At 44.9% G+C, this 72,089-nt stretch overlaps 1 protein-coding gene and 1 long non-coding RNA gene across 6 annotated transcripts; one reads left to right on the forward strand and one right to left on the reverse strand.

Moving 5' to 3' along the window:
- Positions 1-14,086: 14,086 nt before the first annotated feature.
- On the reverse strand, positions 14,087-23,023 carry LOC111852244 (uncharacterized). 5 transcript variants are annotated; one of them, XR_011984978.1, is made up of 6 exons: positions 22,898-23,023; positions 22,491-22,713; positions 19,706-19,870; positions 19,072-19,204; positions 17,996-18,086; positions 14,088-14,839 (listed from the first exon to the last, which is right to left on the reverse strand). It is a non-coding gene; the product is annotated as an uncharacterized lncRNA (long non-coding RNA). The 5 variants fall into 5 exon arrangements; XR_002840189.2 differs by having other exon boundaries at positions 14,087-14,839; positions 17,996-19,204; XR_002840187.2 differs by lacking the exon at positions 14,088-14,839 and having other exon boundaries at positions 16,693-18,086.
- A 553-nt stretch (positions 23,024-23,576) lies between these two features.
- tshz1 (teashirt zinc finger homeobox 1) lies at positions 23,577-53,236 on the forward strand. Its single transcript, XM_023827944.2, has 2 exons — positions 23,577-25,026; positions 48,798-53,236. The coding sequence occupies exons 1-2, from the start codon at positions 24,987-24,989 to the stop codon at positions 52,139-52,141; spliced, it is 3,384 nt and encodes a 1,127-aa protein (XP_023683712.1). The 5' UTR covers positions 23,577-24,986; the 3' UTR covers positions 52,142-53,236.
- The last annotated feature ends 18,853 nt before the right edge of the window (positions 53,237-72,089 follow it).

Here is a 72,089-nt window from a genome sequence, read left to right on the forward strand (position 1 = left end):
TTCAGTGTCTCAGCTTCCTTATTTCACTCTTCAGGTATAAACTCCACCTGCCTTTTTGACTTTAATTACTGCCTGTCCATCTGTACCTTGTTTGTTTGATTTCCGACCTTGGATCATATGACTACATGTACAGTTTGGCTCTCTGCACCTACACATACCTCAATATTTTCAAAGCATTAGAGACTGCTATTAGGATATTTCGCAGCAGATGTCCAAGCACACCTCACGAACATCTTTAGCTGAATCCTGGCAGCTATCTTGTAGCTGTAAGCTTAATATACAATTTATCATTTTAGGTAGGAGACCAGACATATGGAGATCAGGTCACCATACCTCTACATCTAGTCTCTTCAGTACTGCTGCATGGAACACATGATGTTCAGTTGATCTATTGCCAGGCACTACTGCCCCTTGAGGCTGTATTTATCCAATATCCTTCCCTCAATCCCAGGCTAAGAGAAACTACATAACCAGGGCTCTACAAACCTGCTATCATCTATCTGTCTATCTCTCCTGGCAGGGTACAAATTTTCTTGGTTGCAAAACAACATCGAGGCCTCGTATCGATTAACGAGTATTCCGTGCTACCCTAGTTCAAAACAGGTACTCTATTTCACATATCTGTTACCATAAAACTATTTAGGGGCAGCTAGGAGATATAACTTAAATTTATGGTACAATTACAATCTAGTCTGTAGATGGGGGGAGAGGAGATTGGAAAATGGTGTTTAACAATAGTGTAGGGGCATTATGAATATATTGCCCTTTGGCCCTTCGTCAATGCCCCTGCCACGTTTTGCACTTTTGTAAATGATGTGGTAAGGTTCGGGTTAGTAAACCTGGATGGCCTCCTCATCTTTTTACTGTCTGAAAAAAGCCATATCTAACACATTTTCTATGGGTTTTTACAGTCTTCTAGAGAATAAATTGCATGCGCACTCTGTAATCATATCCATAATCCGTAACTCCTTAATCAGCTCTGTTACAGTACATATTCCCTTCCAATGTGTCTTGGGCTATTAACCTGTTCTGTTTCCTACAGACCTTCCTTTGACAGAGGACGAGTGGATGCGTTATAGTAAACAATCACAAACTCTGTTAGACGCAAAACCTTTAAAACAATAAAATAGCTCGCCTTTGCCATTCAGATTCCCCATTCTGCCCTGAGCAATGAGTCTCGTAAATTAGCACTGAACTATGTAGGAATGCTCTCATATAGCTTGCTATTATTAACTTGGTAACACACTGTCTTGCTCTGCCAGCCTCGTTATCATATTTCTCCTGCGTCTTTTCTTATTTAAACCAGAACCTGTCAGTCTTGTAGCCTCCCTTGTGATGCCGTCTCCTCCCCTGGATTCTCTCAGGGCTCAGAAGGGTCTCCAGTAATCACTTGACTGGTTGTGTTATGGACTAAAAGACAAGTGTGGCTTCTGGATAGGGATCTAATTGATTCCAGCTTGATATGGGAGGTCTGTCAGACTGAGCCTGACAAGACCACCCCCTGATTGCCACCTTCCACGGGCCACACGTAGGGCACCTCCACTGCACGTGGGCAACTGCCCTTCACAGGTGTTACTGTTAGAGATTCCACCAGGCAATAGAGAGTAATGTAATAAAATATCTATCTATCTATCTATCTATCTATCTATCTATCTATCTATCTATCTATCTATCTATCTATCTATCTATCTATCTATCAATTATCTAGAACTCTGTCTCCTGATTCAGTCCTCAGGGACCCCCATAAGTCACCAGATTATACTCTTTTGGCAGTTAAGTTATTGCCATTTCATTTTATCTCAGTTTTGGCCACTGTCATTCATCCAGAGGGGCTCCGGTGATGGGGACAGACAGCGGGTTGAGGCAGGAATGCAGGGACAGAGAGACTCAGGTCAGAGAACAAAAGCGACTTGGGTGTCTGGGTCAAAATTACAGAATAATAATTATCCTGAAACTCTGTCCAGGACAAACAGTTGGAAGATAGATGGAAATTAGTAATAATGTTAAAAAAAATCTATTTTATGTGGAGTTACAGTTTTTATTCATTCGTGCAGGTAGATATTTCTCAGAAGGTATTTCAAAAAAGTGCCTATTTGCAATGTGAGAGAAGATGAGAAGATCTGGAGAAAGGCAGCTACATCACAAGGAGGACACATGCAGGTATGGGCACAATCAGACGTGCAGTGCAGTGCAGTGACGATGTGAGGCCAGCCAGTGCCACCGAAGCTACCTGCTCTCACATAATGAATAATTTTAGCGTTAGCATTTTATCGCTAATCAGGGGGTGCATAGAGTAGCATTGGGAGCCCAGCTCAGGGGCTCCTCTGAGGCTGTTTGGGGGGGGGGGGGATTCTCTTTGATGCAAAACTGAGGCATCATTATGGAGTCATTAAATTAGGCATAGGACAAGAACAAACACAGGCCCCCCCCCCATCCACCCACCCCCCAAAATCATCACCCTCTTGCAGCCTTCAGAACAGGCAGGGAGCCACAGATCCCACAAGCTGTTATTCTCAGTCCTACGATGCAGAGATGGACAAAAAAAGGAATTTAAATGGAGTGCAGGATATTGGCTAAAATATAGCGCGTTGGGTTCACACAAAGCAGAAATCTATTATGTAATCTATTGCGGTCACTTCAAAAGGTTCACTGTGCATTAAAAAATGAATATTCACCACCCCCTCCTTTACAGGATCATAAAAATTATATTGTTGTACTTAAATTTTTTAATAAAGTGACACAGTACTTTTATTAAGACTGGCATATGTTAATAATATAGTAAGCTGCACTGGATGTCAAAGCCAAAATAAAATAAGTTTCTGAGCCTACGGTACCAATGCTTCTGAAAGGTCTATAGTATTTTTATAATAAGAATCTAATGGTCTTGCATTTCTTTGGGGAGCACATTTAAATCCTTAAATAAATCTGGACAGAGGAAACAAGATAAAGGCGCAAAATTAAATCCAACGAATTCCCTGCTTTTGGTAGGAGCTTAAGAAGTATGAAGTGGAACAGTCGTCTTTTTTTTTTTTGCGACTGAACAGTTTAACCCATAAAGTTACACAGACGCTGATCTTTTCAGCATCCGCATTTATGGAATGTCTGTCGGCCGTGTAGGCATGGAATAACGTCACTCCGTACCGTGATCAAACAGTGACACGATGACACGATGCTGTTTACAGTTAAGCTAATTAATGTCTTGTAGTGTATGACTGAATGTGTGCGTATGTATGTGCCCTGTGATTGGCTGGATGTACCCCAGCCCTGTGCCCTGTGCTCCCTGGGATTGGCTGCAGGTGGATAAATAAATAATTCAATCAATCAATCAACATTCAACGAATTATGTTTATTATTTAGTTATTTTCAGCTGATATTTAAAAGCTCCCATGACAAATGGCCAGAAATATAAATGATTAAAAACAACTAAATATCGGAGCCTTTCCACAGGCCTCTCTGAGGGACTGTTCTTGCAATCAGCAGACTTTCCGATGGTGTGGGCGCCATGTAGCTGGACCGGGAGCGGCTCAGGGGACAGACTGGAGGCCTGCAGTCCTTTTTGGGGGGGGGGGGCTGCCATCTCACGATGAATCTCCACGCGGGGGCTGCAGAGAGTCCCGGCTGGTGAGGTCAAGCGCCACAGAATGTCACAGATGATGCTGTTGTTGTTGTTTTTTTTTTTTTTAATCCTTCCATTTCTCAGTCCTTTATATTCCACCCTTGTGTCAGACTCAGCGCTCTGCCGTTGACATGGGGCCGAGTGGGGGTGGGGGCGCACGCCCAACACTAAGACCGCGGCCCCACGCATGGCTGACCGCAAATTACAGAGGAGATCCGATCTGAGGATGGAACGGGCTTTGAAAGCAGTGTTCAGGTCATCAGAGCCTGTGTTAACTTTCCATCTGAACTTGTAATTGTGAAGATTACAAGGGCCCGGCGGAAGCGTTTCGGAGGGACGCGGTGAGCGCATTCCGCGCTCGAACGAAACGTGACGGCCATGAATGGGGAGTCATCTGAAGCGATCACAGCTCGTTCAGCTAATCGCTTTAGAGCCAATACGCAGCCGGTCATCTGGAGCATCAGAAGCCTGGTCTGCTGTTTTGCTAAACCTCAAGTCTGGGTCATATACACACATACACATAAAAGCAGAAAATGCCATGACATGCATGACCTCATTGGATGGATATATATACAGTTCTGTATATTATGGAAGAAAAGTTCATTATCCCTTTAAGAAGCATTAAGCAGCTTATAAAAATGCTTTTTTTGTTTGTTCCCACTCTTGTTTTATTTGGCCAATAAACACGTAATATTTGCGATAGAACAGCCTCAGGCGCTTGACGCTAACCGGGAGAGATTAGCGCCTTAGGGTGACAGAAGGTGCTGTGATGCTGATATTGAGCCCCGAGCGAAACGCCGAAGGCCGCCCAAGGTGGCAGAGAGGAGTCTCCCGCCACCCACGGGCGCCACGTTCAGGCAGCCGTGGCAACCAGCACGACTTTCCGCCTCTTTGTCGTCTTTAAAAAAAGACTCTGGGGGTGTGGGGGGGGCAAAAACAGCAATAAGGAGAGAAAGCGGCACTTTTATGGTCCATTCTAACGTCGATGCAGAATCTTGCGGCTTTCGGCTAAGTCGCTCGGGCCGGTTGCCCCAAAGCAGGTTTAGGTATTAAGCACCACAGAATTGTTTCACTCTAAATAAAAATTTATTTCAAAGTCTGAGCTGCAAAAAATACTTTATTTTCTACGCCCTTCTGTAAGCTGACATCCTAGGCTATTTGTAAATTTTGCCAACCATTCGTATGGAGAAGATTCAAAACTTATCCAAATCCTTTCACTTTTTCATATTTAATAATACGCAGATCTGTTTTAATACACTTGTTTAAAATCACAAGGCTCGCTTCTTACTGGTAGCCAGGCTCTGCCTTTTAAGCGATGTTACCATATGGAGTGGAGGACAAGACGATAAAGAAAACAGGAAACAAAGACACGGATTTCAGGAGAGACTCTCAGCATATTTTCCACTGTTGTTTTTCGTTTGTTTTGTCCGTTTTCCTCCCGCCACCTTCCCCTCTCGACCTTGCCAATCATACGGAGCCGCCAACTTCCTGTACCGTGGCGTGTACCGGGGGCAGACAAAATAAATATATAAGCCGGCGAGATCAAATAAAATAAACAAATAACCTGACATGAGAATAAGGATGCGTCGGCGAACAAGGTGGCCCCTCCAGCGGAACGAACAATAATTTCAGATACATTTATTCAGAAAGCTGCGTTCGTTTATGTCGCCGGCCTTCCCTGCCAAAGAAGTGTCACGGTGTCGTGACAACTTTAGCAACTGCGGCGTGAGATGTGACCCCGGCCAGAGAGGGGGCTGCGTCTCATTCCCCCCCCCCCCGCCCCCCATTCCTGACAGATGTCACATAGCTCCCTCCATGGGCACCGTATGCTTGGTGCTCACCTTTCCCGGTCTCGTGCGGCGAGGCCCCGAGCAGCCTGGCGTCCGCGAGGTCCCGATAGCGCCTGGTCACTCTCCCCGTCCACTGCGCTCTGCCCTCGAGAGAGCGGGAAGAGGGTGAAGGAGATTTATGGGATATACGGGAGTGCGGAGGAATACACAGACAAACTGAGCGCGTCTATGTGTGTTGTTAAACAGTAAAAGCCTGACAAACAGTATATAACAGTATATATAACAGTATATAATCTTAGTTTATAATCTCCCCTGATACGGTTGATTAGTGGAGAGCAAATACGGCTGATTAGCGGTGAGTAGCTCAGTGGGCTAAGTCTCTGTTTGAGCCCCGGCAGAATAGTTAGATGTCCCTAGGCCCTTGATCAAGGCCCTTAACCCCCAGCTCCAGCGGCGCCACACATTGGCCAAACATGTGGCATGACCCTAAGCCATGGAGAGCATGACGAGATCGGGAAAGAGATGAATTCCAATGTACTTGTGCAGAACGCAAATAAAGGATTTATCATTCTATCATATTCTCACTTTATATATTTATATACCCTTAGGTTATTTTGACTAAGTTTTAAAAAAAAAATATATAACCTGCTATTTTATGAACCAATCCTCATCGTCACATCCTGGTCTTTAGTGAGCATCAGCAGTGCATGACATACAACTTTTGGCTGGGGGTGAATTAAAGACAATACAGGTTCCCCTGCTGTGCAGAATTTTCCGGAAACAAAAGAAAAGTCATAAGCATGATGATTGCTGTATTACCAGACGTTCCTGTGATATTTGATTTTGAATTCACCTCTAATGAAGGTAATCATATAAAGTGATGTCATGCTCAGGAGAGTTAGCTGAAACTGCTGATCAGCTTCAATTATGTAATATAATTTTAAACAGAAAAAAACACGTGAATAGCAAGCTTCTTGGTCTACTGCATATTAACGGAAAAGCAAAATGTTGATTTTCTAAAAACATTAATTAATTTTCTTTAGGTGCTGGGCTGTAGACCATTGTAAATATAACCTTGATGGTCATGCGTGTGCTTACAGGGATGATAGTAACTTCAGATAGAGCACTGTTTTCCAATCCGGTCCTTGGGGACCCACAGCAGTCCATGTTTTTGCTTTTTTGCTCCCTCCCAGCTCCCCAGAAGTATTAACTACCTGGCAGGGAGCTTGGAGGGAGCAAAAACGTGGACTGGCTGTGGGTCCCCAGATTGGGAAACACTGAAATAGAGGAACAAACAAAACAAAAAAAAAATGTCTTACTTCGAATGATACAAAAGTCAGTAGCTAGGGCCACCATTGTGTGGGTTGTTGACATTAGTCTACGTTTCCAAATTATTGTTTGGCTTTATAAGAGATATTTCGCACAGTACCTGATAGCGCTCGAGGAAAATAAATGTATTTATTCATTATGCAAAGCTGTTTGATCCATCATTATTGCAGCACATCGATTTGTCTTTTTCAGTAGACCTTGACTGATGTCGGTGAGCTGGTGCTGGAGTGCAGTCTAGGTGGGGAGTCTCACCGCTTCCAGGCAATGGATGGGCCTCTCTGCCGTAATGTGCCTCTGCATGCGAAGCTGAGGCCGATCGCTTAACGCAGGGAGATACACACACTTCAAACAGAGGGGCATTCCGTGTAGGAGCCATCAATCATGCTGGCAATGTCACCCAGAGATAAATATTCTAATTCCAGCATAACAATGGACACTGAAGACGTTTGGAGAGAGAATTAATGGGCAGACATTTTCCATTAAACAAAAGACGGGCTACCCCACAGCACCAGACTCCCACGCACATGCACACACACACACAAACATGTTTGTATTTGCATCTTTGTGGGGACTCTCCATTCATTTCTATGGGCAAAACCCTAATCCCAACATGACGTCCTTAACCCCTACCAAGCACTAACCTTAACCATAAGTTACCAAACAAAACACAACACTTTTGATATTTTCGTTTTTTTGATTGCATTCATACATTTTTATAAAATTGAGTTTCCCCTTGTGGGGACTGAAAAAAAATGTCCCTACAAGGTAAAAAGTTGCATGCATTACATGATTGCTTCATTCCTGCAAAAGTGTAGTGGAATCATTTAATATATGCAACACTGACCAGAAGTGGATAATGGACAAAATAGTAATATAATAATAATATCAATTACAAAATAATTATTATATTATATTATATATAATTTTGTATTAAGTCATGTAAATCCTACTATGATGTAATAATTGTCTTCACAACATATATTTTTTCAATTATTGTTCTTTTAAATACCATCATAATGGCTCACTCCAGAACTTAACCTGGAGATGAAAAAAAAAAGTAATTATATATTTCACCCTTTTTTTTTTGGATCCCGAAACACTGAGCACTGTTGATTTTGTAAAGAGCGGAGGAGCCCGGAGATGAAGCACACCACCCTCCCCGGTGTATTTTACCCACAGCATGGCGCCCCCTACATGCTCTTCCTCCCCTACACCCTGCACTTCCTGAGGGCTCTAAGCAAACATCTCACTTTCCCCTGCGTTCTGCACGCAGAGTAGGCTAAACAATTCACTGTACTAATTGGCCAGTGTCAGTCCTGACGGGAAGATAAACAAACGGAGAGCAGGGAAGCTGCGACAAATGTTAGCTAATTAAGCTGAAGGAGGGAAAAAAAACTGACAAAAATTTAAACAAAAATGTGCCCTGTGTGGAAAGCGTTTTGAACATTAGACGCGTCTAATTAGACTTCATTCAGCAGATCGGACAAACAGCGTCAATTCCTTGTGTTGGGACCGCTGAACGTTTACCTGTGAAGCAGGAATTCTGGGAGGAATTATATGTTTTATTATTTTTTAATTTGGCAGGAGAGGAGAAGGCTAATGACTGGAACTTCATTCTCTCAAGTTAGCAGCTAGCAAGTTCTTGCCTTTGTGAAACACTGCATTTCATTTGTCTAGTAAGAAACCATAAATGAACCATTTTTAATGAATAAAATAATGAATACATTAATGACATTTTATATACATTACACACACACACATTTGTATGCATATCTTTGTGGGGACTGTCCATTCATTTCTATGGGGAAAACCAACATCCAAAAATGACGACTTTAATCCCTACCCAGCCCTTACTTTTACATTTGGTCCCCACAAGGTGATATATTCCTGGATTTCTCTCTCTCTCTCTCTCTCTCTCTCTCTCTCTCTCTCACACACACACACACACAGATATATAATGAATATAGAGCTATGTGAAAGTGTTAATCCCTGCTAACATAGGACTTTGAGGAAAAAGCAAATATATGACATAATATTATTCATACATGCCACGCTGTGGTATGAGAGGGTGGGGTCCGGGGGCATGGATGTCACGGTGCCGAGCAGAGTCACTTTCTGATCGCTGTGTAGCATCCAGGTTTCTTCCTGTCGCCCCTGGTAAACATGGCCGGACCCTGATTCCTGACCCTGCACTCGGCTGTAGCCTTTCCGCGACCCGCTGACGGCTCTGTTGTTTTTGGTGTGTGTCTTTCCCCCGTGCTGACGCCCAAACGGCTGTCTTTTGTTTTCGTTCCTCCCCACTGCTTTTGTTATAATGACCCCCATCCCCAAATAAAGTCACTGTTCCTTCCTCCTGCCCACGTGTCATGCAGCTTCTTTCGCTGTCCCTCCTGGAGTAACATTTACAGTCACCTAACCTGACTCAACTTCACCCAGGACACTTCAGTTCATGGGACAATGCTGTGGTGACCTCTGACAGACATTTTTACCAAAATGCAATTTTCAACGCACATATGGTTTTTAAAAATGTGGCCTCCATGTTTTTTTTTTTGTTTCAATCAAAACATTTTGCCACAGACACAGTTGAGTCTTGCCACCGGCATGTTTGTCTGTGTATGGACAGGTTGAAGATCCCTGCTTCTGTTATGTAGTTTGTGTGACTGTCTGGTAAGCAGAGGTGGTGATTTCAGGTTCAGAGAGTACAAATCCAGACCAGGATTTTGTTTCAACCAACCAGTTGAGTACTCTGTGACTGTGACTCTTTATACTTAACTGGTTGGTTGAAACAAAATCCTGGTCTGGAATTGTACTCTCTGGACCTGGCATTCCCAGGAGACCGAATTTGTACTTTTTTCAATCTAAGCGTAAAAGCATCATGAGTGACACAGGCCAATCAGAGACTGATTTAGACACTGCCTGTCTAAAAAAAAAGTTGCCGTTTGAATTTCAGTGAGAAAATCTGGTCTGGTCTAGGGTCAGCAACACTACGCCGCAATAAAATGAAGTCAGTTGAGTACCTGAATCTACTGAATGACGAGGTTCTTCTGTGACAGCACAGGCACATTCCAGGACGACAATGCAAAGATTCATCGGGCTTGAATTATGAAAAGATGGATCAGGAAACATGAGGAATCATTTCCGCACATGCATTGGTCCCCATAGGGCCCTTACATTAACCACAAGGCTTTGGGATGTGTTAGAGAAGACTTTACGGAATGGTTTGACTCTCCTGTCATCAATATAAAATCACAATGATAAATTAAGCAAAATCTCTTAATGCACGCAGTAACCAAAGATCTGAGTCGACCATGGAAGCTACTGGATTGTCCCATGCATGTCCCATCATGGCAGGGATTGTAAAGGATCAGAGGAAAAAGACGTGAGGGTTTCAGTCCGTTAGAGATGACTCAAAGCCCCTATGAGCAGAACATTTGTGGGAACAGGTATGAGTGGCACAGGTATACGGAGCTGAACGTCCTTGAGCCACTCAGCCAGAAATCTGGCTTGAATTCTACTGACAGCCTGTAGAACTGGTTGAAAAATGACGGCTGTAAGAATCACCATCAGCTCGCCATCTAAATATATATACAATGAACACACAGAGGCATATGTAAATACAATAATTATTTAAGTTATACCAAATGTCAAGAAAACCTAATCATGAACTTTCAGTTTATGCATTCACATTCAAATAGAAAGGTGCCTAAAAAATGTTGTTTGACTAAATATTCCTTAATAGAGAGGATCTAAATGTTGTGACAAGGCACTGTGAAATAACATGCACTGTTCTGAACTTCTTAATTCCTTATAGTTATCTGCAGTTTTGCGTGTCACTGTGAGGACTTTGTCATAAGGTTCCCCTGCTTTGTGTTAAACATACAGCGCAGCATAGATCCACTAGATTCCTGACATGCATGTTGACTTATTGCTGACTATGCTGCTCATTGCCTGGTCCAAATGCGTACAGGACCGGACAGGGCAAAGCAAGGTACTCTGTCATGCTGCACAGTGAGGCGTCATGACATGAACTTTGTCTTTCTTTATCCGCTTCCTCCTGACCGTCTATCAGCTGAGCTTTATGAGTCTTCGCTTTCTGTCCTGATGACCACTGCCAGAGAGCTCTTCCATTACAGATATGCCTTGATAAACGACGTCCACCTTGACGCTCGCAGATACCATTGTCCTTGGTCGCCGTGGCATCTGCTAGCTGAAGGGAAAGGTTTGGGCCGGAGCTGCAAGGACCTGCCTGTCTTTAGGAGGCGGGACTTAATATCTCGTCATAGACGCCAGCCAGCCAGCTGGGCCTGAACGTGATATTCTCTCTTACTGTGCTCAGATCTCAGCATGAGACGGGTGCAGCATTCCATTTTACACACCCCACACTGGAAACCCACAGGAGCATGGCTTCATAAACAGGAAATCCTGCCACTGCAAGCTGATGAAAAGAGGGATGAAAGCCACTGGTGACCCCAAGGAAAGGTATTCTCTACCCGAGATGTATGCAAAAGACAAACACCGGCCTCATAATAAGCCCTACTGGATGGCTGCCACGGCCCACGTGTACGGAAGTGAATGGTTTTATGTGGAACATGGGGTTCCTCACGGCACAGCACAAGGGCCCCTCTAGGTGTCTTTCCTAAAGAATCATTTTTATGCATTGAATATTATTTGGATCCAAGGTTTCGATTTTATTGAGTCTTTGAAAGTGCAAATGCAGTAATGGGTTAGTGAATTTTAGGAAAATATTTTCGTTAGACGTACGGTCTCAAGCCTGTGGAGGAAATGCACTGATATCAGACCTATTTTGTAGGTTGTTTTGTGCGTGATTTTCCCTTTTCCATCACTTTTCTGCAGATCTCTTCAGAAGACAGATGCCTCAGAACTGTTACCTGTAGGACGGGTGTCCATGCAAGTGCCTGAGCTCCTACAAGCCATTTGTGTCGCTGCTTCATTTAGTACGGCCCCTCAGTAAAACTCAAATCACTGGGGAAATTGTTAAGTCTTCTGCAAGGATTATTAAATTGAAAGAGAATTTATGGGTGACACTTTATAACAATTAATCAGAAGGACTGATTAATAAAGTCACCCCCCCCCATGCTAACTAGACAAATGTGGCCGTGTTGGGTTCCTCGGCGGAACGTAACTCGTGTCATTCTTTGTGATTAATTCCTGCTACTCCTCTTAAAACAAAGACAGTGAAGACAGTCACAAGAGTGGCTGAGGTGGAAAGAAAATCTAAATATGAAATAATCCCCGGAATACATTTCTGAAGTGTTTAACCTTGGTGGGCATTTTTGGGTGGTACAAAAGGTGTGAAGAAAGGGGGGAGGGGCTGCAGTTGGGGATTAAAAACAAATTGGAGATTTTGAAGAATGTCACCCCCTCAACCCTGTCTGAGTGATTGGGCTGCTGTGATTAATTAGTTTGGTAAGATTTAGCAATTAGGTCAGGACTGGAGCAGAAACACTGTTTTTAAAAAATAGAGCATGATGTGAATGATTCAAGTTTGTGGCCTGGATGGAGCCATACCAATCACTCCAAGACAGGAGATGGGGTGAGGTGGGAGGGGGTACAGTGGTGACATGGCTGTGACAGGGTGACATACGCTGGCGTCTGTTAGTGGCAGAGAGTGGCGTATCAAGGTTGGGCTGCTAGCACAGGGAGATCAGTTAGCAAGTAACCAGGCGTTCATTTTGTAGAGCTGGCGTAGGGGCCTGGTCAAGGCGTTTGGCATCCGCTCAACGTCCTTGAGGTGGAAGAGCATACTGCGAGCCTTACTGCTGTTAACCTTGCTGTTGCTTCACTGCTTTATGTGGACGACCATGAGGAAGGAGAGGACACAGGACGACAGAACTTTAAAGTTTGAAAGCCTTCAAATTTTAAAGCTGAACCCTTACACCTATGGGACACAAAGACCAGCTGAACCTTCGCACCAACAGGAGACGGAGACCAGCTGAACCCTCACACCAACGAGCGACAAAGAGTAGCTGAACCCTCACACTGACAGGAGACGGAGACCAGCTGAACCCTCACACTGATGGGAGACAAAGAGTAGCTGAACCCTCACACTGACGGGGGATGGGGACCAGCTGAACCCTCATATCATGATTCATAATTATTATTTATATGATAAAATTCAGGCACGTTTTATTGCATTTATTGTAATATGCCATGAATGCTGAAATGTGCATTACAGTCCTCTGAAAGAGAGCCTTTAACATATGAGGTTGGTACATTATTAACACAAGCACTGATTTTCAGTATGTGGGTGAGTAAAACAAGTTTACATTAGTTCAGTGTCATCTTCCTTCAGCAAATGCAGCCATATGGAAAGGACATTTTGGACCAGAATTCTGAATCTGAAATGAACCACCAGAAAGGGGGATAATCACATTGCAAGTTTCTGACATACAGAATTTGTTTTTCACAATATACTTATATATTCTTACAGCTTAACTCTTACTTACTCCTACAGTAATTATGTTACTATGAGAAGTCACCTGAAATGTGCCTTTGGGGTCAATTTGACCCCAGGCTAGTTGTGAGAGTTGAGAGAAATTCTGGTTGATCAATTGATTGTTGAAAACACACAGCCTTTCAGCTATAATTTTTATGTATGCTTATATAAATATAATTAAATATAATAATCAATGTACTAAAAGCTGTTGAAATTGTGTTTAAGGGGCAAGGAGGTCTAGACCGGAGGTGGGCAGTCTTATCCGCAAAGGGCCGGTGTGTATGCAGGTGTTTGGGATAACCTTTAGGTCAGCTGTTCAAACTCAGGTGTGAGGACTCTTCAGCCAATCAGTCCTCTAATTAGTGATCTAATTAGGGAGTTGCAGCGAAAACCTGCATACACAGCGGCCCTTTGTGGATAAGATTTCCCACCCCTGTGGCCCGTACTACGAAGTGGGGTTACTGGCTTATCCGGGTAACTTGTCGGATTTAAGGTAGTCCGGGCAAAATGTAAGTGAGCGAATATGAAGTCCATTTAAACTGTGGTACCTTAAATCCGACAAGTTACCCCGATAAGCCAGTAACCCTGCTTCGTAGTACAGGCCCCTGGTCTAGACTAAGGTGAAGCCCTATTTACAATAATGACAAAAATCTGCTCATTTGAGTCCCTTGACATGGATACACATGAACTTGAAAAGTAAAAAGGGGGTTGAATTACACCATTGGCTTTAGTTATCTAGGTGGATGTGTTATAGGAACCAGCCCCACAAGCCAGAAGGGAGACACACAGTTGTCCAGGTCTGTCAGTGGTCAGCCTGATAAACACAGCCGACCCCCCCCCCCCCCACAGACCCCGCAGCCCCTCCAACTGCAGCACGACGAGCTTGGCCATGCATCTCGGACGGAGGGCTAATCCTGAGCCCCAACCCCCCAGCTGCCCCGGGATGCAGTGAGCGCTGGCTGAGGGTTCGATTCAGATACAGCAGTGTCTCCTAATCCGGTCGTCAGGGACCAGCAGTCACTCCGTGTTCTTGCTCCCTTTGAACTCCTTGCCAGACGGTCTGCATTTTAGCTCGAGCTGGGAGGGAGGACCGGATTGGGAAACACTGAGATACAAGACAGCGTGACGCTGAACACGTCCTGACACAGAAAACAGAAAGTGTCTTCTGGTGGTAAAGGTCACTGAAGCTGGATGCTTGACTGTGAAGCTGTTTTTATTTGGTATTCTTTCATAAATTCCACTCAGACAGGAAGAATTGACAGGTGCTATTTAAAATAATAGAGCTATTGGATAATGTTCCTATACAAACATGGAATTAATAGCATACTTTCACTGCTAGAGACCATGATGGTGACAAATCTGGGTTAAAAAATAGAACCCCCACGCACCGGCAACATTATGGTCTCCTTTTGTGCAATATTATAAGCGAAATGCTAAGTGTCTGTAGGCATTGTTTTATAAACAAAGCATTACGAGCTGAGGGCTCTCATATTTTGTATCAGGATTTTGAAACCCAGCTTGAGGTGATGCCCCTCCCACTTCTGTGAGCATCGGGTCACCTGACCCAGAGTCACCGGCAGCTTCCTGCAGCAGCCGCCTTTGCTCACAGTCCTTGTTTCCTTAGGGGAGTCTCAGCTGGTCCAGAAGCTGTGGGGGTGAAACGAGCAGCAAAGAGGACGGGATGTATAATGTCAAAGGGCAAGCTTTGAAGGTCACCTGACAGGGTGGAGACAGATGCTTCAGTGATGCAAAGGAATATCCATCCATCCATCCATCCAGTACAGTGTCACGAGGACAAGAAGGATTAATTCATAATTTGCACAGGTATTTAGCAATAAGAGTTTTATTAAAACAAGAAAAATTTGTCAAGACTTAAGAAATGTAGTGAGAAGTTCAAGTGCTCTTCAAAACTGTTCTGGTCTGGATTACAAGATGACTAGATAAACACTTTAAGCAAAGAATACAATTTAATGGCTAGATATTAACCCATGTATCATTTCTGTGCTGGCTAAAAGAATATCACTCAATGAAAATTATGGGAAAACTTCAAGCTCCATATTAATAAACTTATAAATAGTAAGTTGTGACTCCTATTCTTGTCCTCAACCAACCATCAAAGCAAAAGAGACCCTATATTAAAAATAAACTACAAACAACAAGTAAAAACGACTAAGCGTAGCCAAAATCTAATTTAGAAAATGAGGTATACATTGTCAAAAATACTGTTGATTTGCATACCTGTCTGATTTTGACTTCATGATTTACGTCTCGCGCTGGACCAAAGCTACTTAATTAAGAGGAGGATCAGCTCGCTACTGTAATTTAGATAAAAACCCAGGGATGGCTCCATATTAATTATTCATGTTTTTATACCTTCTGACATGACTGAGAGCTTATATTGCAAGGCACCAAATAATTAGCGTAGTGTGAAACCTATTTGTTGACTGTGAAGGGATGCAGACATGAACAAAGAGGAGCTAAATTTTTCGGATGTACCTTTCATATTACCGGCCCAGGGTTATCTGCACAACAACTCTAAATGTGCATTATTCTGACAATGTCCCAAATGCTACATATTATATTCCCCAACCTGTATTTCCCAAAATGAATACATTCATCAAATGGGTAAGCATTCTCATTTAATACTAAGTATTACACTTAATCACATTAAAATGTTAAAAAAGGTGAATGATTTGTGATATTTTATTTATGGTAAGTTTTTAACCTCTGCCACCATCAAATATCTTAAATTAATTTTATTCTTCAATGTTTTGATCAAATTCATGCACAAGTGATACAGAATTATTATAAAGCTCAATTATGTTCCCACCCATGTGTGTAAAAGTGACATCATAATTGTTATTCTCTATCTGATAAGATACTTATATGATATTTTATCTGATAAAAAAGATATTTTATGTGTCAGGACAAAACCAACTTCTTTATTGTTATTACTATAGTCTGTTAATGGATTCACGAAGTCGGTGTCTATAAAATTCCTCTCTGTTTACTCCATGGCTAAAATGATTCTATATTGATTTCCTAATATATATATATATATATATATACTGTATCTTAAGGCACCAATCTTTATCACTCAACATTCAATCCCCATAGAATATCTGTCAACTACCTTCTAAAGGAGAAAAACAGTTTTAGGTGTCATTTCAAAAAACACACAATGTTATTGTCAAATCCGACCGCCAGGAATAATTACAAGAATCGACAGAGCAATCAAGTTCAATTCCGAAAAAGCGAAAGAATAAACAAACAACCGTAGAGCAAAGACAATACTAAAATATATTTTATTGTCTCAGAACATTTTTATTTATTAACAAAAGGCTCAGGTTGTATTTGCTGGATGTGCTGGAAGCTCCAGTCTGAGGCTTCAGACCACAGCAGAACAGCCACTGCAAAAACGCAGCAGATCTCCTCGCCTGGACCGATACCAAGACGAGGCTCAGCGAAACAAATGTGATTTTGATCTTTTTTTTTCTTAATTGTTTTTGTCGTACAGACCCACGTAGCTCTGTTCCTGTTTGTTTGTAAGGTGTGTTTGACCTTGCTCTGGGGTTAATGTCTCCGCAGGGTCTCTACCATGATTTCCTAGCTACTTCCTTCGCCTGCTGTCCAAATAAACAGAAAAGTACAAAGGTCCAACTTTCTGCTACTGTAGCTACCTGTGAACAGAGCCTCCCACATTCCGAGGAAGTGGCCGAAGGAATTCGGTAGAAACATGCCATCAATAAATATATAAATAAACATTTTGTTAGCGACAAGAGAAATGTAAACCATCCAATCATTGCAAAAATCTTAACATGAAGTAGTTAATAATTAAATAAAATATTATTAATGACAATGGAAGTTTATGTGTTGTGCGACAGCCCTGAATGAGCGTAGTTAAACATGTATAAACCTTCCTTGCCACGTTTAAGACCTCATTTCTATTTCGGACCCTTTTAGCTGTGACCCGTTAACGGGAGAACGACAGACCTCCGGCTGTCACACCTGTATGTTTCCTTCAGGTTGCCACTGCAGCCGGTTGTTTTTCATTTTCCTTGGATCCAGTTGCACAAACTTTCCCCTGGGGGACACCCCCCCCCCATCCGCCATCGCCAAACGCATCGCCCCCCCTGCCGCCTTCCCCCACTTTCACGTCTACAGCATGTTCTCCTGTAACCCGACAGGAAGCAGGGGGGGGGGGGGGTGGGGTTGGTCGGCGACGGCCTGCCAGCCGCCCTACGCCCCGAGGCCCAGGGCTCCGGTGACCCCTCATCATTCCCATCCCCGCTTAAACACCAGCGCCCCATTTACGTTTCCAAACACGCCGTGTGGCGTTTTGTTAAAGCAGCTGCGTCGCGCTGTGAAGGCCGCCTCCTCCACGTTGAGCCGTCCTTACAATCTCTTACGATGCCTGTCTGCCCTGCCCTAGATAAAAAAAAAAAAAAAGGCCTCCGGATCGTTCTATGTGCCGGATCGCGGTACCTTGTGATTAAAAACTGATGGAGGTCAGTCTCCGTTTCCTAGCTAGGCTTGCGTCTGTAGTGCCGGATGACTCCTCTCAAAGGCCCACAGTCGTTTTGGTGATGAACGGTCGACGGGCCAGTCGCACATGCCAGTCTTAAGGTCGTCTCTAAGTCCACCCCCCCCCCCCCCCCCCGTCCTTTGACACTGCCTCAATGTACGTGACGGTTCCTGGCGCTTCGCACGGGTCCATAATTAGCAGACGCATCCTTTAGTCCCTCCATCTCCCACCCACTCGTTCGCCACCCCTGGCACTCAGGACAAGTCCATCCGCCTCACCTATAGCCCCCGGAGTCCGATCCTGATCCCCTGGAGACGACCTCCTCCAAAGGGAAGCAAGGGCCTCTTCCGCACACCGGGGCCTACAAATCTACATGCCAAAGGGGACAGAGATACATACATACACAAAAACCATTAGTGTCACAAGCATGAAACGCACAGATGAAAATACTATAGTATAAGAACACCGTGACAGTTAGAAAATATCCGGCAAAAAAGCGAAAGCATGGTTCTTAAGAGCATTTCTTTATTATTATGTATCTCTCTTGTTCTCCATCACAGTCGAGCACGTGCGTGTCCCTCGACGTGTAGCGCGAGCATTCAGTTGTAGCTCCTCTCTCCACATCCACCGCAACGGGACTCAAGACACTCCAGTTTATTTTGCCAGCGATTCTCCCTCCCTTCGGAAAATTCCTCGTGTAATTCTGGCCCACGGGGGGTGCATCAAAACAGAATGCATTGTGTGTCATAAGGACTCATTGTAGACTGAGACACAAAGCAGTGAGCGCAGTTTTTCATCCCGGTACAGTATTTGTCTTTGGTGAGCTGCTCTCCTAGATAGAAATGTGCCCGTGGCTGTAAATACATTTCTGTAATTTATTTATTGCGTCCTTCAGCATCCGTGCTGTGGCATCTTTGTGTGACATACAGACGGCTTACAAAGCAGTAAAGGGACGACAGGCGACTTTCTGCAGAAATTAAAATATTCCAATTAAGCCAGTGGCGGAGTGGGAAAAAAAAAATCATTGATAAATTGCCAGATCAGCCTTTAAAATGTGACTGTGGGGAGAATGGTATCTGTTAATTCTGCTTGCTCATTTTCAGCCCCGCTGTACTTATATATAACACATTTCAAGAGAGTAAGGAATTAAGGAATATAGTATTAATACAGTGTATAGTAATAATCACCATACAATATTTTTCAGTAAATTGAAATAGAATATATAATATTAACTGCGTATAATAAATGTAGGTTCTTTTGTCCTCTGCACATCCCACACTGATCCATGCTAACTGTAATTTTACCATGGCTGAAATTATCAGGAAACAAAGAATAAAAACAAGCTAAACTCCACCTCCGAGCAGAGCCAGTTTTCCGTTGGGGTAAAACAGGAGAATCAGTCAGCAGTGCCAAGCTGTGATGGAGAGCCCAAGTCAGCGGCCGAGATGTACGCCTCTAACCGGCAGTGGGGGGCGGGAGCTTCACACCTTAACACAAAGCACGTGCATTAGCCTCTAATGCCAACATGTCTTCTCACTACATCAAGTCTGTTTGCTTGTTATTGTTGTTATTGTTTTTTTCAGGATTTTATGTTGCCAGTGAACAATGTACATGACAGTTCTGTTGCATCTACCCATCTTCAAAAACCACTTATGTTTGTAATGTTTCTAATTGTCAATGATTTAAAAAAAATGTCAGTATCCATTAACAGTTTTTTTTTTTTCATATAACTGTTGATATACTAGCCCTTAAACTAAATTATAATAAGCTTCTTTCTTCCATTAAAATAAATAAATAACGCGCAAACAGAAACAACATGACGTTTATCACACTGCGGTTTGAAACTAAATTTACTCCAAATAAATAAAATACGTGCCGGCCGGCTAATTTTTATCTTAGCCACAAATTTGTAAGCAATTTGTCTGTAAGGGATTTAAAAAACATTTAAGGGTCAGTAGAGATTTCACTGGTTTCCTCTACTTATGTACAATGGTGGAGACTTTTCCAGGCGGGGCAGGCTGCAAATGTCTCCAGAGACTCGCTTGTAGCTTTCTTCTGCTCGCTGCAAAAGTCTTCGGTCAGTAAGTCAGCTCGGGACGAGAGGCGCTTGCATGGGAGATGCGCGTGTCCAGATGTTAATACAAACATCCGTCCTATAAGAGACCACAATGGACATATATGTATATGCGGAAACCAAAACGATATCCTAATACCTGCTCCATTTTTCAGAGTATGTGTCGTCCATTGCGCTGAGATACTAGTAGAAAGCTGGTAAACTAGGAGGCTACCAAAAGTCTAATTTAAAGTCCATTAATCACCGGTATAACTTACTATGATATCGCCTGTATTTACAAAATAGCGTAATCACTTTAGAAAAATAATAAAACACGCTGTACCCGGTTTTCCATTTTAACGATTTTTTTTCTTAATAATAAGCATGATTCGGCCTCAGATGACGATAAAAATAATAAAACCCAATACCGCGGACAATGCGGTACATAAGAAAAAATTGATTATTGTTCAGTAGCAATAGGCCTAACGTCTGATAAAATGTATGTAAAGTGGATGTGATTGTTATTATGGCAGAGCACCAAAGTAAAGAACAATGATACTAATAAAAAAAACTTTTATTAGGCCTAATCATATATTACTCAAATTCAAAAATGTGTAACACCCCCCCCCCCCCCCCTCCGAAAAGTACAACACTTGTACTTTGTTTTCTTCCATAGAAAGCAGTTATTTGTAAATATGCTGTTTCAATACTTATCCCGGCATCTTAAATGTGCGAGTTCACGGTAAATGTTCGCCTTAGTAAGGAATCTGGAAAGTTGTCCGCTTACTTTTTCTTGGGTTTTCCACTAGCCGATGTTTAATTGCCTTCGCTCGGATAAATATATAAAGCATTAAGCGAGAGGCATTGAGACAACGTTAAGAGACAAAAAGAGTTTGCAAACAGGCTCTGAATTAGGATATTATAGTGGCGCACCAACAAGTACCGTGTCATATTCTCAATAATTTATTCGTGCATGGGCCCTTTAAATATAAACTACTCCAGGCCTGCATGCTATTCAAAAGCACTGTGTTCGTAAGTGTATTAGCTGGGACAGTCATGTTTATACTAATTTACTTAATTACTGTGAGTTCCCAAAACAATGTCCCTTAAATGGAAATGGCTAAAAAACTGAATTACGCAGGCCCTTGCAAATTAAGAGAAGTTGGACACCCAAAGAAAAAGCTCCCAAAGACTTCTAGGTAAAACAGAATAAAAACATAGAAATAACAATAAAAAACGTAATATCTTTTAAGAAGATTATTTTTAAGTGAGTCAAGCAGACGACACGGTTGACAGAGCAAATTCAGAAACACCACAGACGCTCCATCTAAAGGTGGACAAAGGAGTTTATATGCAGGTTGAAGAACAGGGTTTGCCTCTGTGTGCCTGCTTCGTAAAGCATATTCAAGCTGAATTAAAAGGTATAGGTGTTATAATGAACAGAGACCCCCTGACCACGATCACCAGGCTTTATCCACTTCTTAGTTCAAACTCCCAAAAGGTGAAACAAAGGTTATAAGTCTGTGTAACAGCGATGCGTATTTTACACGACCGTGAGCATTTGATTACACCCATTTTAATTGCTACAACGACTAAATCCTACTAATTCTAAAATAAACCGGATTTATATTCCATCTTTACAATTTTATGGTAATTTTAATCCTCTGAATTCCTTAGACAGTTTATCTTATTAAAATGTATTACGAATAGGCCAGCATATTTTCGTGCGCTTCTGAAGAGTATATGTCATGTCTGTAAATATATTGAAAATACGAAATAAAAGTATTTATATGTATTAATGAATGATATAAAAGATTCTAATAATAATGCTTAAGACATCACGCTCAGGCACACAATTTCAATAGAAAAACGCAATAAATTCCAACTTCCATTGAGTTTCTTTATCAATGTCTCTTCCTCTGAAAGCTGGGAATAACAGCGACGTGCCTAAACTTTAACGTGCTGTTATATTAATATTAAATAAAAAGTTAGTCTAAATAAAGTCTACAAATTCTATATCATTTAGCACAGTCTAAAATTAACGCATAACATCCGTCGCTGAATAATGGAAAAAGCACCATAAATAAAACATTTATTTGATTGTTGACAACAAACTGGCGCTATTTAGATTTTAGTGTAAAAAAATAGGGCACCGAATCAGCTCTCAAAAGAGAGCAAAATTCTGTGATGTTACCCCACAATGCCTTGATCTAAGAAGGTTAATGGACCTAGGTATATTGAATTTTGCTGCAGTGCAAAAAAAGACGTTTCTGAACAGCTTCGTGCGTCCGCGCCAGATCTGCTTCCTGCCGAGTTTCTGATGGCAGGTCGGTGACGTAAGAAAAGATCAGTGGAGACAGACAGCTCGAAATATATGCTGGGATGGATAGACGGACAGATGTTGAGGCGGAACTTGGAAATATGTCCACATTATTATCTCCCTCTAACACCCACTCTGCATAAATGATAGGTTTGATTGCAACTGGCAATGACTCAAGAAAGTACTGCAATGAAAGAGGTAAGGATTTATTTCTGGACATAAATTATAGTATGGGTAAGCTTTTCCCATATCCATTACACCAGAATAGTAGTATTTTAAGTGTAAATACGTACGCGATAGTGCATTTAGTATTTTGCGTTTTTTTTTTTTTTAACAAAAAGAAAAATATATAATTAGATCGATTTACAGAGTGCACAAATCAGAACGTATAAAAACTCACCAAATTATTAAGTGGTCCGCGAATCGCCAGGTATCAGGACATGAACCGTTCACAAGGACTGCCTCACTGAAATTTTCACTAAATCTGGTGTAGCCTAGGTGCTGACGAGCCTTTGCGATATCCAGAGGTGGGGTGTAGTGCCATACGTCTACGATAGACCGAATCTCACTGGCGTCCAAAGTGTTCTTTTCTTTCTTATTCCGCATTTCCCACCGAGGACTAACTAGAAACACAGAAGGGCATTGCACCAACAGAGAGAAAGAGAGAGAGCGAGAGACAAAAAAAAAACAAAGTTAATGGGCACTATGCATTGGTTGCATGCAGCGCTCGTTGTTAATTTTGCTGATTTAATACAATATCTTAAAATACACCTATGTTATTAACTTAGTGTACTCCAGAATATTTACCGAATAACTGCATCACTTCTGGCAATATGTTCCTAAATTTGCAGATGTGTCCAATTGTTCAATAAGTAGTGCACAAGCATACAAAACCTTTATGCGCTCGCGGACTTGCGCGCGGAGTCCCTCCCCTTCCCGTGCGAAATAGTCACTTCCTCGTAAGGTGTAACGAATCAATCTACAGTTTCCAGCAGCCCATTTTTTTCCCCAGCAGTCTTGGAAAGACGTTTTAAGGATGCAAATAGTGCTGCCCACTTTTTCAGCGCGGCCAGTTCACACATCCTTCAAAATACTTGCAGCTCCCATTGTTAGCTCCTGCATCATCGCCAGATAAAGGCTGTGGCGATGTGCACTCTTGGAAAGCGATCCCTTGCACAAGTGCAAGCGAGGGGGTCTTTGATGGGACAATGGGAAGCACGGCTTGCGAGGAAGCGTGCTGATCCTGGCCCGCAGTGTGAAATGTACCCCGGCACCGTGTTTCACCTGCGCGGCTTCGGTGTTTAAGGTCAAAATATTGCCGAAAATATGAACTGTTCAAAAATACAACGCCACAGCTTACAAAATAAAAGCTTCTCCTTCATATTCAACACTCGGTATTGACAGCATTGTATCTTAGGGTAAACAGCAGAATGCCACCAAAAAGTATCGCATCAGCCCATTTTTACTATAAAGGTGAAGTCAGCTTTATTGTATTGTAGTTTTGTTTATTTTGTTGATTGTGGCTATATAGTATCACCACGGCTACTCATTACTGCAAGTACTACTTGTAAGTTTATTACGTGTACACCCTTAATTACAACGGCAATACCAGCAACAGTGGCTATAAAACACAATGGCACGTAAAATAATGAAACAGGTTCGTAAAAAATGCAAAGTATTTGCATGGCCGGGAAAGGCGAGCACGTCCCACATGTGCGGTGAGTGTCGCTCTCCCTTTGTCGGATCGCTCAGTTACAAGGAAAAAACAAGACAATTAAAAAGATTGACAGGTAGGTTTGACTGTCAGGGTGACGCTCGTAGCGAGGGGTGGAGTAAACGTGAAGCAGGGGGACCGACTCGATGCGTCTGTCTATCAGTTGAGGCTGTCTGAGGCGCTCCTGCAACCCTGAATGTGCGCTGCATTTTTCACGGAGGAAGACCCGAAGCCCGATCCGGTCCGATCCGCTCCCCGGAGTTTCAAATAAGACCAATTAGTCCAAGTCCGTCCCTGCGTGCGAGTGGACGTGCGCTTTTCATCCGGACCCCCTTTAACTGCGGGCTCCGCACTACATCAAGTGGCCGCATGTACCTGGAGCAGGGGGTCGGGGGGCTCTCGGCGTCATTTTTTATCAGTGTCGATACAATGTAAAGCCAAGGCGAGTGTGTGATCCGAAGGACCGAAGGTGCTCACCGGCGGAGAGGCTGTCTGATCTCGGAGTGACTGACTGACTGCCGTTCACCCTCTCATGCCCGTCTCTGCTTTCCCTGCCTTTCCCAGATCGCAGAGCTTTAACTTGGGAAGAGCGCTAAGGCGGAAATACAATGTAAAACATTGTTTCTCATGTGGGAGTTGTTGATGTTTTTTAATTGTTATTGTTACTATTATTATTTTTAAAAACAGCTATCTCTTTCTTTCCCGGAAAGAAGACGCGACGTCAAAGTATTACCCCAAGGCTGAGCTTTTCCGATGGAGACCAGGGGGAGTGAAACTCAGCTCCGATGACTGTCTATTTTTCTGCCATTAAACTGATACGCTAAGATGTGTCTCTCCCCGGTCAACATGCTCTGAGTTGGCGAAGTCATCACGTCGTAGCTATCTAGTAATACCACCAGAAGGTGTTTTGTAATTTGTTACCTTTATATCAATATTTATAAAAGGAAAAAAAAAGAAAAAACATTAAAAAAAAAAAAAAAACTTGCATCGACTTGGGGACTTAAGTCATCCTTTTGAAACGATTCCAATACACATCGATACTAAATATTTACTCAAAGAAGCACCAAGAGAAGAAACTTGCATCGATTTCTATATATGTTTTGTTGCACTGGTTTCCTTCCTCGATCGCCAATTATTTTGATTCCTGCATGAAAAGTCCTGTGGAAAGTCTTGGACAGCAGTATGCCGAGGAGAAAGCAGCAAGCGCCCAGGCGGTCGGCAGGTAAGGGCAACTCATTGTCTCCTACAAAATCCACTTTGTCCGTACATCCTGTAACCCGCATATTCCTTATAACTGACCCATATTTTAATTTATTTATCTGTTTAAAAGCAAAGGAGACCCTGCTTATACAACGGAGCGCGAATAATTAAAATGTGACCGAAATAATAAATAGTTCCGTTGCTCAGTTCCATAACATTACACTGTGTGTTTAATAGGTTTATTTGAACCCTATTTACAGCTCGCTTTGATATTGAATTGGTGCAGGTGTTTGTTATGTAGGTTTATGTGTACTATGCTATACAACTGTGTGTTTTCGCAAACTACCTGAGCAGATAAATGTTACTCTTCGATGAAACACTGACATAAGCGGATTCACCTTACACCCAGTGTGCCCTGTTAAAAATCGAAGATAAAACGTATAAACGATATGGCAAGTTAAACTGAAAAAGATCAACAGTTTAAGTGTGATGTGTATATAACTTAAAATTCAATTGGTGTGTATACTTTTGGGTATAAATGAAGAACATAAAATATAATTTTAAGTTTTACAAGAGGCCGTGTTTTGGCTTGCATCTGATCATTTGGCATGACAAATATTTGATTAATTTATTGCACATACGTAAACCCCGGTAAATCACAGGCTTTGAAAATATGCACACACGTCATAATTTTGGTTGTGTGAAGGACTTTTCACCCGCTTATAGATGCAAAAAAATACATCAAAGTTTTTATTTTATCGTTATTATTTTTAATTTTGATTGCGTTTTCTCGTTACTCATCGGCGAAAACACCGAGGGAGGGAGGTTTCACCGAAGTAAATCCCAAATAGAAGTACAGTAACCTTTCTGTCAGTGTCTCAGGCTGCCCTCGTCCATTCATTGTCGTCCTGGCTACACGCACATCTCCCTGCTCTCATATTTTTCTTACGGCGACAACATTGTATTAACAAGCCTTTGCGAAAGTTGTTGTCTGTTTGTATTTTGTTTTAAAGATTTTGTGTAGTTTTTATTTTTCATTTTAATAATTATTTTGTACATGGCACTGTAATTAATATTTAGATTTAACTTTTAATTCGATCGAGTTAGCTTTCAGTGACCTGGACTTAAAAATGAACCTCCCCCCCCCTCCCTCCTTTTTTTTAACAAATGTAAATGACTGACAGGGATTTGTAGGTCCGAGCTAATGAAGGGGCCTCCTTTGAAGTTTAGGCGTTAACAAGTGGAGTTGAACAAAAGACCGATAGAGAATTTTAAGCAGATTTTCTAACGTGTAGCATAAGCAGACTTAACATGAGGCCGAAGAGACACGTCTTAGAATACGGAGGGTTTATCGTGCGAGATATTCGGTGGAGATGAAGGGCACGAGTCTTTAAAAGGAGTGCGAAGGGACGCTCAGTGTACTTATGTATTCATTTTTTATTTGACAGACAGGTGTACGGATATTCTCAGGAAAGAAGTAGAGAAAATAGCCAGAGGTTTGGGTGGTGGATTCGGCACATCTAAATGTCAAACACTCCAGTTTTGATGGCGTTTTTTGTATTTATTTTGTGTTTGTTTTTATATGAAGGGTTTAGAAATTGAGGCGTGATGGCACATCTGATTTGGCAGTTCCTACTTGAAATCAACCCATCAGAGCAAGGTGTCCCCCCCCCATAAACCAACGTATATGTCTCTATTATGACAGGCATATACATCATTGACTTTAATGGTCAACCAGAAGTTGGCAGCCCTTTTGTTTCCGTTACTTCCTCTAGTGCACATTCAATGCCCTTAATCAACAATCCCACAAGATGCGTTTACCTGAAAGGTCGCCATGGTTACTCAGATGCCGTGTGTATTTTTCGGGACCGGAACACATCCCCCGAAAGGTCGTGCCTTGGCGTGTGAATCGACACCAGACAGGTGGCGCTGGCAGGGCGCGCAAACGGGCCTCGTCTGCTGCAGGAACGGACCGGATCTTGGACCTGGCCAACGTGACCTCTGCTGTGAATTAAGCGGTCCCGGAGGACGCGGGGGTGATTATGGCCTCCTCCGAGACGGGGCCTCCTTGGCGTGGCCGGTCTGCCATATTCTGTTTGGGTTTTGTTTTGTCTCGTTTCCGTAGCCCTCCCGCCTGTGACGCCGGACGCATTGTCTGGGCCTAGCGTGCTGTTCTCTCTCGATGTTCGTGCTGCAGTCATTTGTTTTCATAGCCCCCCGATAATCAGAATGTACACCTTACTTGGGCCCTAGCAACCCAAATGGCTTGTTTTTCCTCATGTTTACAACATATTTACTCCCTAATAACCTGTGTTTTATATCAGTGCGCTTTCAACCCTGCTTAACCGACTGCTTCATTCGGTACTGGTAACCTGCAGGCGAGGACGGGAGAAGTCAGGAAAGTTTGTTTACATGCTGTTAATCTTGGATCTGCTTTTAAGACTGGGTAAATGTGATGTTTACTGGGCTACTTAATTACCTAGGGAAAAAGGTATGGTCCATACACGGAATTCATTAGAAGGTCTCCAATTAACTGTAATGCTGATGGATCCGTGGCAAGCTCAACGATTAATGCTGACAAATTCAGTAAGGTGTCAAGTCTGCAGCTGCTTTGATGTAATCAGGTTGATATTACGCAGTCCCTATAGCCTGTAGTGCAGCATTAACTCAATTTGCCAGTTCAGGTGACAAATGGACTTCGCTACCTTACTAATCGTGTCGTGAAGACGACGCTGCCTAATGACCTCGGTAATCCCGGCTTTTACGTGGCCAGCAATGCATCTCTCTGCCTCCCATCTCGCCACATTTAAAATCCCACAATTTGTTTTCCCTCTATGTCTCTAGTATGTACAAACGCATGCGTGTAATAACTTCTACGTGACCTTCTACATTTTTCATTTTCAGATATCCGGTCTCGTCTGACTCTGTACCACCAAAATGAATAAAATAGAAAATCCCCATAAAAAGTTTTTCAGTAAAGGATTAATAAAAATCACAGTTCCCAGGAATATTTTTTTTTCTTGCTACAGACCAGCTGACTTTCCTGTCCCTCCCAAAGGGGACGATGAAGCCGTCACACGTTATTACCATAATGAACTCTGTTGTGGCCGAGATTTCTGTCCCTTTTAACTGGGGATGTGCTATCGGAGACCGTACTCTTAGTGACTTCACCCGCACAGCCACAACTGAGCATCGTGCAATATTTGGGAGGGCGGGGGGGGCAGGGGGGGGGGGGGTATATGCCATGCAAAATAAAATGATCAAATAATCTCTCGGTTTGTGTCAGGCCTTGGGCTGTTAGCAGATTGCTGTTTTCTCTCTGATTGGCCCACTGAGGGTCCCCGGGAAGCGGTCTTGTTTATTGTTGTGGAACAATTAGAGGCCCCTCTCCCAGCTTCTCCCATCACAGTGCAGGCCCACGGCATTGCCTCCTCTTCCATTTAATTATTTTTGAAATTGTGCTTTTTTTTCATTATCAACATTTTTTTTTACCAGGTAATACCTCACATTCCTCTTGTATTGCAAAAAAAAAAATAAAAAATAGAATGATAGAATTACTCCAGACTCACAGAAGCTTTCTTGTGGTACGTCCGATTCCCCAGAGTGCAGACTCTGTCTAAATTGGAGTTTAAATTTTCTTGTTAATAGGTGACATTGACCTGTTTAGTCAATAGCCGTTTGCTGCTACCTCTTAAAAGTAATAGTTTCATTTGCATTTGGGAGTAGTGCCAGTTCAGTATAGGAAATCAAAGTGCAGACACAAACCTCCCTCCTGCTCCAGTCGTGTAACCTCCTCGCGTCTGAGGCAGCGGAAAGGGAATGTATAAAGATCGATCGGCTTGCTTTACACAGAAATATGGATCTTAAGTTTACCAAGTGTGTGGCTGCACACGCTGGGGTATTAGAGCGCTGAAGCTATTTATCTGACCGTGTTTAACCAGAAGGCCAATCACGACTGTCACTTGGGCGGCCTTCAGCAGGCGACTTTGTGCTAACTTTACCCAGACAAAACAGAGAATAACAGCGTGAAGTGACTGAAATTCCATTATAATTTGTTAGCTAGAAGTGAGGGCAATGTTTTTGTTAATTTATTTTTAATTTTTGCTATTTTCAAGTTTAAAATTTTTTTTTGAGCGTTCTGTTTTAGAAGTGAGGGAAAATTGCTGTCGTGGCCCCTGAGCTAGAGATGGGAGGTGCAGGAGATGTACAGATGTCAGCATAAATCGAGGATGGACCCTTCCTGAGTGAACTCCTGGTCTGGGTAGAGTCCTTCACCGAATATCAAGATGAAGCCAGTCAGAAAGCTGAGTATCCAAACCAGGGGCTTCGTCAGGTGGCTGTAGCCCCCCTAAAATGCTTTTTAGCCTGCCCAAATAAAAGTGTATTTTTTTGGCTTAATTCATGAATAGTTTGCGATTAACCTCAACCCCCCTATTCCTTCATATCTAACTATGCCCCTGAACCGAACACAGGTTAATTTGTCATAAAGTTAAGTAGCTATTTACTAGTGTTCTGTTGACGTCTGTAAATGACGACAGATTAGCTATGCACCTTATTTGTTGATTCATTCATTCATTTAGCTGGATATCTATTGTAAATTGCTCGCCAGAGCACGAGATTCTTAAAGCCGTAATTTGGATTTACGTGACAGTCGTAGGTCATTGACCATTACGTCACTCTACCTCTCGCCAACATTCGCATCGTATAATTGTACGTGTGATACTTATAAATTAATAAAATGCTAATAAGATCTGCCATATTCATTAAACACAAGCTGAATGACAAAAGCTCCAAATGCAGGGTTTTTTAAAAGGGGGGGGGGGTAAACTTCCTGATATAATTTTTTTGAAAAACGATCATTTTGGGAGATGTGCAGCTGAGTGAGGCATCGCTAAAGCCTGTTTGTGCAAAGGGAATTAAAGCTGACAGAGGAACAGGAGGGGGGACAGCAGCTGTTACTGTGCCCATTATCCTGACAGGTGTCAATTAAGAATTAGCTGTCTGTGTGTGAGAGAAATGGCACTTTACCCTTGTCCCTTTGTTAGCTCTTAGCTATAGCCTCAAAATGAGCGCCGTCGCACTAATCGATAGCCAGTGTATTAGCAATTATTTTGCACATTGATTTATGAAGGGGAGTGACTCCTACTGTGCTGTTATTAGCCCTTGATTAGATGTGTCCCCCCCCCAGCCCAGGTAGCCAGGGTGAATATATGTTCCCGAGGAGGCCGGAGGTCTAGAACAATCTACAGCCAGACTCTGCCGCTAATCTGCACCTCTCCATCACTGCTCGCCGTTAACAAGACAGGCCTTGCTTATCCTGGGGCGGGGGAGGGGGGGGGGGACACACCTCTGCTGCCTGTGTGGCACGCGGAGGAAGAGAGACTGCGGGAAATAGAGTCCCAGCTCAGCCCGGGCCGGCCACGGGCGCTGGATGGATGGTGTCAGAGGCTTTTCAAAGGGAACAGTATTACCCATGTGTAGCAGCGAGCTGTTCCGGAAATATCCTGTCCGTCAGCACAGAGGGCCTCCTGTCGCCGGGAAGCACAGGCAGCACAGGGTTCGGAGTAATTCTCCTAATATCCCTACTACGCCTAGAAAAAAATGTGAATGTTTTTGTACCGTGTGTATACTGTGAGGGAAATTTGATTTGGCGCTACCCTTATTCAGTATGTTACAAATAAAAAAATACACACCCACACACACACACACATAATATAATATATATTTTATATTATATATAAAAAATAAGAAGACCTGACTGTGAACTTGGTCTAAGTGACATTCTCTTTCTCTATAGGGCCGGTCTGCAGGTTCCCTAAACACCCCCAAAATCTTTGGCCAAAATAGGGGGGAGCAAAGGGGAGCAAACAGTGTTAGGATACTTTTTGGGAGATCCAAATTCCCCAGCAGTCGCAGGAGATCATTATGGGATACCCTCCTGCCTGGTTGTAAAGGTCCACGTTAAAAATGCGTCACTGTTACACTGTACGGCCGCCCGTCCGCGGCTCTTTCAGCGGCTTGGTATAAATCCGGGCATCTTGGGCTGTGTGTGAAGCACGTCGGTCCTTCAGGCAAATAAAAAGCACATCTCCGAAAAAGTACATCTCCGAAAAAGTACATCTCCGGCTTCTGCTTTAGCCCAGAAGACGTGGAGCTGCAGTCACAGGCAGTTAGTCTGCCGTGTGTGGGGCCATCTTGGCGTCTTCGGGTTTCACTGCATGTTAAAGGTTTTTTTTTTATTAATTTCCCTGGTTGTAAAAGTCTAGCTAGGGGGACGTTGCACAGTGTGGCTGTAAGTCCCAGCCCCCTGAATGGTGTTCATTTAACTGGTAATGTTTAGTAAAGCAGTGGGCATAATTTCTGGCCAGATAGGATATCTGGGATTGTCTACTGCAGCTGTCGGCTGCCTGTCCTTGAGATGGACGCCAGGCTGGCGGCCCTATGCCTCAGTAACAACCTGCATCTCTCTCCCATTTGCTCACTCACGCTCTCGGCACCCAGCTCATTTTTCATAACTTACGGTCGCATAGTTCTTGGAAAATGAGTAGAGAAATTGACAACTTTTTCTTTCCGCGGCCAAATGCCATTTTTCTGTGTCCCTTACTTCTAGATGTTTGTTTTTTTTCGGTAAAAGTGCTTGAATTATAACAGCGTATTAAGCGAGATCATATCCAGTTCTTTTAAATTCAATAATAATAATGATTATAATAATAATTATTATTATTATTATATAGGGTCTCTTTACCTCTGTTTCATCTGTAACCTGTTTTACTGTCATCCATCATGGCTATTAAATATTAGAGTAACATTCCCTTGTAAGTGCGTGACAGGGCAAGAGCGACGTCAGGTTACCATAGACTGTGATTAGAAATCAGAAGGAGGGAAATTATACTTTTTACACCGATAAAGAGCAATAAGGTTAACCTACCCCTGTAGTTAATTAGTGTATGCATGTGCTGACATCACGAAACAGATAAATATATAGCTGTGAAATGTGTCTTTTCCTGTTTACACTAACACCCCACGCTTACATGCTTGGGTTGGAATGCTCCCCACGATATCTCGCTGAGGTGCACACCTTGCATCCAGCAGGAATGCTGTGGGCTGGCAAGGGGGGCTTGACCCTGACTGTCCACTGCCCACCCCCAACCTGACCCTTTCTCCATGACCATGCAAATCATCCCTGGTTTATCTCGCGTTCATGAGGGTTGTCTAATAAACGTAGACAACCATGAGCCTGAAGTGATCGCACCTGAACGGTGGATCCCTGGCACGTCCCGGGCTTCCGTGAGAATCCTGTGCATCTGATTTTTGTCGGAAAGAAATTTAAGCCGTTTGTCGTACTTGTTCTTCCAACGCTGCCGTTTATAGTCGTAGCTGCGTTTCTATACCTGTGGGCTAAAGTGTCACGAATGAAGATGTTAGGCATTGTTGTGGCTGCAAGGCGGGACGGGAGAATGTGCTAGAATGGCTTGTTTGTATACGTTTCTACGGGCTGTTTTCAACTGTGAATAAAGACTACAAAATTCCTCTAGGTGATCACCCTGAAGGGGAACTTTTTTTTTTGAGCGGTCTGATGGGGGGGACACACACACGCAGAGGTGTGGCCTTGACTAACACTCAACATTTGTCTGTAGCTGGGAGGTGCAATATCAAAGATAGCACTTTTTAGAAATATTTCCCACGTCTTCCAGCTGGTGACAAAGCCCCCACTGTGCCCAGCTAACAGCAGAAAGGCTTATTTACACACTCCAGCTACGTCGGAGTTTCTTCATCCGTGAGTTTGCTCGCCATCCTCCGTGTGTATACATTCCGCTGCAGATGTGTAATGAATACATGATTTAAAAAAAAAAAATTCTTTTTGAAATGTCGTATTTTTAGCGCAGCAGAGCATTACGGAGAAGTCTCCGCCCACCCGGGTTTGAATGCGCTGGATAGTAGCGCGGGGCGGCACGTTACCGGGGCGATGAGGCCGGAGTACGAGCAGGCGGCGTTGCCGTGACGAGCACGCCCTTTTATGGAGCTGCAGCGCTAATAAAGGCCCGCTTATTGCCCAGGCAGAGAGCAGAGCCCTAGAGGCGGTCCTCTCCGGCCGACACTCATCACTCACGCCTAATGATACCCCTCCCCTCCCCCCCGCTTTGCGAGGAATCCTGAGCCGAGTGCAAATCAAGCAGGGTCGTCCGCAGTTCACGACCCCCGGGTGGCGATTCCTCTGGCGGGTCCCCGAGGCCTTGGGCCCCTCTGCCACATCCCGCAAGCTCTCTGGCTGTGCGGAGTGTGTGAGCACGTGTGCGTGCATGCGTGCGTGATGTCGCCTTATCAGTGATTTTGCTTTATCAAACAAAGATATTAAAAATATTTAAAAGACATCTATATACATATATTTATATGACCTCTTTTTGCACATAAGTCTTTGAACTCAGTGTGTGGTCTTTTAAAGTCCTCACCGGTATCTTATCTCTCATTCGGAGAAAAGATGTTTTATAAATCCAGAGCAGGCCGACTCTTCCTGGTGTCACCACAGAAAACTTAGAACTCCTGCAATCTGTTAAATAATCTTCATTGTTATTTTTTTTAACTCCCCCCCCCCCTCCCTCTCTCTTGCCGTACTCCCTCTTCAGCCACAGTTGCCATGACAACATATTGTTAACTCTTAATGTTAATACGCTTCAGTGGACCATCGTGTTGTCTACCGCGACCGAGTGTGTTACTCTATTGTGTGGAAGTCGGCGAGCGTGTGTGTGTGAGAAAGAGAGAGAGAGAGAGAACAGTCGACCAGGAAGGAAGGGATTGCATATTCTGGGAAATGAATTTTTACATATTTACCAATTTTATGTAGCTTCGTTTTATTGGGCGTTACTGTATAAAACTTAAGCTACTGAGAAATTATTTTTTTTTGGGGGGGGGGGGGTGATTTGAAAGCAAATTCTGGGTAAGAGGAAAACAAATATACTTTGGACTAAACTCCTAAATATACTCACATATATAACTTTATAAATGTGCCTTTGTGATTATTCCTCTGGGTTACTGAGCAACATAGTGGGTCGAGTCTGGCCTGGTTCTCTCAGTCCAGTACCAGCACGGGCCAGAACCGTGTCGGAGAACTTTGAGTATTAAAGAGAAAGACAGCAAAACTTTAGCTCCTGGTTTGAAGGTTAGGGTATTGGTTTGTTTTTATTTGGTTACTGTTTTCGCAAATAGGCATAATTTCATGAAAACGTAGGGAGTCTGAAGACGAGGGGTGTGTTTCGGGTGTGGGGGAGGCCTACCAAAGACATCCCGCCTTTTCCTAAAGGGTTACATCACCTGCGTGTGGCTCTGGGTCATGTCTGTGTGTGTGTGTGTGTGCGGCTCACAGACAGCCCCGATTCACACAGCACTGACCGCTTTAACTCGGCCCTGCCCTTTGTCTCATGCAGCGTTTTTTCTGTAGGTCATAAATTGTTGCTTTAAAAACCAGCCCTTTTCTGTATCTGTCTTGTTTTGGCATGTGTTACATGCAAAAGCTATTTTTCATATAACAGCACAGCTCGTTTTGGTCGTTTTCTTTTTTGTTGTTTTGTTTTTGGTGGGGAGGGATTGGGGGACGAGAAAGACCAGCTCCAAAAAATGCTAAATCCTTATATAAAGGGCACAGACTCAGTCCATGCCAAAAAAAAAGTTGATTCCCTTTTCCAGGGCAGCCATAGATCAGCGGGCCTCCCAGCTGCAGTGTCACGGGCCGACAGAATGACATGTGTCATTTATCAAAGGGGCCAGGCCTTGGGAAACGTACATGACAAAGCCTGAGAGAGTTCATTCCACACGCCCCAACCCCCCCCCCCGCACCCCCTTCTGCCTCGCCTGTTGCCAAAAAAAAGGCCTGTAATGTTTCTGTCATCCCAACACCAACGCTCTGCTCCTCTCACTTACCCCCCCCCCCATCCTTTTTTTGTATTTTTAACTGTCTGTGTGCTGCTGCGAATGTCCGGATGGATCCGTCCTGGGTCTCTCCTCGGTCCCGGACCGTGCCGGAAGCGTCTGCCCACCGCGCTTACGTTTAACCCGGATGATGCCCGCACATTAAAAATTAAAAAAGGAGCAAATGACGTAAGATGACTGAATAAAAGTTCTATTACACTGAGGCCTTTGGAACGTCATGCTTTAAATTATGTACTCCAACTTTAATTCCAGTTTGTTCATTTAATTCTAAGGTTGTTGTTAAAAGGACATTTTTTGAACATTGTAGGTACTTAAGGTGAGACGATAAGTGTTTACATGAGAATATATGCATCTAATTTTTTGTTTCCTTCTTCCTGTCACCCTGGAGATGCTTCCTTAGTCCAGCAGTCGCATCCTCCAGGTCGGAAGGATACTCGTACTTTAGCGGGGTGCATAGGCTGTGTCTGAGGTGAGGGGAGGGTATGGGAGGCAGGAGGAGTCTGTAAATGCAGACGTATGTCTGCTGAATGAGGAAGCCCCTGGCCGGTTGGGAAAGTGGCCCACGAGAGACTCGGTGGGGTCGGGCTTACAGCGTTCCACGCGCACTCGCTTCCCCTTCCCTTCCACTAAAAGATCCGCCGCATCATTAGGGGGGGTGTGGGGGGTGGGTGGGGGGGGGGCATATTCAATCTTGTGTTGCTGCGAGAAAATAGCTCAGACAGGTCAGAAATAGTTCAGCCTGGTATGCGGCGGGAGTGAGTGATGGTGCCGATGGCTCCTCTGTCTTCCACACCACCTGGGCCTGAGTTCGGCGGGTCACTGTCAGCGTTTCTCACGTAATGAAAATAAAGAATGAAAAAGGAGGGGGCAGAGAGAGGGAGAGAGAGAGAGAGTGGGAGGGAGGGCTTTTTACAGCTGATCTGTTGTGCATGCCTACCTCACACACACACACACCCTCTCCTCCATATGCACACCTCTCCTCTCCTCCTTTGTCTGCTCCTTTACTCACTCTTCCTCTCGTTCTCTCTTCCCCCCTTTCTCTCCCTCTACCCTCGGCGGCCTTTTTCATTTGTCTTCATAAGCCTAATTTATTTTTGCAGTGAGACGCTAGCTGACAGGCATCACTCAGAGCACACCCCCCCCCCCCCCCCCCCCCAGCCGTTAGGAGGTCAGCAAAACAGTCACGTTCCTCCATTTTACCGAATCCCCCATCAACATTATTCAAGATGGATGTGTCTTTAAAGCAGAGATTGATTGTGGATATCAGAGTTATGGTGTCATTTATCATGGTGAATATTATTTAGACCTGGGCCTGGAACAAGGAGGTGTAAACGAGAGCTTGTCTTGGAAGGGGTAATTTGAAGGCCGTGAGCGTTTAATGGCTTGGGGAGGGCTTTATATTGGGGAGGGCTTTTTATTCAGCCCCTGTAATATTTTAATCCTCCTTCCTCTTTTTTCCCATATGGGGAACTTATGTCTAGTAGTTATTAAGTTATATGTACTTTTTGCCAAAAACACACACATAACATGCACCGATGGATGGATGGATGGATGGACGGGCGGATGGAGAGATGGACGGATGGACATACTGGTGCATTATTATAAATATATAAGACAGAGGCAGACTCTTCACTCTTTCTTCTTGATGAAAAACCAAAGAATGAATCAGCTTAAGAATGTCAAATGCAGACATTTGACTCATGGTCTTTGTGCTCCTTAATGTTTTTACCCCATAATAAAGTATTTCAGCAAATATTCTTCATGTGGTTTTATTATTTTTGGCGTACATCACCATGGATTTCTCTTATCTAAAAATCAGCACGATGACTTGCACATAACGGATTATTCAAAAGTCACATTTCATAAAACACTGTGAGCTTTGGTGCCTCTGCCGTTATGAAGCCTGTTCATGCTTCTCAGGCTCTAGCTAAAAATATTAACAATGTAAAACAAACATTTGTTAGCCAATGTGTATTATCTCACTTATAAGGAATAATACGAATCATGTATTTAAATGTTTGGGGTATCCCCCCCCCCACCCACTGAGGAATAGAAGTATGTGACACGTTTTGAGCTGACAGGCGAGCTTCATGACGGCTGCTGTTCATTCGGGCTTGGAGACTCGATTTCTCTCCAGGTGTGAACCAGACTTAAAGTGACCTTAAGTGGATGGAACTTTTTGAGTCGTCTGTGCTAACTTACAGCTCCGTGAAGTTTCCTGAGGGCGGACAGGCAGACAGACGGACGGACTGGGGGGTCCTTTGCCTACGGTTAGCCCTGACTGCCTTTTGTAAGAAGGTTTAACAGCACATTTGGCCGGTCAGCGCGCTGTGGGGGTTGTCGGGGGGGGTTGTAGACAGCCTCCTGTTGGGGCTTTGAGGGGAAAACCTGAAACAGCTTCTCTGCAGGTCTCAGGTTGCCTCCCACTCTTTGTGTCACGCTGTAAACGTGAGCTCATTTACACGCTGGCTGGGGCCTGTTAAAAAACATTTGGCTCCTTGGCAAACTACCTTCATTGGATGCTGAATCCCCCCCCCCCCCCATATTCTCTAACTTGTGCTGGCTTTGCTGTGTATGTATGTGTGTTTGTGTGTGTTATAAAGTAAATAATGTTTCAGGAAAAAAAAATAGTTGTCAGTCATTTACTTTTATATCACCATAACTGTACTTCTGTCCAGGTATCCAGACGTGCTGCTTGATATATAAATAAAAATGTACACAAACAAACCTGCAGGTTGCCCTAAAGGCTCGTGTTGGGAGTATATATGCCCACTGTAGGAGATGTAACAGTTTGCTATGTTTGGGATAATACCGGACCTTCAAATTGTCTTACTGTATGGTATTAATAACGCTGGGATGTGGAGAACTCAGCTCAATCAGGCGCCCGCTTCCGGTTCGTCAAAGTGCTGAATTTGACAGTAGCCGTAATTCTCCCAGGGCGTAACTTTCTAAATCCCATCTGGGACGTTCTGCTGCACACAGGGACAGAATAGCAATGAAGGGACAGTGACGTTTCCAGCAGGGACATGAAACGATCTTTCAGCTTCTCATAATTAAAGGTTTCAGCTTTGTGTAGGAAAGTTTCTTTTTCATAATTTTGTACACGGTGAGCACTTGTGTGTGTAAATAGGGGAGCCGCCCTTGTTTTCTGAGTATAATAAGAAACAATGATTATAAAAACTTGCACATCGGTGTGGCCACTTCAGATAAATCCTTTAAGTGAGTACTGTTTAAAGGCACTTAAAGCAGGCCTCATGCTTTGGGAATGGCCTCTCTGTTCTGTTTTTTTGCTGCCTGTGGCAAGTTACAAGCTGCTGGTGGATTGACAGGACATGACAGGGTTGATTGATGCCTCATTGTGCCGCTGACTGGCCGCCGGGCCGACCTGGTGAGGTCGTGGCCTCACCGAACGCCCCCTTCGTCCCTCCGCCTTTTCCTCCTGTGCCCCCCGCCCCCCCCCCCCCTAGGCTCCTCTCTGTTTCCCTGACTCTGCCCCTGCGTTAAATCCTGCCCCGTTTCCCCTTTTCTTCTGCTCCCTTCGCTCACCACGCGTTGCCTTATTTTCCCTGTTTATACCTTTCAAGGTTATCTGTGGCAATAAAGACTAACAGCCCACTTTAGCAGAGGTAGGAATCAAACGCTCATGCAAGCCTCGCTCTCGCCGCTCTGCTTTATCATTCCGCCTTTTGTGTTGAGACCCTTGTGGGGAAATAATTACTTTTACATTATGACGAGAGGCCTACTGTACAATACCTCTGAGTAGCATTAGAATCGCTTAAATGTCAGTGATGTATGAATGCCCAGGGTAGGTGGGTTATGATCTAACCTGCTAGTACCGCGGTCCTATTTCTGTGTGCAGTCCATTAGGAAAATAGTAGACAGAGTGCTTGATTACATGGGGGGGGGGGGGGGGGGGGGTTGCAGTAATTGCCTGAGGAATTTGAAATTATTGGAATGTAAATAAATAACTTGCTGAAGATGGAGTATCATGCCGTTTTTTGCATGGAAGAGGCAAGACAAGAATAAACTAGGGACTATGGTGGGGGGGTATCCTGGTTTCCCCTTCATTGCCCCCCCCCCCCCCCCCCGCAACAATTAAATTAAATGTTGAAGCTACGCAAAGAGGAAAGTGATTTTTCCCTGTAATCTGATCCCAGATGTGTAAGCTCTCCACCTGAAACGCAGCAGCGTTTTCATCTAATTATTTTCCGAATCATTTCTGTCTTTCTGAGAACAAAATGCCCGATTTCGCAAAACGGAGCCCTGAAACTTTTCTGTCCCCTCCCTCGCCACAAGGAAAGGGGAGCTGAAAACAGCGCAGTGCCGAAAGGCGTCGAAAGAAACAAAATGGAGGGAGAGGCGAGTGATGGCTGACACCTGGCCTGCCCCCCCCCCCCCAGCCTTCCCCTTGTCATGTGCCAGTCTGTCATGGGTGTCCTGCGGCCTCTTTTGGTCGCATGGGACGCAGCAGAGAAAGCAAGATGCCCGCTTTTCTCAGGAAGAGCCAGCGATTGCAAGGAAGGAACCGTCCCTTTGGTCTTCTTCTTCAGCCGTCTCGTAATGAAGCCTGCTCCCTATTAAGCTAGCATATTATGGACTGTTTACCCCTTGCCCCAGAGAGTGTCTGGCGAAAGGCAGGCCGCAAAAAGCTCCAGCGGGGGATGAGTGACCCGCGTTACGCACCCAGAGTGTCAGGTTACGACGGCGAGGCCCTGGCATCTCAGGGAAACGGGGTGGGGGTTGGGTGGGGGGGGTCATCAAGGTGCATTTAGTGCAAGCACAACCCCTGACGCCTCTTTGTTTTTCATCTCTCTCCCTCTCTCTCTCCCTCTCCGCTCCACCCCCTCCTCCCAAGCCTCTGACTGAGGGTGATTTATGGTAATTATCCATCTTTAGGGTCATCTATCAACTCGTAGTTGCTAGGCAATGGAACCAGCTGCTATTTGTGTTGATTTCAGCTGCTAAGTTGTCTGTCAGGAGCTGCACACAGGTGACGTTCTGGGTGAATCAATGAGGAGGGGTTCTACCCCCCCCCCCCCCCCCCCCAGCCTGCCAGCCCGCTCAGCACACTGAGGATTTATGCCTTTTGGCACAAAGCAGTTTCTTGTTTTTCTGTGAACGTCACATTATAACTTAAAATTAAAAAGCAAATATAGCCCTAGATATTCATGTTGAAAATATGAAGTGATATACCGTTAACCTGTGCACACATGTGCATGTATTTTTAAAGAATTAATGCTGATTAGCTGGCTAAGTATCGCTAACACCGTGAGGCTAACGAGGCTCCGCGTCTGCCTGAGATGGTGGGGCTCTGCTTCTGCCGTGCCTCTCCTCGATTCCCGGCGTGATCGGCATCGCTTTCCGTCTCTGTGGTTAGCAGTTAGCCGGACCTGCAGCAGAGTTAGCTGGCGGGTCGGCGCCCAGGAGGTCGCAGCGGGCCTAGGCCGGGCGATCCCGCCGCACTGATGATGTCATCTGTCAGGAGGCCATTTTTCACGTGAGGCACAGACTTGCAGTTTTGTTTTCGTGCTTCTTTTCTCCAGAACTGTAAGCGACTGCAGCCCACTCAGATAGGATGTGGCCTAGAGGAGCTCGAGGCCTCGCCGTTCACTGAAACGTCTCTTTGGGCGCGTTTAGAGCATCCTAAGGGCTGCAGATGGGGTTGACTCAGCCAGCACCTCCATGTCGTTCCTAAGATACTAAACCATCGTCGAGTCACACCCTGCTGCTGCTCTCCATAAAGCGACTCGATTCCAGTCAGCCTGGGATCCTGTCCTGTCACGGGGGACCCTGGCTCTCTTGGGGTCCTGCATCATGGGTGCGAGGGGCCCATGTACATTTTTACCCGCCCCCCCCCTCCCCATCTCTGCAGTCCCACATAAAAAGAGGAGAGAGCAGATGGGCTGTGCGCTGCAGTGCTTATGATATAATGGCCTTTGTGCGGCTGCGGAGCTGACAGAGGGGAGAGGTGATTTATGGACTGTGTCTGTGGCGATGGCCGCCCGGAGCTGGCTGCCGCCGCGGATCCCGGATGGGCGGGCTGGGAGTGTCGGGCCTGAGTGCTGCAATGCGGGACCCCATCCTCTCCGGGACTGATGCCCTTCTCTCCAAGACCGACGCCCTCCTACATCTAGGGTGTTCCTGGCGTCCTTCTGTGGTCTCTTAGTCCCGTAGACTGGTCTCCTCTATTCTCGTAACCTACGCCGATGCTAGTCAGTGCGTTCTCCTCCTCGCTAATGATGTGGGTAGCGCCTATGGAGGGGGTGTTTCTCTCCCTCGGTGTGAAGACTCCTTCGGACATCGCCGGCTCCGTCTTTCGTCTTGGCAATTTGCCGCATGGCTGTTAGGACTGCCGCGATGCCATCTACGGGAGAACAGCTCTCTGCCCTTCCTTACACCCCCCCACCGTACCCGAGTGACATCCATGCCCCCGTTTAACGTCCTCTCCCCCCGCCACGCCGGGCAGAGGGGTGCTTACGCTCCTGCTCTCCAACTGCTCTCCCCTCTTTTTTTTTTGGAATGCAAGACCCCAAACACGCGAGATCCGGGAAATTAGGAGTATGTCATTAGCTAATTAGATCTTGCCGAGGATTTTCTCGTGAATAGCTGCTAATCTTTTTACTGTCATACTGCATCGTATAAACAGTGCGGCACCAGCCCCTTTACAACACTAATTACAATCGGTAATTATTTGTCATGCTATTAAGGTGAAGATTGAAACGCTCTCTCCAAATTAATCTAAACTCAACAGTTTGTTAATTAAGTAACCTGTGCTAATTGGGCCTTATTTGTTGGCATTTTATTTAACCATCACTTCAGTAACCCCCCCCCCCCCCCCCCACCCCCACCCCTACTCCCACACCCCAAAGACTGTTCCGCATGGATATTCGCTTAAGGTTTCATTTTGGGTTTGGCCAACTTTAACACGCAGTACAGCACTGGCTCATGTTTAAAAGCATTTTTAAATAATTCTGCCATTATTCCTGCATATATTTACTGTAAATAATGGAAGGATTTTATTTATATTCTTCTAGTTATCTAGAAATACGATCTCAATAGTAATGAGTCTGGATTGATCCGATTTATTTTAGGGACCCGAACGGCGCATTTAAGATTAAATGACGCACTCAAGCACACATGCAGGCTCCTGTTGGGATCCTTGCTTGTGTTACGGGTGGGGGGCACGGGGGGGGGGGTGTGTTCTGCCTTCAGGCCTGTGGAAAGAGGGTCAACATCGATCTCTGCGAGTGCAATCAATTAACCCTGGAGAGTGTCAGGCCCAACAGCTGGCAGCCAATGGGAAGCGTTTAACGCGTCACGTTTCCCAGCAGCACCACGGGGTGACGCCCAGGGGGCCGCACAGGCAGACACCCCAGGCCTGGTTCCGCCTAAGCGGGCATTGGGTGGCCAGATCACTCGCTGTGGCCTGATCTGTAAATAAGAGATCCTGCTTAGCAAGGTGGAAGAGGCGGGTGTTAGGGAACAGGGAAGACTGTTTGCAGTTTCCAGCTGTGACTCCAAGCCCCATACCAGTGTGTCTGATGACGAAGGACAGTATATATATTATATTTTATTAAAAACAAAAGTCCTTTGATGTCCAGTGGCTGTGGTTTGCTTCTCATACCTAATTCGGCCTTGAAAACGTCCCCGATGTTAAAAGTCCCCCCCACCCCCATTTTAGGAACACCGTCATGAGGAATAGTCGTTCCTCGGGGTGGCGTTGCATCTAATGGCCGGCACGCTGCGCGCCGAGGGTGACATGCGGTAACGGGAGATGATCACTGCATAACAGTCTAACACGTCACCCTTTTATTTCACCCATTCCAATAAATATGCAGCCAGTACCGCAGAATGTAATCATTTGTTCTATATTACAGAAAATTGCTGTTCCAGTTCGTCTATTTGGGCGATTTACGTCTTAAGATGGCAGCTGGTTACCTTGCCCCGCATGACCATCGACAGGGAAAAGGCCGCAGTCAAACTGAGATTTTCGCGTAAAAGCCACAGCTTTCCCCAAGCTTCTTCCCCTTCTCTTGATTGTCCTTCAGAATGGTGTGGATATTTATAGGCTCAGGGCAGGCTAATTTAGCGTCGCCGTCCTGGGGCACCTTGGGGCCCCCGCACGCGCTCTGCCTCGCTGTGCCCTCGGCTCCTTGCCTCCGTCGTCCCCTCCCAGGGTGGGTGTGCCGCACGCAGTGTCCGGGACTCTGTTCCACTGCCCTGTGCTATTTGCCGTTCCTTTTGCCTGCCGCTAATTGGTTAATTAATCCTGTTAATTATTAATAAGTTCTATTAAATGCTACTTCAATTCAGTGGAACTTCTGAATGTCATAACTGGCCGTGCGTCACGTCCCCACACTTGTCATCGCTGTTCACAACGTAAGTTCCTGCTCTGACGGCATGGCGAGAAGAGACGGGCATCTCCATGCCTCCCCCCCCCCCTCCCCCCCGCCCACACCTCCTTTTCGCAGGTCTCCCTGCCATTGTTTGAAGTTAATGTGAAATGCGTTGTCTATATGACCCATTTCAAGAGTCCATTAACATAATTTGCTGTCACCTAACTGGTGAGTTAATGTCCAAATGCAAATGATTGGGGTGGTGGTCGAGGGGGGTGGAGGATTTGAGCGACATTGGGGTGTCCAATACGGTAGCCATCCCAAAAACACTTGCCCGCATCTCTGTGAGTTTACATGGTTGTATTAATCATTTTATTAAAGTATCGTTAATAATTATTATCGTCAGTATTGCAGTGCTGTTCATGGCGTTTCTCGTTCGGACAAATCTAACGAGATTATTCATTATGCTGTCAGGAAAAGGTTTTTCTTCTTTCTTGTGGCGAACAAGTAACACGAATCGCAGGGGGTGGGGGGGTGACGGCTAAGCTGCCTGTGTACAGTAGTGTTCAGTAACGGTGCCTCACTGCCTGTGTTCAGGCTGCCTGTGCCAGTGTGTGCTGACTTTTTAATTCATTTTTTTCAGCACTGTGGGCCTAGGCTGTTGTATTGGTGTGTTGCCGTGGTAATGCGCTCCGTCTACCGGCATAGATGTATTCATGCGGTGCCCCCCCTGGTTTGAGCACAGAGAAGCGGTTTTGTATTAATGGAAGATTTTAAGCCTCAAAGATGAATTTGTATTGCGAACAGGAATGCCTTTCTCTGCCTGGGAGGTATTGTGCCATATGGCAGATTATTCCACTAGGGAGCTGAAGTGGGTTGAGTAGACTTCTGATTTATTTGCTTATTTATTTATTTTACTGGGATGATTGGGGAGGTACAGCCGGTATTAATTTGGGAGGATCGCGTGGCCGCGTCGCGCGAAATGCAAATCGGTCTCACCACAAGACAAGACGGACAGGGGCCGCGCGAGACGCCGAGACGACCCTCGGCTGCGGCAGCGATGGGACGTGCCGCGAGCCGCAAGTCACATGACAGGGGTCAGAGGTCAGAAAAGATACCGGAAAGCAGGTAGCATGGCTCTGACAAGAAAAGCTGAAAGACGGAAGCATCGAAAGCGGCAGATACATCGAACGTCCTCTGAAATCTTTTAGTAATCTTTTATTTAAAAAAAAAAAAATTTGTTACCCTCTTCCTGTACTGTGAAGTGTTGCTGGTCAGACTCCAAACCGGGGGGCTGCTAAACCTTCTACGACTGCACTCTCCTCCCCCCCCCCCCCCCCACCCCCGCAGCCCCGGTAAGCAGGCAGGAGCGGCAAGGCCCTGCATTAGCCGCCCCAGAAACACTCTGCGCGTTTGCCTCTGACATGCTCCGCATTACCATAATTGGCTTTTCTACATGATGGGACAGAGGAAGTAATAATGTCATTTTATTTACAGCCGGAGTATCCCTCCGCAATGCCTCCTCCAAGTTTCTGCCACGCCGTGTAGGTCAAATGACATCTTTTGATCAACCCTGTCCGAAGACATCAAAGCTGAGTGGCATGTAATGGCGGCGCGGTGACAAACCGAATCTCGAAGAGAAATAAGACTGCCAGTTTCCCATTAAAACGGCCGCTTATCCCCGGCTCCGCGGCCTGCGCCGCTCCACGGCCGCTCTCAGCACCTAAATCAGGAGACTGAAGGCCGCCTGAATTGGACATTAGCGCCGCAAATGACTGCTCTGATTGCCCCTTCGGAAAAAAGACAAATAAATAAATAAGTGAGGCGCAGGTCAGCGGCAGCAGGCTCGTCCGCTCTCATCCAGCTCAGGCTCCATCTCTCACCGCTTCTCTGATCTGGTTTATTTAAGTCTGACACCAGCCAAATGGTGAAGCAATATGGGTCTGACAGATATTTTTTATTGATTTAACAACTGGCAGCTAGTCATAAATAAGGAGGGGGGGGGCAGGGGCGGACGCTGAAGGAGAGACTTTCCTAAGAAATATCCAGGAGATGCTATATTCAAAGAAAAAGGTGTTTTTTTGTTTGAATATGTATTTTTTCCTGTAGGTCTCTACGTATGGGGCGTGTTTTCATATACTGGGCCTTAGAAATTATCTTATGATTGGAATAATTCTGAAACGTGCACCACAGCGAAAGTCTCACCCCACATGTGAGAGAAGGTCCGAGGTCCTGGCTTTGTCGCTTCGGATGGGACGGCCCTGGGCTGCCAAGCTGATAACTGAGGGATGGGCAGGTGGAACTGGTGGCCCTTTGTCCCTCTGCTGTTGGAGAGGGGGGTCAGATTTAGCCTTTAAAGGGGCTGGGTCACAACAATCTGTAATTAAAAATGGAAATATCAGCCCAGTTTAGTGCCGCTCGGTATGAGATGGGGATAACGACGGGAGACGCTTCCGGAAGACAGGATAGGATTCGCTGGCCGGTGCCCTTTAGTTCTACACGTGTTTGTCTCAGCTTTGAGTGTCCCTCCAGAGTAGGGGCCCCTCTCTGTGCACAGAGGGGCCACAGCCACTGGCTCCACGTGAGACGCAGAGCTGCTCTCTCCCCTTCACCACTCCGCTGCTGCCAGCCGCTTTATTTTTCACTTTTACAGCGCAGCACGTTTCCAAAGAGAGCTTTATTACCCTGTATCTTTTATTGTTATATATAAATGTATAGATAAACACATACCCTCTATCTTACCCCTACACATCAAGTGCTGCAGATTGACACACTATAAAGAACAATAAAATACTATTGCAGAAATAAAGTTATCAGTCAATAATTATTATTTCAAATATTCAATTTTCAACAGATGCTTGCCAATTTCAGTTCCTGCCGAAGTCCTTTCTGACCTCTAAGATTAAGGAAGATGACAGGACTAAAACTGGTTTGTATTTATGCAAAAATCCAGTTTTAAAATAATATGAAATATTAAACAAAGAACAGAAGGCTCACATGGTTAAATGGCAGCAGTTTGCCGCCTTATCTATTTGCGTAAGGGCAGAATTGTCAGTCTGGTGCTGGAAGAAGAGGCCTATGTGTTTGGGGCTGGTTTCGATGGGGGGGGGGGGGGGGAGGAGGAGGCGGGGAGGTACAGACCCATAAGCCCGCACGTGCACCGCGGTCCCGGCACGCCCCCCCTGCAGCACTGGCTGACCGTTTCCTCTGCGGCCCCGTGGAGGCGTGGTGGAACGTCCCCTCAGATTAGCGCTGGCGGCTCTCCATGCCGTTTGAAGGTGACAGGGCAGCTGTTTGGCCAGCAGAGGCTGCGGCAGGATCTCCGGACCCCGGGCCGAGCCCTCGTTCCTCTTTTAAGGCTGACTGCCCAAGCTCCTCCCTTTCTTTCGCCAGAATTGGGACAATTTACATTTTTTCGTAGGTGGTTTTTGCCCCTCCTGGCAGGTAGTGTTACTATAATAATTAACATGTATTAAATTCAGTCTGCTGGTATGTGATTCCCCCCCCCCCTCCATCAGTGTTTAATTGTACCATCTGATTGTATTTCTGCGAGCAATAAGATCTGAGGCACCAGCTCTGTAGTTCTGCTCAGAAGGCGTTGTGTGGTCCGGTTTTATTGCTTCCCTCTCCCCGGCGCTGTTGTGTCAGCGGATCTAGTGCATCTCCCCGAGAAACTTCCGGAAGCATGGGGTGGGTCTTACTGGATTTAGAATTTAACCCTGTATGGGTCGACTTTAGCAGTGAGGCGTTTCCGATCGGGGGAATTAATGAAATCCGGAGTGAGTGTTGTGGGGAATTGACAGAACGCCTCTGGCTTCTCATTAAAATGCTCCTCTAAAACGAAAGCCTAGCTAATTATTATTATTGTTGTTTGATAAAAAAAAAAAAAAAAAGGCCCTTGCTTAACAGGCAGTGCTGGTCATTTTTAAAACGATGATAAAGTCTTTTTCTGAAACGGGTTCGTAACCGTTTTTTTTGGTCAGTGAGGAGAGAGGAGGCCACGTGTGACGTTAGACAAAAATGGCTGGCCCTGGCAGACGGGATAGCAGGACAGGAGGGGCTAGCGAACGCAGATCACAGACAGTCTTCGGGAGGGGCACTCCTCGGATCCTCTCACTTCGTCCCGTCGACAGTCGATCGTCTGACGTGTCAAGGTTTAGCGCAGCATGGACCGTGACAGCATGACACGTAATCTCATCTTAAGTTTCGGCTCGACGCACCGGGAGAACTTCCCCCGTGGGGCTGTGGCATCCCGCTTCCCCGCTGATTATTTGCCGGGCCTTTCGGGCCGACCGAGGGGAAGGGCTGTGACATGGTGGCCGGGTACCGTGAAGAATGGGGCGGTTTGCGTGGTTCGGCAAGATTCACAACAGGAGTTTGAATCTGTGTGCCCTTCCTGTGCACCGTTCCTGGTTTTCCAGAAAACCTCTCTTCTTTGTTCAATAAAAAAAGGCACCCAAAAGGGAAATACTTTCCCTTGAATGCAAGCTTAATTCCCTGTATTTGAAACCTAATTTGACTGGTCAGCATTATAAGTAAATAATAAATAGGAATAAACGCTGTGGACACTTGGTGTTATTGGAATAACGAGGCATTTTGCTTGGCCCCACAGTGTCTCTTCGGTGGCCGAGCCTGGGGGGGGGATATCGCGAAGCCATCCCTTTCTCTAGTCTTTTCGTTCTCTTGCATCTCACTTGCATCACTTGCAATTTAATGGCGGGCATCTGCATGCATGCAGAGCAGCTGACCAGATAATTGCATCAGTACACGTATGACTTCGAGAACATGTCCGTGCCCACGCCTGGGGGGAGGGGGGGGGAGGGGTAGGCAGGTGAAAAGCCCGATAAGAAACACTTAGCATTAATATTGTATGGCGTTTTGGTTGAGGGGTAATTCATAATTCATTTCAGATGTTTAACTCTTTTGAGGAGTTGCATCCATGGTGTGCTGTTGCATGTCTGCCTCCTGCATTTCTCCCACCCAGACGCCAAACACCGTAGACAATGTGATTGTTTTTGACACCTTTCCTTGCATTGTGAGAATGTGCCCTCTATTGTGCACAAATGCTGCAGTGCTGTTTGTATTATCAGAATTATCCCGTTCCCATGGAAATAACTAAAGGAAGTTAACATCATAAACAACATTTTTGGTCTATGGCAAAAACGGTTTCTCTTACCCACAACGTTGTGTTTGATGGGAGCATGCTCTGGGTCTCCTCTGCCCTTGCTGAGCTGTGAAGTCCAATAGGACCCTTCACCAGAATGGGAAACAAAGCTATCTGTCATAGTCAACATATGGATATTTGCTGCTTTATAATTGCAATCCTGTGTCCCCCTGCCAGGACTATTGACAAACAATTCTTTAGAATCATTAACTGCACAAACAGACCATTACTGTTAGTCTCCTCACATCCCACATGTGTACACATGTACACATACACTAAGCAGAGGTCCGTATCCCAACGAAATCATGTCTTTCTGTTTTATTTTTTGCTTTTCTCACCTATTCCCTGCATTTCTTTTGTATGTTTCAGCTTACGTGCCTGAGGATGAGCTCAAGGCAGCCAAGATCGATGACGAGCACCTGCAGGATGACGGCCTGTCCCTAGATGGCCAGGATGGCGAGTTCCTCTGCAACGAGGAGGAAGAGGGCAAGGAGCAGCCCAGCTACCAGAACTCCCCCCTCAGTAACACCACGAACCCGGATGCGGGGTACGGCTCGCCACTCAGCGACACCAGTGATCAGCTGGCAGACTTCAGAAGCACCTCCTCCAAGGAGGGTCAGGACAAGGAGGATGCTGGGGTTACGGACAGTGACCTCACACTGCAGGACAGCCTGGCGCAGATGAAAGCCGTCTATGCAAACCTGATCTCAGACAGCACCTGGTCCAGCATCACCATGGACATTATGAAAAGCAAGCAGGCCACCGGGGGCGGGGGAGGGGCAACAAGCACCCGTAATGGGAGCAGCAACATCATCAACAGCCTTGTCGAGAGCAGCACTGCCGGTGCCATCAGCAGTAGCAGTGGCCCCACCACCAATGTCCACACCAACACGAGCACCTCCACCTCTACCAGCAGCAGCAGCAGCATTGGAGGCAACAGCAGCTCGAGCAATGGTGGGGGCGTGACCTATGACTGGCACCAAGCTGCTCTGGCCAAAACCCTGCAGCATACCCCTTACCACCTTCTCCCTGAGCCAAGCCTCTTCAGCACCGTGCAGCTATACCGGCAGAATAACAAGCTGTATGGCCCAGTGTTCACCGGGGCCAGCAAGTTTCGCTGCAAGGACTGTAGTGCAGCCTATGACACACTGGTGGGTCTCACCGTCCACATGAATGAGACCGGCCACTACCGAGACGACAACAAGGACAAAGAGGACGACCATGGCAAGAAATGGTCCAAGCCTAGGAAGCGGTCACTGATGGAGATGGAGGGGAAGGAGGATGCCCAGAAGGTGCTGAAGTGCATGTACTGTGGCCACTCGTTTGAGTCTCTGCAAGACCTGAGCGTCCACATGATCAAAACAAAACACTACCAGAAAGTGCCTCTCAAAGAACCCATGCCAGCGCTGGCCTCCAAGCTGGTTCCCTCTACCAAAAAGCGAGCCTTTCAGGAATTGGTTTCCCCCTGCTCCCCAGAATCTATCAGCAGCACACCCGGAATCCCATTAGGTGACACTACAAAAGACCCCAAGGTGGCAAACCCTTATGTGACTGCTAATAATCGCTACGGCTATCAGAACGGGGCCAGTTATACCTGGCAGTTTGAGGCACGTAAAGCCCAGATACTGAAGTGTATGGAGTGTGGAAGCTCACATGACACACTGCAGCAGCTGACTGCCCATATGATGGTCACTGGACATTTTCTCAAAGTGACTAACTCTGCTTCAAAGAAGGGAAAGCAACTGGTTTTCGACCCGGTGATAGAGGAAAAGATACAGTCCATCCCTCTGCCACCCACCACAACCAGACTACCCATCTCTAGTATTAAGTCCCAGCCAGATTCTCCCATACACTCCTCTGGTTCTGAGGACAAGAAGGAAGCAGAAGAAGAGAAAATGGAGGTATGTATACCTGAAAAAGTGATCAAAGAGGAAAAAGAGGACCCTAGCGAGAAGACTGAGACAAACCCTTCTTATAAGTATCTCAGAGAGGAAGATTTGGAGGAGACTCCCAAAGGAGGAATTGATATACTGAAGTCCCTTGAAAACACCGTGTCGAGTGCAATCAGCAAGGCCCAGACCGGCACACCTACTTGGGGTGGATATCCCAGCATCCATGCGGCTTATCAGCTCCAGGGCTCTGTGAAATCCTCCCTGCCAGTCGTGCAGAGTGTCCAGGTGCAGCCTTCCTTCAACAGCAGTATGAAATCTCTGTCATCTGACCTGAGTACTGCCATCCACACCCCTGACAGTCCTTCCCCTCCACCCCACCACAGAAGCAATGTCTCAGCCATGGAGGAGTTGGTTGAAAAGGTCACAGGGAAAATCTCAGTGAAGAAGGAAGACAAGACCTCCGACAAATGCAAGCCTGTCTCTGCAAAGTCTCCCCTGCCAATCGTGAAGGAGAAGAAGGAGTCACCCAAGCCTGATGACCTCAGCGTCAAGCCGACTAGGAATGGCAGTGCTAACATTGAACTGGAACCCGTCAGCAAGCGAGAGCCCAAGGATAGTCCGGTTGATAATGCTCTGAAGAATGGCATCGATGGACTCAAATCCTCAGTAAGCAATGGTTGTAACACCTTGGGGATCATCACAGACCATTCACCAGAACAGCCTTTTGTCAACCCTCTCAGCGCCTTGCAGTCCATAATGAACACTCACTTAGGCAAGGCGTTAAAACCTGTCAGCCCCCTGTTAGACCCTCTGGCAATGTTGTACAAGATCAGCAACAGCATGACGGAAAAGCCAATCTATAATCCAACTCAGGTTAAGCCAACAGAATCCATTAACCGATATTATTATGAGAACGATGAGCAGCCCATGGACTTGACAAAGTCCAAAAGCAGCAACAGTACAACTATCAACAGTTCCTCCACAGCACCCACGATCAACAGCAGCAATAGCAACAACGGGAGCAGCAGCAGGCCAATTCTCTCAAGTGTCTCTGAATCCATTTCATCGCCTTTGAGGGAGAATGCACTGATGGACATCTCCGATATGGTAAAGAACCTTACTGGCCGCCTGACGCCAAAGTCCTCCACCCCCTCCTCCGTCTCTGAGAGGTCAGACGCTGAAGGCAGCACCTTTGAGGATGGTCTAGACGAGCTGTCCCCCGTCCAGAAGAGGAAAGGTAGACAGTCGAACTGGAACCCCCAACACCTCCTCATCTTGCAAGCCCAGTTTGCCTCCAGCCTGCGGGAGACCCCAGAGGGCAAGTTCATCATGACTGACCTGGGACCTCAGGAGAGAGTGCACATCTGCAAATTCACAGGCCTATCCATGACAACTATTTCTCATTGGCTGGCTAATGTAAAGTATCAGCTGAGGCGGACAGGTGGGACCAAGTTCCTGAAGAATATTGACTCCGGTCAGCCGGTATTCCTGTGCAACGACTGTGCATCGCAGTTCAGAACTCCCTCCACCTACATTAACCACTTAGAATCACATTTAGGGTTCAGCCTGAAGGACCTCTCCAAACTGTCCATAGACCTCATTAGGGAGCAACAGGCGGTTTCTAAAGTCATAAGCGACAAGTCCTTTGGTGTCCTTGGCCTGACCGAGGATGACAGTGGCTCCATATTCCAGTGCAAGCTGTGCAATCGGACTTTTGTCAGCAAGCACGCAGTCAAACTGCATCTCAGCAAAACCCACGGCAAGTCCCCGGAGGACCATGTGATCTATGTCACTGAACTAGAAAAGCTGGAGAAACTCTAAGAACTGGGGTGGAGTGGCTGCGTATGACTGATTGAATCGTTGCACTAAATCACAGTACTGCACTGGGCCCGAGCTGAGCCTCTGAAATCAGTCTTTCTTTGGTTGTGAAACTGCCTAACTGGACCACACATCCTCTTTCATTTTTTTTTCATTCTCCTTTGATTTCTAACACTTACTTTGTAATGTATTTATATGATGTTTTGTCCAAATCGTGCATGTAATTTGTGAATTTCACACTCATTTTTCTTTTTTCATGCTCTTCAAAAATAACAGTTTCCAAGGCAAACATGGAGAGATGTGTAAAATAAGTGATGTGAAGACTCTAAAATGAGCTGTACACAGGAAGAGCTTGGGTGAGCCTTTTTCATGAAGACTGAAGTAGCATTTCTGCACTTTAAGAAGTGTAATGTTTTATTTTGTAAAAAGCCTTTGTTCAATGCGAATCGCTTCAATTCAGATGATCGCTTGTAATGATTATTGTTAATTTTAGCTTCAGACTTGACTGAATTTATTGGTATTCTGTTACATTTCAATTCCATTCAGTTTTGAGCTTTTATGTGTACTATATTATGAAAAAGACACATTAACATTGTAGAAAGAAAAGGATAATATGCATTTTGGCTCAGTACAGTGACTTCAAGAAGGACTAGTATGCAAGTTTTGTTTTTAATATATGTCATTTTAATTTCACTGTAAATTATCCCTTTATAGTAATTTGCAAATATATGCTTTGGTACACATTTATCTTTCTATAGTGTGCTGCTTCAGTTTCAACCTGTAAAATCAAAATTGAGAATCATTATTATATACATAAATATATATAAATATATAAATATATAAATGATCAATCGCATTGTCTAAAACTACATCTGACATATCTTGCCATTTGCAACAGCTCAGCACCCTTTGTACTGTGTGCATTCCTTACCTTTTATATTGTCATTTTATATATAGAAAAGAAAACAAACGATGTATATAAATATATACTATAGAGCCACAAGATGTCCTTTTTGTTTCCAATAAAAAGTAGGTCCTCAAGCCTGGTTTACAGAAATGCATTTAAATATGCGTGCATCTGTTTTGATGCATGATTCTATGTGGGGTGGGGGTGGGGGGTGGGGGCAATGCACAATGGATTATACATTTCAATGTTTTATGATTAATATTGTAAGAAAAAAAACGTTGGCTCGCTCAGACCTTTTTTTTTCCTTTTTCCTAATTGTAAAATAAATCGTAAAGCAATTGTTGATTAATTCTTCTTGTTTTCTTTGCAGAAGTTTTTTAACGTTAAGTGGGCTTGGTCACCTTGCACCATTACACTGATGTGTGCCGATGAGATTTTCAGCACTGACACATTTCACTATAAACGTGGGAATTTCCATGGGTATATGGCGTTTGAATGGTTTTTATTTTACGTGGTCGACACAGCAAACGTTGGCCTTGGAGACAACTAGGATGATGCTAATTATACAGCGGCTGCCATCAATCGCTCTCAGTTGGCTTGTGATCTCCCATAATGCCGGCCTTAAACTATGAGAACCATGCCGCTCTGTTTACTTGGTTTTTTTCTCCTGCTTGTGTCAGTAGACTGAATCGCATGAGTCCATTCGCAGGCATTTTAAATTAAATGTCTTTTAAAAAGCATTGAATAGGTAAAAATAAATACCTTATAAATTTTTATAATGCCAATTTGTTTGAAAAGAGTCAGTGTAGGGGATGGATGGATGGTATGATAGACCTCTACTGAGGTCATAGTAGTACTTCAATTCCCACAATGCCTTTTGTTTATGACTCATTGGGAATTCTAGATGCGATTGGTTCTGAGCCTACCATTTGCATATCGGGTGATCAGGTGTGATCAGGTAAGTGTTGAAACATAGCTATAAAGTTGACTGGCTGAAAAACCACTGCACATGGGTTAACGGAAATATGCCCCCCTTGAGTTCAAACTGTAAGCAGCAGACTGGCATTTCTGAATATCTGTATGGATCTCTTGCACTGTAGGTTAGGGAAGCTTAGGCCCGACTCGTGGAGAGAGCAGCGCCAGCAGCTGAATGCTTTTAAAATATACCGACTTTGTCACATCAGACAAACCCCTGTGGTTCATTTCACACATTTAAAGAATCTGCCCATGTGCTTCTCAGTTCATTTCCAGGACTCGGTTACAATGCTTTAATCAAAGGTACTGTAGATCAAGATAATTACCTACGTAGGTTTTCCCTGCTAATTAACATTTTTATATATAATGATGTGTGGCGTGCACTTTATAGTTTCACACAGCTACATAAATAACTTAAATGCTACACCCTAGGCTAATAATTGATAATTCAAGACAAATACATTTTGCAAACTTTCATCAAACGTGGGCTCTTATGCTGGGCTTTTCCTCTAAATTCATCCATCCATCATTCATCACCACTTCTCCCAGGGAGAACACGGCAGGGGACCCCCTGGACGGGACGCCAGTCGGTCACAGGGCAGTCACACACCAATTCACCTCACTGAACATTTCTTGACTCTGTCTCCGTCTGTATTTTCACGCAGCCTCCTTTTCAGGTGCCCTTTGGGCTGTCAGGCAAGCAAGAAAAATTGCTTCCATCGAATTAAAAAAAAAACAACAAAACAAAACATTATATATCCAGAACAAGAGTAAAAGTTCCGGAAAAGGAAAAGCTCAATTGCCTGTTGAGGCTGCCTAACAGCCTACCTTCCCTTTTGTGGTGTTCCAGCATGTTCTGTGGAGGTGACAATAAGCAGGACAAATGTCACCATGTCAGAGTCAGTAGCATGAAAACAGAACCTGAAAAACATAGATTTAAGCAGATGTTTCTGGAGCAGATGAAAAACACACACAAAGAGTTTGGAATTCTGAGTGTTTTTGTGAGCCTTGTTTTGGTAAATAATCGTTCCTTTTGTAAGATGATGCCTGAGATTTGATGTACTTTGAGGCGACTGTTTTGTGGGCCTGTTTGCGTGTATAGTCACCGTATTCCTTGCCTAATCATCTTAAAACCTCAGAGAATCTCTGTCTAGGAGTTGTGCACATAATCTGCTTAGGTGTGTGCTTCTTTTAATAAGAACGTCTGATAGAGTGTGCAAAGCCTAACAGTAACGCATATTTACTGCTAACATCCATTTTAGCGAGCAGAACATTCTTGGCATACAAATTATGCTTTTTTTATTGCTATTTAGTGTCTTAAAATGAAGTGAATATTTTCACCATGTACAGTGGATTGTGGCTATATATGCAAATCATAAGTCCAGCATCATATGACAATAGATAAGAAAACAGAACATAGCATGGCACTGAAATCCATCTGTCTGTCCATCCGTCCGTACATCCATCCATCTTCCAACCCCATGTCCAGTTCTTATAAGGGATGTATAACGACATATAGCAGATGTACATTAATCATGTAATGCATTTAACAGGCATTAAGTCATCCTGGACACCTGCATAAGGTATTTCAAGACACATATTGGATGTCGTCACGCGATGGGCGTAAAAATGAGCCGTCCTGCAAACACATGGATGAAATGCATTTAAGTCAGGTCTTGGGAGAGGTGAGGCTTAACAATTTAAGGTGCATTGTGAAATCCATCCTCTGGTGGCAGATCGAATAACGGGGAGAAGCTGAGCGGTTTGCGTCCCGCGGAATGCGACTCACCCAGGAGCACGACAGAGACGTGTTAAGCCTCACCTGCCGTGGTGTGACACGGTACTGCATCACGGATGGAGGGTTTAGTGTCCGAGGGACTGAAATGGTGCACGAGAACTAAAGAGCCTGGCCACTGCGAGCAGACTAATGAGATGGGGATCTCCAGTGAGAACATTCCAGTAACAACATCTGTAAGAGTGACAGCCTGTATGGTGGACAGAAGTGTCTAAATGGCCTCATTTTTTCTCTTCCTCTCTAAGTGTGTTGTTTTCTGCAGAGTCATGCCTTTTCCCCCACAGTCACCTTAGATGATAATGCACTTTGTGCAAACTCAGAGCTCATGGCTCACTAAAACTCCACAAAGTTTACCGCTATGATGATTTTTATTGCCTGGCTTTGTATAAGTGACAGAAATACCTGCTCACCGCGGTTACCTGGGCTCCCATGAGATGGAACATCCACAATTGACTATGACATCAGCCTTGTTCCTAGCACCCGGATTGTGGGGCTCCTCAAAGTGTTTAATAAACCAAACGTGTTTGGTCTGTGTCTCTCTGTGATACAGGCCAAATGAGTGCATCTCTAAAAATTTCAAAGCTCTGCATGAGGTTTCTTCAAATCTGGCCCTCGATTCCAAATCCAGGCCTTGTTTTCAGTTCTCCCGAGTAGTAAATTTAATGATAACTGATTCTGATTGGCCACAGAGGTTTCACACCTCTCACAGGTAAGGGAAGGCTGGAAAATCAGCAATGCTTGGATCTTGAGGGCTGTGATTTGAATAGCTTTATTCTACATCGACAAATTGAGTGGATTTGATCACTATTGTTGAAGCCTTTCTGCCATGGATGGGAGAATAAGCACAATTTGATGAAAACGACATGAGAATGATGTCTTCATGCTGATTTCTGTATAATTCATAACGTCCAACGCACGAAAGGTCTGAGCTGGAATAATTGAAATGTTAAACGCATTTCCGTCTTTAGTTGCTCGCAAATTGAAAACAATGAGCCCAAAATAAATGACTTGGTATTCATTCTCACTTTCACAATGAATAAAACGAGGCACGATGTAATCAGCGCAACAGTTACGCAATCATATTCTACCAGACCTTCATCGAGTCTTTGTGAGAATAGACTTTGCAGAAGATGTGATGTACCGGTGTGTCTGTTGGTACATAATACAAAGCGCCACAGGCTAATATGATAAATACAACCATCAGAAGGCCCTAACCAGAAGAAAGTAGCTATTATGTAGCTCTGAATAACTGCGGTGGTTGAGGATCACTCTGAAACCGCACCCCCCCCCCCGCCAACAGTCATTTGTCATTAATAAATGACGTGGCGGAACAGCGATTAATACTGAGAGGGGTGCCGTTGATATGCTAATGAACCGAGCGCGCTTTGACCCCCCGCTGTTGCTGGGAAATAAGTGACTGTTGTCACTTTTGATAAAAACCCAGAGAAATCCCAGTGTGACTTTCCAGGTGGATTCACTGGGATATCGGAATGGGCGTTAAGACATGTCATCCGCTCCCTTCATTCTCAAGAATCGACATTCGTCACATACGTTGTTATACAGATACAATTCCCGATCCGCGGCATCTGCACTGCCCACCAGTGTATATACTGGTTAGTGAATCACATCAATTAGTTGCAGTCGATACCAGCGGCGAAATTTCCAGCAGGCTAAGCTTGTACGACGCAGCTGATCTCCGGCACTCTGCATCCGGCCTGCTGCTCAGAGGCCTATCAGCGCCTGCCAGGCCCAAAACCAACCTCAGCCCCAGCCAGCAGGCTTCCTCTGTGTCTTACAAATGTCCCTGTGATATCTGATGTATGGGCATGTTACTCCTCGAGTCTTACTCTGCTGCTTTTCTTACAAGGGGTCAGGAGTACACGGTAAATAGAAAAGTAAAAAAAAAAAAAAACTCAGATGCACGCTTTGAATTTAACGCCAGATCGTGTTTAATTCAGGATTCTGCATCGGCGCCGCGATATTTGGAGGAACTCCTCAATGCTATTGCGTTACGGTCAAACTCAGCAATGTTTTAGATTGAATGCTTCAAGTTTGAAGCTCCTGAAAAATGGAGACATGAAAAAAAATTCATTCTTTAGGGAAAAATGATAGCTGACAACAAGAGTGATGAATTGCAACGTTTTAATCTCAGCGTACCTTATACTGCTGATGTTTGTGTTTCATATACAGCCCTACAGGTACAAAAGGACAGCATGTATCCATGTCTTACTATTGTCATTCAGGAAATAAACTGTAGAAAGGAAAGGATCTCTGTTTGAGAACTTTTTAATGTGCTGATATATTTGTGTGTATATGTATATATATATATGTGTGTGTGTGTATATATATATATACACACACACACACACAGGTTTCTAATTATATCGTTGTGGGGACTCTCCATTCATTTCTATGGAGAAAACCAACATCCAAAAATGATGACCGTAACCCCTACCCAGCCCTAACGTTAACCATAAGTAACCAAACAAAATACAAGACTTCTGCCATTTTTAGTTTTTGATTGCATTCACAGATCTTTGTGGGAACCTGAAAAATGGCCCCAACGTCAAAATAACAGATTTTTATAACATTTCGATGGACATTTGGTCCCCACAATGTAATATAAACATAATCACTCACAGACACACACACACGCACACATCTCCAGCAGTAAATCCCCTTTAATTATGCCTCCACATTCCGGTGGCACGTCGGCAAACCGATGTACGTACAAATATATTCTCAGCATTCTATGTTCAAATTTCATCAGATCCCACGGAGCGTAGCACGACTGATAGTGGGGCTAAATTTTCTTAAAACAAGGAGCAAGAAAATAATTTAATACCGTCTAGTTTATAAACTCCCACCATCTCACCCAAAGCTGTTACTGGTTCAAGGTTGGGAACACTTTGTGTTAAGGAATGACTGATTGAATTTTACCGGGCCTGAATTATGTTTGCAGAATCCTGTAATTGCAACAGGGACCAGAGAGTGCGGCTGCAGGCATTCTGGGATTTCTTACCAATGTTGTCTTAAATTGATAAGAAGACACATCAGCATTAATGGCAAAAGAATTTGTTCCGATCCCAAAAGTGTGGAGGAGCACTTCAATTTTCAGAGGATCATCTCCTGATAGCTGGGATGAAGATCTACAAAGGTCTAAATGTTATATAAGAATTTCTCAAAATAATATTTTATTGATCAAAGAGCGCAAACGACTCCAGGAAATGTCAGCTGAAAACATGCGAATCATGCGCATCTGAATTTAGATGAATGTGCATCGGAAATGAATGTTCAGCCACATGGATGCTTAGGTGGAGCGTAAGAAAGCCTGTGGTGAGGTGGGTCATTGTATTTACTGTAGGCGACTTCCAGGGTGATGCTGACATGCAATAAAGAAAACAGGTATAAAATATACTCCAGCCAATTTTCTTTCAGCATCCCTAAGAATAGCCTGTTATATAGCGCTTTTTTATGAGCCGATCCGCTCCATTCGCACCTGTAACACTTAATTCTGCCCTAACTGTACATCAATAAAAGCACGCCCGGTGTAACTGCTGAGCCAATCGCTGGCCGCGCGCGTCCCGGCGTCCTGCCACGGCTCGTAATTGAGTCCCTAATAAGCACCACAGTTTTATTTCAGCGCCACACTTCTTAAAGAACATTACTGTTACGGCTGATTGTTATATATCGGTGTCCTTCCCAAGTGCATCTTCTCGCTGCTGATAACCGGGATTGGATCTGTGAAAACGTTGCGGTGAAAGTAAGATTTACGCTCCACACCCAGCCAGTGGACAGGCAGAAAGAGTCATCGACTAAGATATTAAGTGCGTATTATCAAACTTTTCCGGGAATTAATTTAATACCAGTAAAAAAAAAACAGAACTTATAAACATACAAAATATTGATTATTAAAAACACTACTTAGATTCAATAGTACAAAATATATATAAAACTGACAAAACAAAATGGCTGGGGGTATTTTCTGTCCCCCCCCCAGGAAGGGAAATGGTGAGTTCTAGGGTCACAGTGTATCCAGGGAGCCGCATGGGCCTCGACTGCTACTGTGTCTGTCTCTCAGAAGTCTGTCAGGCGTTTCCTCGGTGAGCACATGTATAACGTCATTAACGGGAAAGCTGAGCGTAAACCAGGTGGCTGAGAAGCGGGAGCTCGCGCACTTATCGCTAAATCCCATTTCACATGCGGAGAGAGCCTGCGCTGACAATTATCAGGTCAAATATTTGAGAAAATGCAGGATTAACACCGCAGGGCCGAAGCAACTGTGCTCACTGACACGCAAACCTCGGCGGAATCCGTTGGCGCACTGCGTTGGAGCACTGCGTTGGCGCGCTCCTCTTAGCCAGATAACCGTATGACCTGCCCTGGGCCGCGCAACGGACGACCCCATCGGGACCCGCGTGTCGGGGCTCAGAGAGGAAGCGGGGCTGCCGATGGCGGAGGGCAGGCTGCCCCCTTCAGGTGATCATCAGGAGTGAAATGAATCCCATTTACCCAAATAGTCAAACAGCAAAGAGTAAATGCCGAAAGCCAGCCTGTGGGGGGTGCGGCTTTAACCCTAAAGCAAGGTTATTCAAATCACGGTCCTCGAGGTCCGAGCCCTGCTGGTTTTCCAGCCTTCCTTTACCAGTCAACCAGGTGTGAAGCCTCTGACCAATCAGAATCAGTCATTATTAAGCTAACTACCTGGGAGAACTGAAAACAAGGCCTGGATTTGAAGAGCCCTGCCCTAAACCGCGCAAGCCTGGCCCACCGTTGCCTCTCTGAATACCGTCTTTTCACTTGAATAAAGTGTATGTTTATTTTTTTTTACATTACATCATTAATACTGGTGCAAACAGTAAGCAGAAATCAAATGACAGGCTTCACACTGACTACCACTAATGTGCACAACCGTGTACAATCAGGGAGCTGCAAGTTCTCAAACTCTGCCACCACGACCGTCTGTATATTTCTGTTTATATACATTTTGGGCTTCTGTCTTTCAGTTATTGCTAGATAAAGCCATTGCATAAAACAGATTAATGTTTTCTGCAACATCAACAATAACCTAATTAATAATAATAATACTAATAATAATGCCTTTATAGCTATCTGAGGAACAACTTTATTTCCCTGTAATTTTAATAACTAACTTGTATCAATGTATAATTTATAACACTTCTGAGCGCACACAGGCTGTACTGACAGCCCAATTACACATGCTAACCTCGGACTGGGTCTGAGCAGAACTTCGAGACGCGTACGAGAGGCCAAATGCGATGGTCATTAATTTTGAATGGAGGCGCAGTAGGGAAAAGGCACAGCGCTGCGGACAGCTAATTCAGGGAAATAAAACATCATTTGCATAAGAAAAAAACATAAATAAAAAATGCTCCGTTCCGATGATGGCGAGCAGACGGGAAGGACAAAAACGGAGAGAACGCTGTCACATCAGATCCATCACCTCTTCGGCTCGGACGGACCCCATGTTGCCATTAGCTCCCCATCCAAAGCGGGAGGGGGCCCTTATCCCAAAAGTGACGTGCCCTCCGATGTGTCCCGACAGAGGGACGGCGGCCTCGCAGCGTGGTGTCATGTGACGTGCGCCGTTGGCGGCCTGCCGAGGAGGGTGTACAGGCCTGCCACTGGAATGTGGAGGTATCATTAAAGGGGATTTACTGCTGGAGATGTGTGTGTGTGTGTGTGTGTGTGTTTGTGAATTATGTTTATATTTCAAAACCTGTTATTTTGACATTGTGAGGACCATTTTTCAGGTCCCCACAAAGATCTGTGAATGCAATCAAAAAACTTAAAATGTCAAGTAAAGAATATTTTATTTGGTTACTTATTGTTAAGGTTGAGGTCATCATGTTGGGATTAGAGTTTACCTCATAGAAATGAATGGAGAGTGCCCACAAATGTATAATTACAAACCAGTGTGTGTGTGTGTGTACACGTGTGCCAGAGCCAGCACACACCAGCAGGACACAGAATGTGATAAAGTCACATGACAGTTAGGTGTGGCCTAATTCCTGTTCTACTTACTGAAATCTGCATGAAAGCTGCCTGTCTGTGAGTGGTGTACGGGCTCAGTGGGCAGCAATGTGCCCTCACACCACCAGGGTTGATGATGTACTTCCTGTCCCCAGCTGTGTGTGTGGATTTTGCAGCTTGTCAGCATGTCTTTCTTCCTGAAGTCTGCAATCCTTTAGTTTAGATTACTCTGTGTCTGCAAAGTGCCTGGAATTTCTTTGCAGTGATGGACTGGAATCTTGTCCTGGGTGTCCTTTGCTTCCTGGGAAGTGAGCTGTGATCCTGTCCCAGATAAGTGTTTATGGAAAATGGATGGAAGTGTTTGTCGGAGAAAGAGGATCCACAACAGGGCACGTTTGGGGCATCCGCGTTGGGGGTATGTCCATTAAGGTCAGATAAGATGTTTCTCAAAGCCTAATCTATCGGATCTCTTAAATGGAATTCTCTACAACTGCCGTACATTGATTGCTAACAAATCTTCGCCTATGAAGACAAAAGTTTATAAAACGTGGTTCGGTGAACTTGAGTCTCTAAATTGCTCCTTGCGTGTCATGAACAGGCAGCCCATCCAGAGCATCCCACTGCCTGTTTTGTCGGAGGCGCCAGGCTCACTCTGTACTGATACGTAGCTATGGAAGATGGATGGATAGATTTATTTATATATGTCTGTTTACAGTCAATCTGTTCTGGGTCTTACCAAAGCCTCTTTGCTGTGCCTCAGCACTAATTTCCACAAATGTCTGGTTTGTGTCTATGTTGAACCACAGTTCCTTATGTGTATAACATTTCATGAGACTTCCCTGAGACACATGACTGGGTGGCACCATTAAAATGTATGTTGTTTGTTTCAGCCTTATAATATAATATAGCATGGCTGGAATCCTCTGTGAAAGAAAAGTACAGACTGGGACACAGAGGTGTATAGTTCAGGTCCAGAAAGTACAAATCCAGACCAAGGTTTTGTTTCAACCGACCAGTTGAGTATCAAAAGTACTCAACAGGTTGTTTGAAGCAAAAAAAAAACCTTCTGAACTTTCCAGCACTGCTGAGACACCCCGAGAGTCTATGTGTAAACCTGTTTTTTGTGCATTTTGACACATTCAGAATCAGAGCCGGAAGCTGGGTTGCTCATGGCGACCGGTAGCTTGAGGAGCCCTTGTTTGGAGTCTATTAATTTTACTGCACTTTTCGGAATTATCCATCTGCTTAAAGGTTAACAGCCATGCGGCCTGGAGACACGGGATTCTCTCTCAGGACGCTAGGAGCGGCCGTCAGCCAGCAAGAGCACAGCACGGAAAGCCAACGCAGATGCGACAGAATCGTATCGATAAAAGCCAAGAGCCGCTAATTTCCTTAATGGTTAATAATGGGCATGTGCTCTTAAAAGTTACATTAACAAGCAAGTGAAAAATACACTTAACACTGAGTGGGGGGCGAGGGGAGGCCGCGAGGCCGGGATTCGTCGCGGACGGTGATTTAGTGTCGGCTCTATCACTCCATCACTTTCGCTGGGTAATCTCTCCATCAGCTGTCGCAGGGCCGCGGTCCCTATTAGCTATATCCTTAAACGCACTGGGCTCGTGAATGTAAAGGCGAACGGGGAAGGCCTCCTGTTTGCAGCGAACGAACGCTGCTTCCTGCACAGCTGTGGCCCAGGTGTGCGGCATGTGTGTTTTTTTAGCCCGCATGGAGGAGCATACCCAGAAAGAACGAATATATCCAGGTACACTTCGGTATTCCAGGTGCCAACGGTGGCACCCGACCGCGCGGGATGCGCCATCCAAAGCAAAATCCCTTTGGACAGACGAACGGGAAGCCATTTTAAACCAGCTGCTGGGAAAGCGGAACGTCAAGGCGAAAGCTTCCGCTACTGATCAATTAAGGGCGTCGGCTTCACCGGCCGTGCGATTTAAACCAGGTAGCCACAATAAATGGCCCCCGCACCCTGATTGGGGAATGGCGTGACCCTCTTCTCAGAGACGGGATTGATGAGGCGGAGAGAGACAGGTGTTGTAAAGGCCGCTCCGGCGCCCGCAGATCCGCTGAGCGTTTGCAGCGAACGACAGCGTGTGACACCGGCGATGTCGGCACTCGAGAGCAAAGGCAGCTCCCCTACAACTGTTTCAGCTGCTGTTTTAAGGCAGCGGCAGGCAGCCAGAAGCTGCAATGGGGGAGGGTTGGGGGGGGGGGGGGAGGGGGCGTGTGTGTACGCGAGCAGGGTGCGCGTGCGGGTGCAACACCCTGCAAAGTCCCTCCGACGTGTGTATGTGTGTTTTGACAATCACGGCCTGTCATCACGCACGGATCAGGACTGTCACCGAGACAGGAATCACAGGAGCGACAGCGAAAATCCCCACTTTTCCTCCCAAAAATGATGGCAAAGTCACTGCCGGCTTCTATATATTTTTTTAAATACCCAGTACGAGATGAAAAGCCAGGAAGGGAAATGGCACAGATGTAACACCGCGAAGAGAACCACATCTCTTCAAAATACGTGCGATAAATAATTTTCGCTGATTTTTTTTTAACGTTATTACATAATAATGCGCGGTCGTGTGATGTATTGTGATGGAGCGCCGGCCGGGCTAAGACGAACACCCAGAAATAGATTGGATCTCAGAAGACTGGCACACAATGCGTGGGAAATAAAACTTTACAGCTAATGTTGTAAAAATAAAATTCATCCCGTTGGTACTGACAGGTAGCTCTCTCCCATCTTAGGCAGCCCTGCCAACAACGCCGCAGTCTAACAAGACCGGCTCTATCCAAACACGCTAAAGATGAGCTAAATTAAATCCCCCATCTTCGCCAGAAAGCGGCATTGTCGCCTCATGCTTCCTGGGACGTGCGCATCAGCGTGTCTGAATGGGGGCGGGGTGTGGCTCAGTGGGTTAGCAGTTTGTGCCCGTGTTCGGAAGGTCGGCGGTTTAAAACCCAGGGTCCAGCAGACCGATGTCGCTGTTGGTCCCCCGAGCAAGGCCTGTAACCCCCAGATCTAGGTGAGCTGCAGGCTGGCTGACCCCGTGCTGTGACCCCCAAACTCTCTGTTTCACGGAGAGCAAGAAGATTAAGGTAAAAGGAGAATTTTTCCCACTGTTCTGTTTATTGTGTTCGTATTGTTGTGGACAGAGGTAAAAGGTCCAGAAAGTAAAAATCCAGACCAAGGTTTTCTTTCAACCAACCAGTTGAGTACTCTGTGACAGTGACTTTTTATACTCAACTGACTGGTTGAAACAAAATCTTGGCCTGGATTTGTACTTTCTGAACCTGAACTATCCACTTCTGTTCATGGGTTAGACCAGGGCTGTTCAAATCACGGTCCTCGAGGTCCAAGCCCTACTGATTTTCTAGCCTTCCTTTACCTGTGAGCCAGGTGTGAAGCCTCTGACCAATCAGAATCAGTAATTATTAAACTAACTACCTAGGAGAACTGAAAACAAGGCCTGGATTTGGAATCGAGGGCCTGAATTGAATACCCCTGGGTTAGACTGTCATGAAGTCTCTCATATTGAATTCAGGCCAATTATGGAAGGTGGTATAAGCTCATCCCATCCTGGGTGTCCCCCTACCTTGTGCCTGTTGCTCGCAGGGAGGAAAAAAGGGGAGGGGGTTCCAGGTTTGTTATGACCCTGGGGGGTGGATGGGTGGAAGTATGGTCCTATAAGCTAGTCACAGTATTTGAACCCACCATTTGGTGACAACATCAAGTATCCTACATTAGTGTTTCACAACCCAGTCCTAAGGGACCCCAAGTACACATTTTTTCTCCCTCCCAGCGCTCAATATACCTGAACCAAACAATCAAGCAATAAAGAACATCGAATACCGGCCACAGGAAGCTGGGAAGGAGCAAAAACGTGGACTGTCTGGGGTCTCTGAGGACTAGGTTGGGAAACACTTCTCTACATAATTAAACAATAAGAACTCGTGGAAGTTCTGGAAGTGTGGGGATCTGGGCCTTGCTGGTAAGGACTTTGTAAAGTGCAGGCAAATTGTGGAGAATCGATGTAACCTATATGGTAGGTAAAGTTTGGTCTGGATTATAGCATTAGAGTTCAGGCCCTGGGGCAGTAAAAATAAATTAATTTAAAATGAGACAAAAGTTGTTGTGTCTGTGCTGTAATTCATATGGGTCCATAAAGATTAACTGTCTTAATATGTTTTCTAGAAAAGGATGCCTAGTACATTACGTCTGGCGTCTGACATGAAAACCAGATTTGTGGGCTGCAGTGTTTTCCGCCATATCCGTGTCTTGTTTTGATGTGACGCAGTCTCAGGCAGACCAAGGTATGCAGAAACGGGGTCGTGAGTCCCAGGATGCTGCGGGACAGTCTGAACTGCGGGTTTGTGGTCCTACTGCTACACGGCGGTCACACCAAGCACGGCGAGCCCCGTATCCAAGAGGTGTGTCTTGAGTAGAGGCTGCTGGGAAGTCTTCGTGGATTAGAGAGGAAGGGCGGACAAACCAAGCCCAGAGTGCTCATTTGTTTTGGGAAAAAAAAAATGAGTTTGGAGGACAAATGCCACCTTTCTGCAAGGAGGGAATATGCCCCCCCCCCCCTTCCCCCAGCCATTCCACAGCACACTCATGTCCAGAGGGCTCTGTGCAGACCAGTCTTATGACATGCTATCATGTCTATCTTCTGGCTTCGTTTCACACATTTCATTCTTGGATTTCACACTCTGAATGTTTTCCCTGGGGAAACCTGGCATGGGTGAGCTACCCATCTTCTTCCCTCCTCTTCGGTCGGTCCGCTCTGGCGGTCGGCATCACTGCCAGCGAGAATTCCAAAAACACCAAGGAGACACACTTAGAGAGGTTTCTTTTTTTTTCGGGAATAAGAAGAAAATCGTAAAATGATTCCCTGGACCTTTTGCCTGGGACTTGCGACGGTATGTTTTAAATGCAAATTGAAGTCAATGCCGCCTCAGGGCAGATTGAGTGATTGAAACAGATAACAGTCACCGTCTGCTGCAACATTGTCATGGTCCTGCTGTACGGCTAATGAGATTAGTCTGGGGATGCATCACGATGCTCCATGCTACGACTACATGGCCACTAAATACTGGTCCTTGAAGAATTATTAACACTTTATGGTGTTTTTAGGGTCCCTTCATGAGTATAGCAGAGTTTCTGTAAGCTGAGCAAAATGCAGTAAACCCAGGGAAGGATTTGGTTGGACACCGTGCTTTTATTCAGTGAGTGTGTGGCCCTTGGAATGTGGATGGATATGTGGATGGCTGCGTTTTTCAGATTACATGAAACTGAAACGGACTGTTTTGAGGGCACAGACTCTTATTCAGTAATACAGTGTGGAAAATGGCCTGTTAAAAATCCAGGAGGGAGCCTGCCGTTGTATCCTTAGGTGAAGTATTAATCATTTCATTGAAATACCTGAATGTGTAAATTGGTGAATTAGGTGAAGTCACTTTGGACAGAGGTGTCAAGCTTTGCTGGGGTTCCAGATGTTGAGAATGCTCAGGGATGAGGTTTGGGGGATGTCAGTGGTGGACATGCCCCCCTCAGCGCGGAGAGACTTTCGCATGACGTGCGTGTGAAGAATTGGCTTCCCTCCCAAGAATACCAGCATGAATGCTAAGCACACGGCTGGATGCATGCCCCACTCTGGGTACAGGGCGCTTGCTGAACTTCTGTCGAAGAGCGTCAGTCTGTCAGCATCGTAGGCTCACCCAACCTACCTGGTGTCAGCACATGTCCGCCGGCACCGGCCACCGACAGGAAATGACACGCGCATTCCTGTTACGCTCCAGCTAAATGGCAAAGGCTCATGAGAGCTAAGCTTCAGGTCCAAGCAGTAACATGGTGACAGAAGAACGTTCTTATTTCATGTGCTGCTTTTTCAAAACGAAAATACATAAAACCAAGGCCGCGTTCTTGTTTTGCAGAAACAAATGGGCTGCAAATAAGCTAGTTTATGGAACCAGCCTCCACTACTGAGCACGTGGTCTAACCCTGTGCTTATCCAGAGGTGTTTGAAATGTTTATCCTCTAAGAATGACAGTAACTGGTGGCTTTAATTAACAGTGTGTCATATTACCCTTTCGTACCGAGCTACTTGTTTTAAAAAGGCTGTTTGCAAGACTGTCTTGTTTTGTGTGCAATAATTAAAATCGAATGACAATTTCACTTGGCTTTTTAATTATCCACTTAAGATGTAAGCAGAATACTCAGGCACAGGTCAAAGCTTTTTTAAAAATGAATAACTTTTATTACACTTTGATGTGAATTGACTGACCTCAAACACTGAAAACACCCACACATTTACAGATACAACTTGTCTGGTCACTGTAATAAAAAATGGGCATTTTAATGAAGTTTTAATAATAAAAAAAACAACTGTTTAGAAATCAAGTTGTGTCTATGATGATGTGTCGAGGGGCAATCTACATGCAGTAGCTAATTAATGTATAAGTTCAGAAAACAATACTTCAGATTTATGAATATGTAAATGAACAGTCGGTCTGTTGCTGATTTATAAAACAGTGATAACCACACAGTACTAATCTTCTCTCCTTTAAACCCGATTTACTTTATCCACCGTAACAAACACAAATAATAATCCCATTATTGTCTTAATGATGTATTTTCTTCACAGAGTGTTTGAAACTGATTCTGTGGGTAATATGATCTTTATTGAAGCTGACAAACTTTAAATCAATTTTGATTCTTAAGTCGTTCACATTTTTCTTTGATCCATCTTCTTTTTCTGCTTTTTGTTCATATGAAATTTCTGTTATTGACAATATCTGTTTTTTTTTTGCATTTCAAGTCAAACAATGACAATGCACAAAGAATTTCATTTAAGTAGCTTAACGGAAAATTGTCACGTATTTTTCAAGGTTGCCATTCAAAATTAAGGCGGAAAACAAACATCGTATTAATGCTTTAAAATATATTGTTGGGTATCTTTCATTTAACCTTTGGAAGGAATGGATAGGAAGCAGAGCATCCACACACACACACACACACACCAAAGACATTTCACCATTTCATCTGAATGGCATGCCCAGCGACAACTAGGTGTAGACCGGAAGGCTGCATTGAGACAACTCTGCACCGTACTAATTGATAATATTCACCCTCACTCACTTTAAGAACAAAATGTATTGTGCTATCATAAAACATTTCCAGGTATGATTTGTTACATTCTCACATTTGTGTAATTCTTTGTTCAAGATGAAAAAAAAAACAATTAACCAAAAGTTCTTTCCTCTAAGCAAAGAACAAATATTTCAAACACTTGCAATTTATTATGCCCAAGAGTAAAATGGATGACTAATTTCCTTCCCTTAGTCCCCTTCCCCAAGACGAGAGCGATGCTCCAGTGAATATGCACTGTAAAGTCACAGCGCTGTAGGCTTTGGGGTGAGGGGCGGATCCTGTATCGACGAGAAGGAATAGTGGTAGCACTGTATATATGCTGGTGGCATCTGCGTGTGGGCAACATCGCATGCTTTCATCGTTTATCTTTGGGGGGGGGGGGGGTACAGTGGTGTATATTTGTCACTAAGAGCTTAGTGAGTACAGTGTGGACAGATATGGGCATGAAGAAATCCTAAGGTGCCCTCTCTCTGATGCATCCCGTATCCTCTAATACTACCCCAAATTCTAGTTTTAAAACACTATGTTTTCACAAATCTGTGTTCCATGTTTCGGAAGAGCTCTTGGCACGTGACCTGTGACATTATTATTCAGTGTCTTATTCTGCTTAATTCTGAGCACTTACTTCCAAGGAGGTGATTACAAAGACCTTCATGTCCAAAATTCTTGAAAGCTCATACTGGCTGATTGACAGCCTGCATATGATAGGCTGGACCGTTGGCACGGAGACAACACCAAACGCCCCCCCCCATCCCCCCCACCACCCCCGTCCTCTGCCAAGAGCCGTACACTCAGCCTTATACCCCGAAGAGATGGCGAGTAGGCATAGAACCGTCACAAGGCCCCTGCTGGCGTTCAGCAGGGACATTAACAGGAAGAATGAGCGCTTTCATTCCGCCGTGCCTCTGTCTGTCCAGCCTTTTAGAGCTAACTGACGGCTGAAAGCTGCATTTATGTTTCCCGTGCTTATTTTGAAGGAACCCGTACTTTACAGCGACGTAAGTGTGCCCAGAACATGTTATATTTACCTCCTGCAAACTGCTGTCGCCAGTCAAACGTGCTGCAGGAAATGGACAGATTTCCGATTTAAAAACTGAAAGAGTGAATGAAATGAATGAACAAAACGAATATGTGGGGCTTATCGATGTTAGTTATTGTATTGATTTTAGCTATTAAATAATTAAATGTTCTTATTAAAAAATTCATCTGGTATTAATATATTCCATCCATCCATCTTCAGTAACCGTTTATCTGGTGTATGGCTGGGGTGAGTCCACAGCCTATCCCGGGAGGAGGGGGGCATGGGGCAGGGGACACCCCAGGCTGCATGCCACTGCATTACAGCACATATTAATCTGCAGAATTAATGAATTAAGAATTTTGTGCTGATAGCCAATGTAGCTGTAATATTTTCTATATTCTCATCTCTTATGCGTCAGTCAGTCAGACTATTTTCACAATACATTTAAAAACAATGGTTAGCGTTGTGATTTTAGAGCAATATGAAGTCATCGTGAATTAATGCACATATAACTCAAAAAAATTGCTGCAGAGTTACCACTCAATGCATGTCATGTTGGGGGGGCAGAGGGGAGGGATTGTAGGGTAGGCTCATTAGCAAGACGTCCATGACTGTAAACACCATCATGGTTGTCCTCCTTAATGACTCACCCATTTGCACCCTGGGACACAGGACTGGAGATAGTGGGATTCCTTTGTCTGACAGATGAATTGCCAATGGCATCAAAACACACACACGCACACTGACACACCAAATATATTTGTTAGGCTGGGTTTGCAAATGGTGAGTATTTTGGTCCGCTCTGTACAAATGGCCGTCCATGTTGCTGTTCAGTATTACAGTTGCACTGCAGTCCAGGGACTCTGACACTCCCCTGTGAAGTATTTCACCCTTGTCTATATTGACAGCCACCGCTATAATTACCCCAGGATGAAAAGCACTCGCTTGTCACGGATATCCCCTCCACACAGGCTCCCTCCATCTGATCACAGCATCGCATGAGTGTTTACTGTGAAGGCAGGTCCGTGCGCATGCTGTGAAGGAAGGGAGAGAAGAAACGAAACAGCCTGGAAGGAGAAGGCCTGCTAAAAGGATACCGGGAAGCCGCTGTACGGTGCTGACCATTTGGGAGCATGTGTGAGCCACGACCTTTGACCTCATGTAAAACCGACGCAGCTGACAGCATGAGGACAATATGCCATGTGACCACTGACACACATGTGTACTATAGTTCTTTGCCGTGGCAGGAACTGCGAGGACGGCTTTGAATTCCCCTTTCCATAGACCCTCTCCTGAAGGTTACAGGTACGCCATGCAGACCAAACGGCATGACAGTACACAGGAAGAGTCCATCTCAATCCAAAAGGCAGCGTACTGGACTCGTCCCCAGTGGTATGACCTGATATTCTTTGTGCCAGCTGAATGTGGCAATGAATTCAGCATTGCCCTCTGTTTCCAGTAGATCATCAACGCCACGTCATGCCAGATTGATTTTCAAGAAGTCAATGCAGGCTGGAGCCAATCCTTCTTGGAAGTTTTAACGGTAAAATGACACCACTTGCCCAGCAATGGTTTAATTACCCCCACGTTGGCCATGTTGTCTGAATGTCATTCTTTCCTTTCTCTTTCTCTGCAGGGTTCCACTGTGGATAACAACGAACATACCTCTTGGTGGCATGTTTTCATGGCCATAGTGATCCAGCGGAAATGGCAAAAGGAGACTGACAACCACATGCTTATTGGGAAGCTGAAGACCATGTTTGTGTGGCAGTGAGAACGTAGCTTAACCCCAAACAACATCTGGATATCATATTAGATTAACAAAGCACATCTTTAAGATCCTAGCACATCTGTAGTGGACGTATGTTTCATATTAACTTTCCATTCAATCGAAATGAAAACCCAGGCTTTTTGTTGTCTCTGTAAATTTAGTTGTTTTTGATTTTTAGAAAAATAATATGAGTGATAATATGAAGGTTATTATTTTTAGGCACGATGACCAGCCAGTAGCGGCGTCTAATGCGAACATAACCTTGGTAATTAAAGCGACGGTAGACAGAGTGACAGCCGCACGTGAAACAGGTTCAAAGGCCCGTA

The sequence above is a fragment of the Paramormyrops kingsleyae genome, chromosome 23 (genome assembly GCF_048594095.1).
Source record: "Paramormyrops kingsleyae isolate MSU_618 chromosome 23, PKINGS_0.4, whole genome shotgun sequence".
NCBI lineage: Eukaryota > Metazoa > Chordata > Actinopteri > Osteoglossiformes > Mormyridae > Paramormyrops > Paramormyrops kingsleyae.

What these genes read in the sequence shown, in the direction of transcription:
- tshz1 (XM_023827944.2), top strand. Translation starts at nt 24,987, where the DNA reads ATGCCGAGGAGAAAGCAGCAAGCGCCCAGGCGGTCGGCAG. An exon ending in AGCGCCCAGGCGGTCGGCAG is followed by an intron (nt 25,027 to 48,797) that starts GTAAGGGCAACT and finishes TGTATGTTTCAG; the next exon opens with CTTACGTGCCTGAGGATGAG.